Source organism: Terrapene carolina, unplaced genomic scaffold (assembly GCF_002925995.2).
Source record: "Terrapene carolina triunguis isolate 2854851 unplaced genomic scaffold, T_m_triunguis-2.0 Scaffold35098, whole genome shotgun sequence".
NCBI lineage: Eukaryota > Metazoa > Chordata > Testudines > Emydidae > Terrapene > Terrapene triunguis.
Genome location: NW_020699449.1, coordinates 1996005 through 2068093, shown reverse-complemented (window position 1 = coordinate 2068093; position 72089 = coordinate 1996005). Strand labels below are relative to the sequence as shown.

Below are 72089 nucleotides of genomic sequence, written 5' to 3'. Positions count from 1 at the left end.
CCTCGAGGTGGGGGCGGTGGAGGAGGTTCCTCTGGACCTCAGAGGAAGAGGGTTCTATTCCAGATACTTCCTCATCCCCAAAGCGAAAGGGGGCCTCCGTCCTATCCTGGACCTTCGCAAGCTAAACAAGTACTTGCAAAAACCGCGTTTCCGTATGGTCTCCCTTGGTACCATCATTCCTTCCCTGGATCCGGGGGATTGGTACGCTGCCCTCGATATGAAAGACGCCTATTTTCACATTGCCATTCGCCCGGCCCACCGGCGTTTTCTGCGCTTCACTATCCAACAGCGTCATTTCCAGTTTGCGGTCTTGCCCTTCGGCCTGGCAACAGCCCCACGTGTCTTCACGAAATGCATGTCGGTGGTAGCCGCCTTTCTTCGAAAAAGACGGATGCGCGTCTACCCGTACCTGGACGATTGGCTCCTGGCGGGCCGGTCGGAGGTAGAGGTCCGCGCCCATGTGGAACTGGCGTTGCAAGTATTCCGGGAACTCGGTCTGTTGATCAATGTGCCCAAGTCATCACTAGTCCCCACACAGAGGCTGGACTTCATAGGGGCAGTCCTGGACTCGGTGGCGGCACGGGCAAGTCTTCCCGTATCGCGATTCCTGGCTATCAAGGAGGCCGTGACCTCCATTCAGCGATTCCCTACGGCCAGATGTTGCCTGCAACTCTTGGGGCACATGGCAGCGTGCACACACGTAGTCGGGCTCGCCTGTCTCAGACTCCGGCCGCTGCAGCTGTGGTTGGCTCAGGTGTATCGCCCCAACAGAGACCCCTTGGACATGGTCGTCACGATCCCGGCTCGGGTGTCGAACGCCCTCCGTTGGTGGCTCGATCAACAGCAGGTTTGCGCGGGGGTCCCGTTTGCCGCCCCTCAACCGACTCTGACGCTAGTAACAGACGCGTCGGACCTGGGTTGGGGAGCGCACCTAGGGGACCAGCGCACTCAGGGCTTGTGGTCCAGGGAGGAACGGCTGCTCCACATCAACCTGAAGGAGCTGAGGGCGGTTCGCCTCGCCTGCCAGACCTTTCACGCCACCATAAGGGGACACAGCGTGTCAGTTCTGACAGACAACACTACCGCTATGTTTTACATAAACAAGCAGGGCAGGTCCCGGTCCTCTCCCCTCTGTCACGAGGCTCTCCTCCTCTGGGACTTCTGCATAGCCCATTCAGTACAACTTCGGGCAGCATATCTCCCCGGGGTCCAGAACGGGCTAGCGGACCGTCTCAGCCGGTCCTACCTCAGGCACGAGTGGAGGCTGAGACGAGACATCCTCCGTTCTATTTTCCTGAGGTGGGGGTTTCCCCAGGTGGACCTGTTTGCCAGCAAGGGCAACAACCAGTGCCCGCAATTCTGCTCGTTCCAGGGTCACAGTCCAGGCTCAATGGCGGACGCCTTTGCAATCCCGTGGGGCGGAAGCCTGAAGTACGCCTTTCCCCCGTTCCCACTCATTCACAGGGTCCTGCTAAAGGCCCGCAGGGACAGGGCGACAGTCATCCTAATCGCCCCGGCGTGGCCACGCCAACACTGGTTCACAACTCTGTTGGAACTGTCCGTGACCGCTCCGATAGCCCTTCCCCTCCATCACGACCTCATCACTCAGGAGCGGGGTCGCCTACTCCACCCGAACCTGCCGTCGCTGCATCTCACGGCATGGCTTCTCTCTGGTTAAGTGAGGTGGAGCACAGGTGTTCCCACGAGGTCCAGCAAATCCTCCTTGGTAGTAGGAAACCCTCCACGAGGGCAGCCTACCTGGCCAAGTGGAAGCGCTTCTCCCTGTGGTGTGAGCCTCAGCACTCACAGCCTTTACAGGCCTCGATACCACTGATTCTGGACTACTTGCTGCACCTCAAGCGTCAAGGCCTCGCCCCCGCTTCTATTAAGGTGCATCTGGCCGCCATTTCGGCGTTCCACCCTGGGGAATCGGGCAGATCCGTGTTCTCCAACCCCACGGTGGTCCGATTCCTCAAGGGTCTGGAGCGGGTGTTCCCTTACTCGCGCCCTCCTATACCCCCGTGGAACCTCAATCTGGTCCTCACTAAGCTTATGGGGCCGCCCTTTGAACCCCTGGCCTTGCTCCCTCACGCACCTTTCATGGAAGGTCGCGTTCCTCGTGGCCATCACCTCGGCTAGGAGGGTGTCGGAGTTGAGGGCCCTCACCTCGGAGCCCCCTTATACTGTCTTTTATAAAGATAAGGTGCAGCTTAGGCCTCACCCTAAATTCCTCCCAAAGGTGGTTACGAATTTTCACATGGGGCAAGACATTTGTTTACCGGTATTCTTCCCTAAGCCCCATACGGACCCAAGCCATCGCAGCCTACATACCCTGGATGTTAGACGGGCATTGGCTTTTTATCTGGACCGTACCCGGCCTTTCCGTAAATCGTCTCAGCTGTTTGTGGCCGTTGCGGAACGTATGAAGGGCCAGCCTATTTCTACGCAACGCCTGTCGGCGTGGATCGTGAGTTGCATACGTACGTGTTACGAGCTCGCCAACATGCCTGCTCCTCAGATCAGGGCTCACTCCACTAGAGCCCAGGCGTCCTCGACGGCCTTCTTGGCACAGGTCCCGCTCCAGGAGATCTGCAAGGCAGCCACCTGGTCGTCAGTGCATACCTTCACAGCCCACTACGCGGTCCACCATCAGACCAGAGATGATGCAGTGGTCGGCAGGGCGGTGCTGCAATCAGTTATTCCTTGACTCCTACCCTCCTCCAATGGTAAGCTTGCGAGTCACCTAATGTGGAATGGACGTGAACAAGCACTTGAAGAAGAAAAGACGGTTACTTACCTTCTGTAACTGTTGTTCTTTGAGATGTGTTGTTCACGTCCATTCCACTTCCCACCCTCCTTCCCCTCTGTCGGAGTCACCGGCAAGAAGGAACTGAGGGAGGGTCGGGCCGGCAGGGGTATATATACGCGAGGGCGGGGCGCCGCTCTGGCGGGAAGGGAGACCCTGCGGGCCCGACGGGAGCCGCTGAGGGAAAAAGTTTCCGACGATTCGTGCACGCGGCGCGCGCACACCTAATGTGGAATGGACGTGAACAACACATCTCGAAGAACAACAGTTACAGAAGGTAAGTAACCGTCTTTTCTCTGGATTCCCAGGAGGATTTGGAGAAGCAGGAAATTTAGCATGGCCATGGACCAGCTTCCTGGCCACTCCGTCAGGTTGTATTTGTCATGGGTATGAAGGGTTGAGGAAGACTTAACCCAACCAAATATCCAAAATAACGAATTTAAAGCCAATTGAAAAAACAAAGGTATAACAAATTCAGTGTTTATTATTTATTATTAATGTGCTTAGCATTGTTCTTCCCTAAGAAGTTTACAATCTAAGAAGAAACAGTAAATAACAGTTCAGTCATGCAAGCATGAGGTGAGCAGAATATAGAAATAGATTAACATTGGCACAAGGTGAGTGCATGGCTATATTAGACACACAATATTTCTGCAGGTGTGGGAGCAATACCAGTGGGCTTTTTGGAAGAAATGTGCAATTCAGACTGTCTGGTATGAAAAAAGGAAGCTAGAATATAAACAAGCTAACTATGCTTACCTACAAAATCAAGCTGTCATGTAATCATATTTGGAGAAGTGTAGTGTCTTGGCACTTGTGCAAAATTATTAATCAGCACTAACTCGGGAACTCCTGGCCTGCTTAGAGCCCAAGGCTTAGGAAAAGAATAACATTTATATAAAATATGGATGAACGTAGAAGCTGTCATATGAGAATGGGCTGGTCTTTGTGCTTTTTCCAAACACTTATGGGCCCCAATTCTGTTCTCAGTTACTCTGGATTTATAGCTGTGTAAATGAAAGCAAAATTTGACTCACCAGGTTTAAATTTGTACATATTTTAAGTAGGCGTGATTACTACAGTAGTTGGGCAAATGATTTGCCCTTGTTAAAAACTGCATTAGCTACAGTAATTTTTAGACAATCCGCACAAGGGTATTATTCGTTCTTATGTATTTGCCATGTTCATGGATGTGCCGTTAGTAGGACGTTCTCATCCCATTTTTTCTTTCCTTTGCCCTACACTAGAATTTTCTGAAGAAACTGGAACAATCCTTTATGTGTGTCTGCTGCCAGGAGCTGGTTTACCAGCCAGTGACAACAGAGTGCCTCCATAACGTCTGTAAAGTAAGTACAAACTCTGTCCTGCTCTGGATTGAGTTTCTGGCATTGAGGCACCAGTCAACTGAGCCAGTCTATATTTTAGCAAGACAATAATTATACCAAGCATTCTGACCAAGGAATGCAATAAGTTTGCTCCCAATTTGGTGTGATTATGGTTTATTTTAAATGAGTAATCTGTATTTTCTTCCATTTTATATTTTTTTTAAAAATGGAAATGCATTAGGTGGTGGTTGTTGTTGTTGTTTTTAAACAGACGTGTCAAACTTCCTTTAGTGTTGCTCCTTGAAATCAATGAAATTACACTAGGGACTGACTTGGTCCAATAGCTAGACTTTGGCACAATAAGACAGACCTAATTTCATCTATTTAGGAAAGAACACAGCATATCAAATTCTACAACAAATGATTAGATAAAACAACGCAATACAAATTATATTGGTTCATTACCTGAGTAAGTTATGGTGTCTTAACACTATTTGATGGGCACCCATTGGGAAATTATATTAAATTTGTAGATTTCAACGCCAGAAGGAATCATTGTGATAATCTAGTCTGACCTCCTGTATAACGCAGGCCATAGAATTTCCCCAAAATAATTCCTACACTAGAGCATATCTTTTAGAAAAAATCCAATCTTGATTAAAATTTGCTGGTGACCGAGAATCCACCATGACCCTTGTTAAATTGTTCCAACGGTTAATCACCTGTGTTAAAAATGTACATCTTATTTCCAGTCTGAATTTGTCTAGCTTCAACTTCCAGTCATTGGATCGTGTCATATCTTTTTCTCTGCTAGATTGAAGAGCCCATTTATCAAGTAGGGCTTATAGACTGTAATCAAGTCAGTCCTTAACCTTCCCTTTGTTAAGCTAAATAGATTGAGCTGCTTGAGTTTATTGCCATAAGTCTTCATATACATAAACTTCATATTTTCAGACTTGAAGACTTGGATACCAGGCAGTTTATGGAATCCAGTGTTTACTAGAATCAGTAAAGACTTTGCATATACAGAGAGAGAGAATTTGTGTACAGGGATGTATCTATAGACACATACACTGCATTGTACATGTCACATCTGCTTCTGTTATATCAGTTATCTCTGTTGCATGTGTTTTCTCTGCCAGTATGTTTTTACATGTTAGCTATGTGGTCACAGTTCAAGGGATGTGCATGCCTGAGAATAGCTCTGCCATTGCATTGGAGAGATAGGTTATTAATTTACTAGCTCTGTAGAAGAACAAGAATTTGGTTTAACTGTACTTGGATCATTATATCTTCCAAGTACAAAATTTACTCAAAGTTTAATTTTTAAGACTAGCGTTAGCACCTCATACAACACAGATCACTTATTTATTATTATTTATGATATGCTAGCACCGAGAGATCCTGAACAAAAAATAGATTCCATTGTTCCAGATGCTGTACAGACACTTAGGGTAAGGCACAGTGTCTTCCTAAGAGCAGCAGGCTATCAAGGGCTGCACAGGCGGGGAGAGGCGCCCTTCCCCCAATCCAGTGCAGCCAGAGCCTAGCCAGAGCTGCCATGGCTGGAGAGAGGCGCACCTCCCCCAGTCCAGCCCAGATCCGCCGGAGCTGCCGTGGCCCAGGAGAGGTGCCTCTCCCCTGGCCCTGAGCTGCAGCAGCGAGAGAGGGCTGGGGGGAGTCCTCTCTCCCTGCTACAGCCCCCGGGGCAGCCTGCACCTTCAGCCAGAGCCCTCACCCCCCAGCCCTCTGCCGGAGCCCTGAGCCCCCTCCCGCACCCCAATCTCCTCATCCCCGGCTCTACCCTAGAGCTCGCACCCCTAGCCAGAGCCCTCACTCACTGCACCCCAGCCCTGAGCCCCCGCCCACACTCCAAACCCATTGGCCCCACCCCCACCACACATCACCTCCATATTGGTGCACATAACAAAATTCATTCCACACATGGACATAAAAAATTAGAGGGAACGTCGGCCAGGACTATCATGATGGGGTGAATAAACAGAAGTAAGGGAGTGGAAAAAATAAAGGAAAGAGAGGAAGGGAATGAAGAAGGCTGGATAGATGGTGAGGATCCCAAAGGACAAGGATAATGAGGGTGGCAACAGAATGACCATGGGGGAAGAAAACAATGTCCAGAGTTCAAATTGTACAGAGCAGTCTGCTACTATAACTGCTGCCCAGGAGCTGAGATTCTCCTTGCCCCTGCTGCTCCCAGAGGCTGGCTCTGTTCCATGAGATTCTGCTCTGCCTTCTCCACCCACATGCCTAGGGAAGGACAAAAAGGGGTCACTTGGAGACCTGGGGACAACCGAAAGGGGAATAGGATATTTATTTGTAAATGTTTGGTATAGATTTTGTGGAATACCATGTGTATGATTATTCTACATATCCCCCTTGAGGATTGAATATTGGGATCTTTCATAAAGATGGAGTAGATGTGGACTGCATGTTTTTTTGTTTTGTTTAGTACTTACACCATTAGACATTTGCCCTGGATTTTTTGTCTTGTATACAATTAGTAAGCTTTATTTATTTATTTAGCGTGTGCATAGTAAGCTTAATAAAAATAAGTTTTAAAAAAAGTATTTAGATAAAAAAAAATAAGAAAGGAAGAATTAGGGAAGAATTTGCAAAGCCCTAGCAAGTTCATAAAAGTTTAGATATAAGCTACAACTGCGTATTCAGAGTCATAGCTTGAAATGAATGGCTGGGATGTTTGAGAAGTTTAGCAGGAATGCTAAAAAGAATCTGCAGACGGAGCTCTCCTACCCGCAGAGAGGCGGGGGGAAGTGGAGTCCTTCCCTGGTGACCTGTACTTTCATTCATGCCAAACTTACTGCTTGTAATGTAGCCAAGAACAGAGTTCTTTGTTGTCTTCCTCTGTGTAACGGCAAGAATGTGTATCAGAAGACTTAGTAACAGCTTAGTAACAGTTCTAGCTATGCTGAGCACTACGTTTGCTCCCTAGTAGTTGCTTAGCTAGTTGTTCAGCACAAAGAAAAGCTGTAATTTTCTTTCCTTGCGTGTCTTAGAGCTGTTTACAGCGCTCCTTCCGAGCTGAAGTCTTCACCTGCCCTGCCTGCCGCCATGACCTTGGGAAGGGCTACACCATGGTTCCCAACAAGATACTGCAGACACTACTTGACCAGTTCTTCCCTGGGTACAGCAAAGGACGATGATATGTTCAGCTCCTACCTGACTTCTCCCAGTGACTATAGACAATAAAGGAGAATAAACATGGGAAATTCAACAGTGGACCAGCCAACTTGATGGGACTCAACATATTGTCACATTCTGAAGCAGCTCTCTTCCCCCTACAGCCATCTCTTTGTGTAGTGAGAACTCAAATTCTCAGCTGTCTTTCACCATCAAAGGTAGTCTTGGCCAGTTGACAACTAGTTTTTAAAACAGAAAAAGAAAAGCCTCAGCTCTGACTGGCCAACTGTAGCTGATGCTTAAATTATGTTGGTTTTTTGTAACTACCTCAGGACAGAGGAAGATAATTTGTGGGGATTAAAAGAAGTTCAGTGAAGTTTTAGCTACACACTGCCTCCTGAATATTAGTTGTGCCTGGTCCAGGCAGTTTGATTTACAAAAAAAACAAAACAAAAAAAAAAAGCAGCACTTAAACCAGTTTGATTAAAGAACAAAAAATTCTGTGGTGTGCATAATCCTTCTTTCTTTTTTCCCCATTATGCTGCATTTTTTTCTTTTTTTCTTTTTTTGCAAGAACAGGCTGATTTTTAGTCTATTTTTGTGAGCTTCATTGTGCTTTTTCTTGTATCTTATGCAAGTTGACTACTAATGACTAATGAGAACAATATGAATGCATTGTTGCTACATTAGTGTAAAGTGATCTGTGTTTTTTGCACTTAAGGAGGGTATTCAAGACACTCTAGTTGTGTAAAAAAAAGAATTCATATGAAACAAGCCACTTTTGTATTAGTTAAAACTGTATGCTTTTAGTAGGACTTGTATCAGTGGCAATACATCTACTCAGCATTGAAGGCAGTGCTAGCTTGGAGACAGTTCAAATCGCTTCATATTGTGATCTGAAATTTTATATACAGTATATTCCCCCAAAATATACATTAAATATTTTATGATTCAGAAAAAGTTGCTAATGATTGTTGCTTTGTATTGTAACAACCATGTAGCCTAAATCATATTTAACAAACAAGTACTTTTTTGTAGTAAATGTTTTCTTCAGGTGGGCTTTTTATACTTAAAACAGGGTATTATATGAACTTGCATTTCAGATGTTGGTAACGAGGACAAATAATGAATATATTGGGCCACAGTCTGCTTTAAGGACAGAAGAACTTAACCCATTGTTGGTAGGTTTAACAGATATCTAATGGTCTCAAAATGTAATCTAAGGTTTGCGCTAGTGGTAAGTTTTCACTCTTAGAGATACGTTTCAGACCAAGGATTTAAAATAAACCCAAACCCTACTTTGATTGGGGTCTTCTTTTTATATCTTGGCAGCAATGAGTTCAGTCGTTTAACATGTTTGCTTACCAGAGTCACAACAGAAGAAATCTAAATGTGAGAGAATACTCAGTTTGTCTTATGAAAAGTAGAGGAGAAACAAATCACCTAACCCTTCTACTATTAGTCCTAGTATAGGTATCTGATAAGCTTGGAATAGCATTACTTTTAACCCATTCAGCAGGAAAGTAGTAATATGTTTGACCTTTTATTAATTTTATGACCTTTTATACTTCTGTCTAAAGTAACATTTCTCTTTCATTCCAGGAGATAGAATTTCCACTGCAAGTTTACTAATGCAAAATGTACAGCCACCAATGTTAGATATCCCGACCCACTCTCACTGCCCAAAAGGCTTCTGTTGAGCAAAAATTTGAGGAAATAGAATAATTCTCCCTTTGGCTTTTTCCTGTACTTAACATAGAATGAAATTGGTTCCAACGTCATCCTTCAAACAGACCTATGAACATTGAGGCTCAGACTTTCAAAAGAACCTTAGATGCCCAAATTCCTTTGATATTGACTGAGTTTCTTTAGGTTCTTTTGAAAATGGTAGCCTGACTATTCTTCTGGTTAAAACCTTCACTGATTAGTAATATATTTTCATTGTAGACAGCATGCCCACTATAGTGAAGCAGTCTACAATAACATGACATGTGCAAGATGCACGCACTCAATTCTGCACTATTTCCACGTGATATTTAGGTCCTGTAAAGTCTTTATGGTACCTTTTATGATAGCCTTACCTGTCTGATAATTAGTAGCAATTAACACTCATTTGACAGTCATAACAGAGATTCAGAGACTAACGTACTCAGAGACTGAGTAATAATATACCATTTTAATATTAAAATCTTCTCAATGCCATAAAACTTTTCAATGGAGAAAGAGAAATCTTCAGTAATAGTCTGACTGTTTAACTGTAGCTTGTTACCACTGTTCCTAAAGCTTTTCCTGAATGTTCATATTGTGCCTCAAATTTAGATGAATGAATAAGGTGAACAATACTTCTTCAAATCTGAAGTGAGATTAAATTTAAAACAATCTGAAATTGTGCATTGTACCAAAGCACTTAATATGTTCCAAGTTAGGCTTAAACTGTTTGTGTGCAAATGCCAGTGATTTCAAATAAGAACCGCACAGAATCCAGTTCTATAAATAATTGGAGTGCCTGACTATGCAAAAAGCAGTTCTTAAGTTTCAATTTAACATTTATTTTCCTAATTCAGAATAGTGTGGGGTTTCACTAGGACTTCTCCCATTATCATCAGTTCGGTATAGTGGCTGGCTTAAGGGAGCGCATGACTTACAAAGCCAGGCCTAGGAAGTTCTGCAGTTTAATTAGTTTTGGCACTAGCAGTTAGCAGGAGGAGAACCTACCACTAAAATGGTTAACATGGTACATTTCTAATGTTTTTATAAGATTGGATTTGGGAGGAAATCACACCAAGAACAACCATGTCTTGTATCCGTACTGGACAGAACAAAGCCCACTTGATGGGAAGAAACTCAACGTGACAAGGCCTCTTCAAGAAGGGCAGTGCAGCAACTGAACAAGGCCCTCTAGAGCTGGAGTTTGCTTTCAACCATATTTACAAGCCGATGTGCAGTGGTATTTCATGTGCTTTTTATAATAATTAAACATGATTTCATTTTGGTGCCCCAAGTGGCTTTTACAGCAAATAACTTTGGAATTAAGAGTTAGAATTTTCAGACACCCACTTCTAAGGTCTCAGGCTATCAGCACAGAGGCACCTGCTAGACTGATTTTGGTGTCTCTGGATTTAATAAATGCAGAAACTGTTTGACTACTTAATAGGAATTTCTTAATGTGCCACACTTAGTTTTAGCAACACATACTCCTTATTGGCAATAAAACCTGAACTGAATTTACTCACATTTTAGACAATATATTCTTTCTATTTCAACTGGCAACACCAAAATAACCCCTGCAAGTTTGGTGCAACAGCCAGAGCTTTTAGAGTTATGTGCCTCTTGTAGAGACACTGTTAAGGTTTCCATACAACTGTTCGCTTATATTCCAGTAACAGTTGGAGTTTTCAGTCCTACTTTGCTAAGCAATGTGCGGACACTTGGCAAAAGTCTCTGTCCTGAACTTTGCAATGTAAGTAAGCTCTATCATCATTTAGAGGCACTATTAGGAAGGCTTAAACGTCTTTACTGGTTGTTGTTCGAGGTATATTCAGTTAGATTGTTGGGCAAAAAGATTCTTTTCCCCAAGAATCTGGCAAGCACAGACAATACTGAAAGGGGTTTATTCACGGTACCAGGAAGACTGACAAGCAGCTTCAAAAATATGGTGCCATAGTGGCCAGTTATATACATTCTCTTATCAATTCATTTGCATTTATCTGTACATACAGAGACAGACACTGTTACAAGTTAAGAGAGAACCCTGAACAAAGACAAAAATAAGAACAGTACGTACATATAGAGGTCATCCTAATTGCATCAAACGTCTGTGACCAGGGCCGGCTCCGGGCACCAGCGCAGCAAGCAGGTGCTTGGGGCGGCCAACGGAGAGGGGCGGCACATCCGGCTCTTTGGCGGCGGGTCCCTCGGCCCCTCTTGGAGGGAAAGACCTGCTGCCGAATTGCTGCCGAAGAATAATGAAGCGGTGGCGGTAGAGCTGCTGCCGATCGCGGCTTTTTTTGGTTTTGTTCCGCCGCTTGGGGCGGCAAAAACGCTGGAGCCGGCCCTGTCTGTGACTACCTTGCGGGGGAAGGAGACAGGGTGGGGGGTAGGGATGAGTGCTTACAGATAACCGGTGGGCTGTGAAGGGAGGGTTTATTCTGTTCTAAGAGCTGAGTTACTGGGCGGGCATTGACCATATAAGCTTATCAATTGTTTACAGGTGTAGGTGTCCTTGCTACTGAATGCTACTGAAGCATTCCTGCTTGTTCTGCGGTTTCTGTCTTAGCTGTTAACTAAATTTTAACTTTTGCCTGACAAGATGTTAATATATCAAAGATATAACTTATGGTGTTATAATTTGGAAAACACAGCAATCCAATTCTTGCAAAAATAATGGAATGGTACTACTAATGCATCTTTGATATTGAGGATCACCTTTAGTAAATCAGTTCAGAAAAGATGCAGTTGGCTGTACAGCCTAAGATGGTGGTGGATGTCTGGGCCGAACGGGCATTGCTACTGAAAAATCTCCCATCAAAGGCAAGAAGGGTTGCATGGGCACCAGCCGTGGAGCACCAATAGCTATGCTACTTGAAGAAATATGGGTAAGCTGTTTTCATAAGAATCTAGATAGATTAAGGATCCATAATTACAATTCAGTACTCAATAGTACCCAAATACCTAGGAAAGCTGAAAATTTCCTGTGGTTTGCAGGTCACCCCTTCTGCTGACAAAAAGAGGTTTCTCTTCCTTGCCCTCAGTGGGGCTCTCCAAATAGTCTCTACATCTTCCCAACATTCAATATTCCAATTTCCTCTACTGTGTCTTACTCAGGCATCTATAAACCTTTCCCTTGATCCCACAGATTTCTGGGACTGGTGTGATACATCCATTCCTTCTGTGAATCCAACATCCGGATCTTCGGTTTCAGCTCTCTTCCACTTCACCCTCTTCTGCTGCTAAGCTGCCAGAGAAGCCATGATTCTTCTCTTCTGCAGAAGTTGATGAGATTTGCAAAGTGAAAGCATTGCACACCTTTTATGGCAGGCACAGTGCACTGCTTTTGGTTGGAAGGTAAGGGAGGCACTCACAGGAGGGGAGGGGAAGGGAGAAAAGGGTCCCTGCTTCTGTCTTAGCTAAGCAATACCTTCCTTTCACTGCTACCATGTGCACTTAATTCTTTGTGAGGAAAGTACTGGCTTAAGGAACTGTGTGGAGGCAGGAAGCCACAATCATGAGGCCTGTAGGCATGTCTAAAAACAAGGACAATGGGTTTAGAGACTGTAGAACATGTTCTGAGGTAGGGATATTGCCACTCTTTGCGGTCAGACTGTTATCTTGCAAATTACCCAAGTTGCTGTAGCTCCAACTTGGTCCCAAGGATGGGGTTAACCTTAGGGTTGCCAACTCTGACTGAAGCTATTCTGGGAGATTTTTCCCCCCAACATGACATCATGTCATTTTCTTAAAATATCCTATTAACATTTCCTGGATTGTTTTCAATAGTCACTGGGCGATCAGTGCCAATTCCAGGAGACTCCCGGCCAACCCTGGAGGGTTGACAACCCTCGTTGAAAAGTTCTGGCTTTCTGTGAAAAGCTGGGTCAGGGAGAAGGAGCTGAGAAATGCTGAGTATGTAGGAAGTAGCCTGAAGAATCGAGCTGAAATGGCTGGAAATGAAACATCATTTTCTCCGTCACGGCAAAATGGCAAGTCCCAAGTAATAACTTAAGCTTTATCTGCAATGAGGATTCAGACCAGGTACATTATTGGTACCCAGCCATGGCTGTTGCTGCAGCGGTGCAAATTCCTAGTGCTGACAAAGACACTGCTTTCATGATAGGGTTCGTGCCTGCTTCGAACTGTGCAGTGATGCAATCTACAGTAGAGCTTTTACATCAGGGCAGTTTCTTGTAATTAATTGTGCGATTTAAAAATTAATCGCACTGTAAACAACAATAGAATACCATTTATTTAAATATTTTTGGATGTTTTCTACATTTTCAAATGTATTGATTTCAATTATAACACAAAATACAAAGTGTACCGTGCTCACTTTATATTTATTTTTGATTACAAATATTTGCTGTAAAAAACAAAAATAGTATATTTCAATTCATCTAATACAAGTACTGTAGTGCAATCTCTTTATCATGAAAGTTGAACTTACAAATGTAGAATTATGGACAAAAAACCCCTGCATTCTAAAACAAAACAATGTAAAACTTTAGAGCCTAGAAGTCCAATCAGTCCTACTTCTTGTTCAGTCAATGGCCAAGAGAAACACGTTTGTTTACATTTGCAGAAGATAATGCTGATGACTGGTTCTGCTCGCTAACTATCCAAAGCAGTATGGACCAATGCATGTTCATTTTTATCATTTGAGTCAGATGCCACCAGCAGAAAGTTGATTTTCTTTTTTGGTGGTTCAGCTTCTGTAGTTTCTGCATCAGTGTGTTGCTCTTTTAAGACTTCTGAAAGCATAAGCCACACCTCATCCTTCTCAGATTTTGGAAGGCACTGCAGATTCTTAAATTTCTAAAGATAGCTACAGCACTTGACCCAAGGTTAAACATTGGTATCTTCTTTGCATTGTGTCAAATTTGCAGTGAAAGTGTTCTTAAAACAAATGTGCTGGGTCATCATCCAAGACTGCTATAACATGAAATATTGGCAGAATGCAGGTAAAAAAGAGCAGGAGACATACAGTTCTCCCCCAAGCAGTTCAGTCACACATTTAATTAACGCATTATTTTTTTAATGAGCGTCATCAGCATGGAATCAAGTATCAAAGGGGTAGCCGTGTTAGTCTGGCTACATGCATCCGAAGAAGTGGGTATTCACCCACGAAAGCTCATGCTCCTATACGTCTGTTAGTCTATAAGGTGCCATAGGACTCTTTACTGCATCAGCATCGAAGCGTCTCCTCTGGAACGATGGCCGAAGCATGAAGAGGCATATGAATCTTTAGCGCAACTGGCATGTAAATATCTTGCGACGCCAGCTACAACAGTGCCATATGAAGGGCCTGTTCTCACTTTCAGGTTACGTTGTAATTAAGAAGTGGGCTGCATTATCTACTGTAAATGTAAACAAATGTGTTTCTCTTAGTGATTGGCTGAACAAGTAGGACTGAGTGGACTCATAGGTTCTAAAGTTTTACATTGTTTTGTTTTTGAGTGCAGTTATGTAACAAAAACTACATTTGTAAATTGCACTTTCATGATAAAGAGGTTGCACTACAGTACTTGTATGAGGTGAACTGAAAAATACTATATCATTTTTGCAGTGCAACCATTTGTAATAAAAAATATAAAGTGAGCACTGTACACTTTGTATTCTTTGTTGTAATTGAAATTGATATTTGAAAATGTAGAAAAACCTCCAAAAATAATGTAATTTTCAATTGGTATTCTGTTTAACAGTGCGATTAATCACTATTTTTTTTAATCACCATTAATATTTGAGTTAAGCGTGTGAGTTAACTGTGATTAATCATCTACAGTAACCTGATAATTACAACCACTGCACTTTCATTGCACTAAGATGTACAATAGTGACTTCAAAATGTAAATTCAGCTTTTGTCACTTCACATCCCCATGGAATATATTATGGAGTTACCATTTTAGACAAGTTGAAATATTTGTAAAGGAAGACAGTATCTATTGATAACCTAATCTATGTATATTGGCACTATAATAGCAAAGAAATCTAGGTTCAATTGCAGCAATCTATCCTCTATCTTGAACTAACCCTATCCACACTGGACATTTCTACAGTTGAGAGAGCCATCCTTAAAAACAAGCTAGTATTTGCAAATATGGATAACCATCTATTTTCCTACTCTAGACATGGCTAGAGAGAACAGCTTACACTAGTTTGCAGGAAATAATATAGAGAATAGGGTGCCTCACCCATTGAGAATAATTGGTCTCTATGGCTTAATTCCATATAATTAGCACATGTCTACCTGGTTGTAATTCTACTCATGAGCTGGAGTGACTCCAGCATTTCTGTTTCTACAATTGACTACTGTACAATTGAATACAAAATTATAAAATGCCAGGAGCTCTGATTCAGCAGGAGGGGGTGAGAATTATAAGCAGCCTTTTTCCTATTAAAGATTAACAACATTTCTAGAATACAGTTTCTGGGGATCCTTTCATCGTCAACAGAATACCATAGCCCAATATTTTGTGGAAAAACGGGCCTCTCCCTAACTACAATGGAAATTCAATTGTGAAGAGAGCTCAGCTCTTCCGTAGATCTGCACCCAGAAGTCCAAAGCCAGGAAGTGATCTCACTTTCAGGTAATGGCAGCAAAACTTGATGTGTATTTTTTTTTTCCGTTTTAAAAATCATCACTACAGTGGTTAGAGAAGCTAACAATGCATTGATAAGTAGAGTGGCAGAAGTGCTTCTGTGATGTGTCAAACAACTAAACATCTGTGCACAAAAAGCAGCAGCCCCAAATTCAGAGGGCAGATGCAAAATTAAAAACTGATGGGGATTCTGCATGCTTCCATTTTAAGAATAATCCCTGTGCCCACTGAAGTCACACCTAGTTTGGCTTTACGGGTTTGAATACTTTGGGGTACATCTTTGAACACTACTCAGACTAGGGCATCTATGGAGACATTTCAGAGCAAGAGCAGACTAACTTGTAAAAGGGATAGTGGGTAAAAGTTGAGGTCTAAGATATAGGATGGAGACCCTTTAGATCTAGTGTCTATTGTAAGAGAGACATTTTCAAGTGAAGGTTATTTTTAGTTCTGCTATTGTTTAGTTTTTCATTGTTTCATGTTGAGGTGAAACTGTAGGTGCTGTAATTGAGCTAATCACACCTTCCAGTGAAAAAATCTGGAAAAAAAAATTTGCACCTCAAAAGTATTGTTGATTTGAATGTCACATTGTAAAGGGACTAAGATTTAAAAAAAAAAAAAAACTTTCCTTCCCCTACCCCCCAATCTTTAACTAATGTTTCATTTACCAGATACAGGTAATTATATGTATGGCCCTGTGTAACATGATTTCATAGAGGGCACGGAAATTGTGAAAATACTCCCAAACACTAAACTTCTATTTTTTTTTTTTTTTTTTTAAAAGGAAGCTTTCAAGGAGGGAATGAATTTTACCAGTAACCTGAGTCAATTTTAGTCAGTGTCATTCCAGCCTTGCAATTGACTATTTGTACAGGTCATTCTGTGCAAACGCCATGAAACTCAATACTTTGCCATTTTGTCATGAATTTTCTTAAAAAAAAAAATACACAAGGCCCTAATTATATGGCTCCCATCACCATAGTACCCAAACAATAGTTCAGGTTGCAACTCTTCAGCACCTACATAAAAGCTTGATTTTAATTTATTTAAGGGATATACTATTGTGTCTTTTCATTACGAAAGACCTGAGGAGAGGTCCAGGGGACAGAAAGAAGGCACTTTCATTACTGGGAGATGGGCACAGAAGTTGAATAAATTACTTTGATGTGTTTTTTTGGTAGTATCTCAAACAGATTTGACAGCAGCTGTCACTTCTTGTAGGATCTACATCTCTTCTGGCATCTTTGACAACTCAATACCAAAGAAAAATTAGACTGGGAAAAGCCAGGCCCCACCCCAAAAAGCCATTCTTAAAACTCTAGTGGACTTTATTGGAATATAAGCATTGACAGGTAAAAAACAAAAATACCACAGTTTATTATTAAACAATTACCACCACCGCAGTCAGTAGTAACAGATTAGGTACATTAATAACAAAATCTAGTTCCTGTGCTTATACAAAATGTAAACAACTACTGTAGCAGTTAATATTTAATGGTTACTGTCATATGAAATACCTGGAATAAAAATTATTCAGCTTTCCTTACAACCTTGAAAAATTCTATGTTATCATTTAAAGTCCTTAGCGCACAAAGAGGTCATCACTCTGAACAGAAGACAAAAGGTGCTGAATCAAGGCAACTGTAACATTAACTGCTTTTGATACTGAGGTACTGAATCAACTCAGTTTGCTTCCACCTACTATAGTGATTGTATTGACATTTTAACTGAGCAGCAGTTCAATTAACAGTATGGAGATTACAAAAATATACATAGTATATAAATCCCCTGATCGGGTGCAGGGAAAAAGAACGCCGTTGTGGTGAACTGAAATGCAGTGGTAAGGCATGAATCCAGCCACCAGGAAATAAAGGGGTAAGACCTAGGAGGATGCTCTCTTCTGTTCAGAAAAGGGAGATTCATAGACTTCCATTGGTGGGCAGGTACAAACCAGATGCTGATCTCCATAGATGTCATCGATTCGAGCAATTGTGGGCCAAAATTTGCTTTCAGGCTTCACAAATGGCTAAATACAGAAAACGTGTTTAGAATTGGTGAGGTACCATTCATTAGCTCAATGTCTACCCAGGATGCACTAGCATCATTTAGGTATCAAAACATAAGATCAAAGGTCTGCCCGCTCCTTTGAAAGACTGCCCTATAGCAGTATAAGCTTGCATTCCTCATCTCAAAAGGGCCTCATATGACTGTAAAGCAAACAACTTCCCCCTCCCCGCCAGAATCTAAACAGAGTTCTTTGCGATAGAGTCTGTGTAGTGCCTAAGTCCATAGAACTCTGATCTTTTATTAGGGATCCTAGCACTACTGTAACACAGAAAACCTTGCACACAAGGAATGGAACTGAGGGGATTCCTACCTAGCTTCTCTCAGGGGCAAGGGTGGGGTGTTAGAAAGCCGGGGTAAGGTAGGTAGAGAGCATGTTTTGCAGAATGCTGAAGTCAAACAGTACTTATCTCCCTGTTTAGTGAAAGGAAAATAGTACACTTGCTATAGATCATATCTAAACCATTAAATTAAAGTGTGTAAATAGGATAAATATTAATTAGATTAGTTGGGTTTACTAAAATATTCTCCATGTCTAGGCTCAAGAGATACTGCCAGACTAACAACCAACCAAGAACAGAGCCACAAACTAATGAACATTGGTAATTAAGAGATACTAAGATTAAATAGCTACTTACTAGTGGGAAAGCTGCTACTTCTCTGGAATAAGGACGATCCCAGTTAGGGGACGTAATGCAAGTCAGAGTGTGTGGCGACATCTACAACAGAATAAAAGCTAGTTAAAACATGCAGGAGAACTGGATTCAGTGAAACATTTCAGTCTACAGACCCCCACAAATCCATATATTGCTGATACAACATCTTCAATAGTTCAGATTAGTGTTGAGAGGATACAGCATGTTTAATGAACAAACAAAAGATGAATTTAAAAAAAGGAAATGGACTGAAGTGATTCAGAATATCCATATACAATTTTTTTTCAGCTTTAGTATAGAGTTTACATTACTTCAGAGATGAAAATAAAATAGGAAAGTGGAGAGAGGCTGGAGCATGATGCAACTGGTTATAGTTGTGGCCATGAATTTTTGTTCCTTTTGCCTTGCTAGATTTCTGAATACAAGAACAGTAGCAGTAATCAGATTCTTCTCCACTCCATAACTTTGGTGTTTGGCAGCTGTATTCCTCATTCCCATTACAGTACAAGTTCCAACCCATTTAACTTTGGGGGAGGAGGAGGAGGAGGTGGTGAGGGGGCAAGAGAGACTTCAAGCTACACCGACTCTTCTTCAGGTCTAAGAGCTCTGTGCAGCTCAAAAGCTTCTCTTTCACCAACCAAAGTTGATCCATAGGGGATATTACCTTGTGTCTCATCTCCTGGAACCAATGTGGTTACAACCCCAATACAAAGAAAAAATAAGTCAGGTATTTAAAAGCCCAGTGCAACGTTAGAGAAGGTGCAATCAACTTGAAACACAGAATGAGTTTTCAAAGATGAGTTACAGGTAGTTTTGAGTACTATATGTGCTCAAGTGCCTCTTCCAATTTTTATGTTTTTACGATCAAGTTTTGGGGTTGGTTGCCTCCTCTGAATAAGTGAGTGTCATTCACTCATTACTATGTAAAAGACCAAGAAAATACAAACATGAAAAACTAAAATCATATACACACTGTTCACAAACTTTTCAGAATTTTTTCTCCAGTCTATCAGATAGTCACCATAGACAGGACTTCTGACTAGGTCAAGTCTAAAAGATTTCAGGGAAAAGCATTTAAGTTGATGGAACCCTTTAAATGCACCAAAGATCTGTGAAATTTAGACTAATATTCACTCAAATTTGCACATCAATGAATGTTTTATTCCTTCACTGTTTCATATTCTCATTTGCATACAATAAGTTTCCTACAGTACTGAAAATTTCAGAATTTTTTTGGTAGCACTACAAATAAGATGACTTCAAACAGCAGCAATGGAGACAGTGGCGTTGTGAAGTTGGACTGAATGTCAGCTCACCTTTAATGGGTTAACCCTGGAGTCCATTCTGCCTTCCTCTATTTCAGCAATTTCTTGACGAATGTTGATCATTGCATCACAAAATCTGTCCAGCTCTGCTTTGTCTTCAGATTCCGTTGGTTCAATCATAAGGGTCCCTGCCACTGGCCAGGACATTGTTGGAGCATGGAAGCCTGAATAAAAAGGAATCCCATCACTGATTATGGAGTACTTGTAAACCAGTAAGAGTATTAACGAGCAACTGATGTGTTTGGTTTTCATAAAAGCTGAAAAAGAAAGTTCTTAATTACAGTTGCTTTACACAGACCTTCACTCATTAGTGTCAACAGACTAAAAAACATACAGCTGGGCAACATGCCAGGGGGCATATATGACAGAAGTTAATCTCAAAGCACACCAGTCTCAGTCCAAAAGGAAAACCACCAATTTCAAAGTATTGTCTACAGTACATAGAAAGCCAGAAGTCTTCTGACTACATGAGATGTGAAAGCCTGAATCATTGGCCTTCTTTTTGGTCTGGTGTTCAAAGCAAATAATTTCTTCCCAAAAGCAATATTTCTGGCCTCTTCCCTTCACATCCATCCTTGCAGTCAGTCAGTCACTTTTTCACCCTCTCTTACGACAGGCTGTCAGACAGATTATGAAAGTTGAGAATGGTGCAGACCTTCTGTTCCCTGTAAGCTGCGCAGTTGGGGGGCTGCCCAGGAGAGATTCAAGTACGCCATAGTTGATTAGCAGAGCCAGGCAAATCCAACAGAATGTGTCCAGGTGTTTCCCCCCTCAAACAGCTGCTGCCGGGACCCTCCTGCTGGCTATGTGGGGGGAGGGGGGAAGTGAAAGGAGGGTGCTGATGTCAAGATGTCTCCCTCCCCCAGCCCCTGTACCCCATCTCCACAAACAAGGGTAGAGGGGATGGCTCAGGACTCACACCAGCTCTCAACAAGCCTTCAGGTGAGTGTGTGCCTTAAAGAGACAGTGCACGGTCTCAGAGACTTCCCCAGCAGCCAGAACACACACACGCGCACACACCCTACCTCCCAACACTTGTTACTTCTTGGTACTTCCTGCAATGTACATATATTCTGTAATTTTATTCTTTCAAAGTGCTGTTGTTTTAGTTTTTTGACTGGTATGTGCATTTCATAATTTTTATCTCACTCTTAACCTTAAACTTAATTCTTTGAGTAGTGAGTTCTAAAATGCCTAACTTGTCCTGGCTAGAGTAATTATCCCTATTGGTAACTTTTTAAAAATATATATTATACAGTAAAAGCAGTTTTATCCAGCATGTTGGGGGAATGGGGGTGCCGGTAAGTGAAAAATGCCAGTTAACTAAGAGGGAGAGTGTTTGGGTGCATGGCTGAGGGGGTTGGGGGGAGCGCAGGCTCTGGGAGAGAGTTTGGGTGCAGGAAGAGGCTTGGGGCAGCGGGCTGGGGCACAGGAGAGGGTGTGGGATCCAGGGTGGCGCTCACCTCGGGCAGGTCCCCACAGCTTCTGTCCCAGCTGCTCCTAGGCGGAGGCACGGCAGACTGCTCTGTGCTCTGCCTCCGCCACCCCCGCAACTCCCATTGGCCGCGGTTCCCAGCCAATGGGAGCTGCAGAGCTAGCGCTCAGGGTGGGGCAGGGGGGCAGCATGCGGCGCCACCTGCTGCGCCTCTGCCTAGGAGCAACCGGGACAGGTTGCCCCTTGCGGGGACCCGCCTGAGCTGAGCGCCCCCTGGATCCTGCACCCCAACCTGCTGCCCCGAGGCCCCTCCCACATCCACACTCCCTCCCCGAGCCTGTGCCCTGCACCCTCTCCTTCCCCCCCAACCCTCTGCCTGCCCCACACCAACCAGACTATAAACTGGAAGATCAGAAATGCCAGTTCATAGAGCTTTATCTGGCACTTCACCAACCAGAAAACAGCTTTTACTGTATCTAGGTTTTCTGTTTCTACTGGTGGTGCACATTCGCACATTACCTTGGAGCACTTAACAAAATGTATTCCGCACATGGGTGGAAAAAAAGTAGAGGGAACATTGGTGCAGACGTGGGGCACCAAGCGAAAGGAAGATAGCACCACTGTAGGAGGGATTGGGTGAGGTAAAATGAGTAGGCTAGTAACTGTCCGGTTGTCACTATTTTTAAGTAATCCAGGTCTAAGCCACCTTGGAAGAAGCTCAACTGGAACTTCTACCAACCAGATGGATCCACATCATAAATACTGAAGCCATTACCTATCTATTTTCAAATGGTGTGATGTGCTCTTTCCCGGACAGAAGCAGATCACTACAGCGAGCAGGGAGGATTTTTTTCCTGGTACCAAACAGTTAAAACTGATTTTAGGATTAGTTATTTTATTGAAAGCGACAAAGAGTCCTGTGGCACCTTATAGACTAACAGACGTATTGGAGCATAAGCTTTCATGGGTGAATACCCACTTCGTCAGCCCCTTTGTCGCTTTTTACAGATCCAGACTAACACAGCTACCCCTCTGTTATTTTACTGAGAATCTCTTACAGGATGGCATTTTAGAGACAGCTGCCCATGTTAACTTAGGAACATAACAGTTGCTATAAAGGATCAGACCAGTGACAGCGGTCCATGTAGTCCAGTATCTTGTCTGACAGTAGCCAGTTGTGGATGCTTCAGGAAGGTGCAAGAAATTGCATAATGGCTAATTAAGGAATACTTTGCCCACAGTGGAAGTTTCTTCCTAACCTCCATCAGTGGCTGACCTATGCCATGAAGCATAAGAAAAGTTTAAGGATTTAAACTACTTAACATAACTATAGATGCTCTCATTTTCCATACAGAGGTTTAACCTTGTTTGAATCCCACAAAGTTCTTGGACTATGCCAGATCCTCAGATCCTGTCTGCATGTGCCCTGCACAGCCCAGGAGGGGGCTGCAAAGTTAACAGTAAGTCCCTTTTGCTCTTGCCTGGTGCAACAAAGAACAGCATCTGTGCTGGTTGCCCATAGCTCCAAGGCGGCATTCCAGCAGCTGGAGATTGTCCAAAAACAGTCAATGTAAGGGGATAAGAGGGTGGTGGTATAGGAGCCACTATGTTGCTACAGAACACTAGAGGACTAGAATCTTAATGTAGCCCTTGAAGGTAGGTTTAAGAAATTTTAGTCTTTACTGCTGTAAATGCCATGTCCTTTTAGGACTCTCTCACCATAGTCCTGAAGCCTCTTTGCAACATCCACAGCTTCAACATTTGCTGTTTTCTTGAAGGGTCTGGCGTCCAAAATAAATTCATGAGCTACATAACCTGTAAGTGAACAAAGGTTACATACTGATCTCACTTGTTGAAGAACAGAGCAGAACTGCACATTGGCCTCAATTTTAATACCACATTTCTGTTCCTGTGGCTTTGTGGAGTACGCATCTCAAGGATGCCCAAGGACTGTCCAGTTGGAGACTGCAATTTCACGAGTGCACATTTAAGAGACTATGTGAACTACAAGTGTATTTGAATATTTATTTGCCACACTTTTAAATGATTACTTTTAAAAACAAATTTCCTTGGTACACATACAGAAACACTTTGTGTTGGAGCGCATTAGATTTAGCAAGAGAAGAATCAGACAAATGCTCAAAGCAGCTCCTCTTATATGTGAGCATATCCTCCCAAGGTATATTCTTATTATGTACATGCCTTTCCTCCTGTACAATTTAGGTTAAGTACATTTTCAGGCCTGTCCAATAATTAAGCAGGACTGTACTGCCACATGATTAGTGTTTGGCTCATAAGCTCCCCAGGTCAGCAGGTCCTGAGAAAGGAGCATGCTCAAATTCTGAAAGAAAACAGTAGCTCATTTTTTTTTGAATGACCAATATTGAGAGTTGCTAATGGGCTGAGGAAGAAAATTGTATTCAGCCTTGCCAGAAAAGCAGGATTATTAATATCTCAGGCCCTTGGGTGAGTAACAAGGGAAAGATCATGGATTCTCCAGAGGAAAATACTTTCTTCCAGGCTTTTTGTGCAAGTGTGACCCGAGACCCCCAACTACATTGCCATCACCATTCCAGAAAAATAGGGTTACTCTTGAATAGAAGATTGAACATTTCACTTCTGAATCTTTCAAAAACTTGAGATTTAGCTTTGTATTTCTGTGAACTACATTTTTAAAATACTGCCAGCAGCTTTAATCAATCTTTACTCGCTTTAAAGTAAAGTATGTACATAGTTACAGAGTATATGGAATGCATTTTGGACATTTTAATGCCATTCAATTGAAACAGGGAAGAGGCAGTCACAAAAATAAGATCTTTCTTCTACTGACTTGAAACTTGCAATCTGATATTCTTCACAATTTCTGCCCTGCCTTAAGGGGAAAAAAAGAGTGGGTAGGCAATAGCTGAACCATTCCCCAAAGAGGTTACATTTCATAACAAAAGTGTTAGGGAACTGAAACAGATCTGGATTAGTCTCCTAAACCAGCCATGCATCACCACAGACATTTTTTAGGGTGGTAATAGTGGGTATTGAACAAGAAATCATTTAAAATTCTCTTTGCTTACTGTGCTGCATATTATATTGAATTACTACAGTCTCACCTCAATGACTTCCTATTTTTAACAGTTTTTTTCACTATTTAAATTAAAATAAGACTTACTTGCCAATTTGAGGAGAACAATCTCTGGTTCAAAGACAGGCAGAAGACTCATTTACAACTTTTAACATCGTTGCAACTAATTACCAAAAGTGCACTTTTCACCTCTACCCATACCTTAGCTTCATTTTGGCTCCTGTCTAGGATTAGCACTAACTAGTTATTTTCCTGTGTATGCACTGTTTTTCAATATGTGCTGGGACTGAAAACCCTCACATCAGTTTAAAGCAAACACCGCATCTACAATCCAAAGTGCTATAGGACATGCTGGGAGAAACCAGAATGTCAGGAGACAAAGTAAGCTCAATACTTGCCTCTTGCCCCTCTGAAAAGGACTTTGTAGTGTTTCTCTAGTCTTTTTGCCATGTAGTTAGCATTTAATATAGCAATCTCGGAAGCATGTTTAAGACCCTTTCCACCCATCATCTGAAAAGAGCAAAAACACTATAGAATACAGGTCTGAAACAACCCCTTACCCATAAACAAGGAACATAGTCTCATAGCTTAACACGTCAGTTCATAAACTCACTGACACACACGGCATTTCCTGTTTCACCTACCCCTCTTTTGGAAGGGCTGAATCCAAGACTCACTAAAAGCTCGGATGCTCCTCAATGATTAGCGTGAGCAGCTCTAGCACCACACTCAGATGATACTTAGTTTTCTTTCACATTAAATTGACAAAAAAAACAAACTGGGCACGTTCCTTCATATGAAGGAATTTTGGTGGACAAATAAGGATCTGTTTTCTGTTTAGCAAACAGGCTAATTCACAAAACAAGGAACTTTCCACAGCCCTTAAATAGCTTTAAAATGGGTAGAAGAGAGTTGCTTGGTGGGACAGGGTCAAATGCACCCCTGGATTTCCAAAATGCTGTTCACAGCCTCTCTCACTCCATTTGGCGAGCAGCCCATAGAGGCTGTTGGTTTATTATCTATTCTCAGTATGAAAGAGCAGGGAGATGCCTACACGTAAAATAATATGCTCCAGTGTGAATATTTCAAAATTGGAATCAGCTTACAATACCAAGCATCATTACACATCTTTAGGATAAATATAGGAATTAGGCTCATCTTAAACTCAAGGATCTGAAGTACATTTTTAATAGCATTTACCAAATAAGTGTTAAATTAGCCCATGATTCTAACCATGTGTCAGTAAGTTTCAGTGTTCCAAAATATTTGAATATAGACAAACACTAAAGCCAAGTTCTCATGTACCCTAACCAAAGCTAATCAGATTTGATTTTCATAGGTTAGTAAGATTTCACTGAAGACCATTTTTGTCTCCTGAAGAAAAACGTTTCAAGAAAGTTGCATTTACTAGCTGTGGAGTGATTCTAACATTTTTGAACACAATGCTGCAGCATATTGAGACAAAGTAGGTAAGAAATTCTGTAAATAAGAAATTAATTTACTATTGCCAAGAAGCTCCCTGAAGAACATGAAAATCGGATGATTCTGAAAAACAGTGGGAGGACAAGCCTCTTTCTTGGACACAGTCTAATTATACATATTGTTATAACTCTGGCCTCAAGAAATATTAAAAGGCAACAAACAAGGACATTAAACAAGTTGCATATGTTCATTTATGGCACTAGTTCATTGTACTGCCCTCACTATCTATAGAAGCAGCACCCCCAAAGACAGCAAGAATCCCAACATGAAATTTATTCCTGAAATCTGCTCTAGGACTTCTAACAGAGGCACTGGTTGTTTTGTGGATTGTGTGCATGTCTTCTTGGGGGAAAACTGCATTAAACAGCCTAAGAACATTCTACTTGCCCAGGTGAAATAATTTTTTTCCTTTGACATGTGAGTAAAGTATAACTCCTTGAGGTGAAGGGCAAGTAATCAGATTTTGTACTTGGGTTAGAAAGTTTTCCTGGGCATTTTGCAAGACTACCATATACTGTATCTGAAATTAGAATGTGTGAATCAATGCCACCATTTTCAATGACCTTGTGAACCCATTTGAAAGCATGAATGTTGGATAGGTCTAAAATACTCAATTTCACCTTCCCAAATGTAGAAATGCCACACTGGGAAAATAAACAGATCCTTAACTGATGCTGGGGAAGAAAATCTACGCACCTTGATATAGGCCCAGGAAATAGGCAATATAGCACTGGAGCCCCAAGGGGCAGCACTAATTGTACCCAAAGGGCATGCATCCTTATCAAGCTGTAGCGCAACGACAGGATGGGTAGGCAGATAGGGCACCAGATGATTCTTCCTGAAACACAGATACATTGATTTTAAAACAAACACATTGCTGAATCATTTTGGCTAGCTTCAGAAGAGGATTCCCACTTTTTTTAATCTGTCAGGACTATCAAGTATAGAAATCCACTTTAATGATTTCCATGCCAGTCTACATTTCCTTTATCATTCACTCCAAATAGAATCAATTGCTGTGGTGAGTTTTGCAAGATGGACACTAGTTCATCAAAGATTAGACTGAAGACAGCTTACTTAAAAAATAAATCTGAGCTGGTAAACTAGTGAGAGGTTCCATATTAAATTGCCAGTTCCTTACCCATGCCTATTTACTGTTGCAAACATAAGCCCAACACAAATCCTTGTTCTTTCCTAGACTGGTTTTTGCCCGGATCTGAGCACAGATTATCAAGACTACAGCAAAATCATGCTGTTCCCTATGTCACTCCATTATTGCAATGGTTTTCCTTATCCTATCTGTTTTGCTTATTGGTGTAACTATCATCAGGACCAAACGTTTAAGACCCTTCATGTTGGAAGAAGTCAACGGGTTTAACAAGCAGGATGATTGTCTACACACACTTGCTTATACAGTACACATTTTCCATGTGGCGCATGGCCTATGGTTTCATTATTTGCAAACTAAACACCAGGTCATTGCACATGTTATTCTAGAATGATGGAGTTCTCCCCCTTCACCATAGAATCATAGAATCTCAGGGTTGGAAGAGACCTCAGGAGGTCTCTAGTCCCACCCCTGCTCAAAGCAGGACCAACCCCAACCTGAGGAACATTGGACTAGTCATTGGGGACGGGTGAAAGGAGAAGAAATGTAGAACAGAGAGATGCAGTAAGGGATGGGGTAAGTTTAGGGTTAGAAGAAAGACTGGGAAAACTGTACAACTCCAGATGTGCACCCACAATCAACATTTTATAGCAGCTGTGGGTAAAGTATGCAGTTTTTCCTTGAAAGTCACCAGCCTTTCCTCCCTAAGTAGGCCCTTTAATGCAGCTGACCATGGTTGCAACTTGCATAGACAGACTCCAGGATCAATATCAGCCCACCTGCACAAGCTTCTCTTCCCTACTGCTGGGACATTCCTTATAGCTAGTCAAGGAGTCACCAGTAAAAGATTGCACCTACCCAGAGCAGCATGTAGCCTTCTAAGGAGTAAGAGAAAACAAAACAAACAAACAAAAAATATGAAGTGAACAAGAAGTCTAGAGAAGAAACTTCCAGGATACTGGATTGTGCAAGGGGACTATGGGAGCATCCATCTGCTAATCCATCACAAAAGGATGGCGAATCGCTACCACAGTGAGGCAGATTTGTTAGCAGCATTTAACTAAAAACTAACTTCTGATATGCCTGGCTCCAGAGTCACCAAGGGTGGTTGCTTGTCAAGACTCTAATGCACTGGCTGAGGGATATGTGAGCACAGTAGTGATATGAAGACAACAATACAATGGTATTCAAATGCCAGTCTTAAATGCCTTAGAATAGAAACGTACACAACTGCCAAAACTAAGCCTCTCCCAAATCAATGCTAGTGGCTCTTACTCTCAATAGAATTGCTATGTACAATTAACTAGGGTCCCTTCTCCTCCAAAGTCAATTTAAGAGCTAGAGCCTGATACTCACACTCCAATTGGCCCCATTCCAGGTCCTCCTCCTCCATGGGGAATACAAAAGGTTTTGTGAAGGTTTAAATGAGAGACATCAGATCCATAGTCTCCAGGGCGACACAGACCCACCTGTTGGAGAATCACCACCAAAAGCTCAAGTGCTGTCTCCGAAAATATATTTTTCCATATACAAACTGATCTCATCACTGCCATTTGACACTCTAGGAGAAAGTTGCATCTGTTAATGACCTATCAACATGCTTTAGTGTCATTTCTTCAATTTGTGCTGGTTTTCTATGCAAAAATGAGTAAAATTATTAGATTAATTTTGTTTTCCTTTACAAGGTCATATCCATTAAGTATAGGAAGGTTTAGCATCTTTTACAAATGTTAAATTCCTAACTAAATGTGTAACAGACACCTAGATCAGATAAAGGACTTTAGACTTAAAATTCAATTTACTATTCTGGCCTTTCAGATACTTTTTATAAACATCTTTGAGGCAAATGAGAATATTACAAATAATTCTACGCACTAGACTTCTGGTCATTCAGCATGTAGCCCATTTTAAATTATATTTGTAACATATAGCAATTTCTTGCATATCTTTGTGAGACCTTAGTGAACTAAGTTTAAGTATCTTTGGGATTCATTGTTTTAAGTTAATGGTTTTGTATGATTGTGTTCTACTCCATGGGGGAGGGCTACCAAAGCTCTATCAGGAACTAAAAACAATAGGTGGTGATTAAGACAAACCAGCCAGGTTGTAGCCCTTCCAGGGAGGTATCACCTCCTGGGAAGCCTTGCATATAGTATTTCAAACTGGATTCTCCAGAGACTAACAGACAAAGAAATGACGTTTGGATAAAAAGCTCGAGTTTTAACTTTCTCAGGGCCTTTCTTTTGATCCAACAAGTCAACAGGACCGTCGAAGAGGAAACAACACTTGCGAAGGGATGGAAGGACTTGACCTGTGAGGGCCCCATAAGACTAATGGGTGACCTCTGGCAAGCTTTTTTGTATGTATGTAGGTTCTTTTATTGTTTTGAATATGTTTTCTCTCCAATACTTTCACCTTAATAAATGTGCTTGCTTATCAAGAGCTGTGTGATAACTTGTAACTGCAGGCAATGATGCTGTTCACAGCCTCTGGAGAGAAAGCAAAGCATAGACACTGGGCTGTTTAGGCTGCCTGGCTTGCTGGAAATATCACAGTGCAAGGCAGGGGTCTGTTCAGCCTTGAAAACCCTGGGTCAGGAAGGAGAGAGATTCGGATTTCTGCCCTGAACTGTGACAATATTTTTTACATCCAATTTCTACTGGTGTTTTTGGTAACCTCAGTTTCTTTCCAAACATTTATGGTATATCAGTCTTATGGTGAAGCTGTGGTAGAGTTGAAAATGTGAGAACTGACATTTGTTGTTTTTCTGGAAGTTACCACCATCAACACCAATAAATAGCTAAAATTGGTTTAACAGATTCACACCTGGGCATTCATGTTTGCACCATCTAGGTAAACCTGGCCTCCATGTTTGTGAATCAGGTCACACACATCACTGATATCCTCTTCAAACACACCATTGGTGGATGGGTATGTGATCATGATGGCTGCCAAGTTATCTTTGTGCTTATCCACCTTTAGAAAAGGAGGGAATATACAAGGTTACTGGAGGGTCAAAGTTCTCTTCAGCAAAATCCTTTATAAAAATCAAGTAGTTACTGTCACCACCACAAGTGTTTTACATGCTGAAAACAAGTTTACCCATCTCATCCAGCAAAATTGAAACTGCCAGTCACCCTCCCTGGCACATGATCTTGGTGCTAAGTTGTAGACTTTGGGGAAATTTAATGATCTCTAAGAAAAAAAAATGTTTATGCAAATTTTCGATCATGACAAATGTCTGGTTAATGAAGTGAAAGCTGTTGAGCTCTACTTTTCCTTCAGAAGCATCTATGTAGAAATGTTTGTTCTTTACCAAGACTAATTTAAGCCAACGATAGTGAGGGAAAAGTAGTATGAAAAACAGTTACTTGCCTGTACAGCAATGGCCATTCGAGATGTATGGCACACACATCCATTCCACCATACAAGTATGTGTGCACCCTATGCAGTAGAGTCAGAGACTTTGCCGGCAGTACCACGAGGCAGCACATGTGCCCCTGCCATTCTTGTGTGTGGAGCCAAGGACATAAAAAGGGGCATGACACCTTTCACACAACTGTCCGTCTAATACCCACAGTACCAGGGAAGGTGGGACAGTTGTGGAATGTATATGTGCACAATACATCTCAAAGAACAACAACAAGTTACTATACACTACTACAGGGAAGTAAACAGGTTTTTTTCCCCTCCACCCTGTAGTGAGGCGGTGTGGCTCTCTGCCGTTCCGGAGAGGGAAGAGCCCGTCCGGAGGTCGGAGTGGGCGGAGCTAGGGAGCTCTGAGCCCGCCCCTCAGAGGGTCAGGCGGCGACCCGCAAGTATAAAGGCTCGCCCTCAGAGCTCAGTAAGGCTCCAGCCGCCAGAGAGACCAGACGTCTCCAGCCTAGCTCGTGACTGGGAAAACTCTGTGGCCCAAGGCGGCCGCCAGGACTGGCCAGGCCTGCCCTGCCCTGCACCCGCTACCCGGGAGAGTTGCCGGGCCTGCCCTGCGCCCGCTACCCGGAAGAACCTATGGTGCTGGACCCCCCAGAGGACAACACCCAGACCCAGGTACTACCTGAGGGGGAGTCTGGAAGTAGCCCGGGGGCAGCCGACCCCAGTCTGGCTGCAGCACTGCCAGAGCCCATGTCAGTGTGTTGCGGCCAGGATCCCCACTGACTATGCAGCGGGTCTTCTGCTGCTGCTAGGGCCCCGGGCTGGGACGCAGTGGAGTGGGAGGGCCTGCGTCCCCCCTGCCACCCAACCCGTGGGTGGCAGTCTCCCCCTCTCCCAGGCCTTTGGAGGCTTGGGGCCTACTGTTGTTGCTCAGCCCTGACTGAGGGCTTGAGCTCTGACTCTGCATTGCCCCGCCCTGACCTAGGGCCTGGGCTAGCTATTAATTGTACTGCTCCTGCTCAGCCCTGCCTGAGGGCCTGAGCTCATGACTCATTGTTGCCCGCCCTGGGGCCTGGGCTACAGTGTTTATTTCAGTTACCGCAAGGGCTGCCAAGGGAGACCCCCGCAGACAGACTAATTCCCCGAACAATAACTGTATGTAGTGAGCCGGTGTGGCTCCCTGCCGCCCCAGAGAGGGTCAAGCCCCAGTTAACCCTTGTACACACTCCCTTGAGTGATTATGCAGATACATTCCACTGCAGGTGATTCACGAGCAGTTTCCTTAGAGATGATAGGACTTGAAAAGAGACTACAGCACTGACTTTCCAAAGATGGCATTGCCCCGGGAAGCTGGAGTGACAGTGTAGTGTCTGAAAAAAAGATATGTACCAACAACCATGTTGTTGCTGCTTTGCAAATGTCTGCTATCGGTATGTTACTTAAGAAGGCTGATGAAGTGTAACGAACCCTAGTGGAATGGGCTGTTGTTCTCTGAGGAGAGGAAACCTTGATACAGTCAGAAATCCAGTGAGATATATGCTGGGCTGTAACTGGTTGCCCTTTCATCCTTTCAGTGAATCTCCTAAACTTTTTGTAGCCTCAGCTGAAAGATTTTGTTGCAGTCCAGATAAGGATAAAGCCCTCCAAATGACTAAAGTGTGAAGCTTCTCTTCAGTTTTGCTAGAATGAGGGTTTTTGGGGGAAAAAACAACACTGGAATATGAATGGTCTGAGGTGAAATGCAGATACAACCTTAGACATAAGCTTCAGGTGTAGCCTAAGAAAAACCTTACTTTTGTGAAATGTCACGGAGACGGAGTCAGCTAGCAGTGTCTCAAGCTCCAACACCCGTCTTGTGGAAGTAATTGCTACCAGAAAGGCTATTTTTATTGACAGCAATGATAATGAAGTTGTTGCCAAAGGTTTGAAAGGGAAACCCATTAAACAGGACAAAACTAAATCCAGGTCCCATGAGGGTACAGGATCAGAGACTGGAGGGTACATACGAATAAGACCCTTTAAAAGTTCTCAGACAATATTAAAGGCAAAATAGCGAAGTATCCCCATGGAAACACGGTTTTGGGCACCACATTTTAAGAAAGATGTGGACAAACTGGAGGGAACCCGACCTATAAGAAAGTTCAAAAAATTAGGTATGCTCACTCTTGAGAAAAAAAGACTGAGCAGTCTTCAAATGTATTATGGGCTGTTATAAAGAGGATAACGATCAATTGTGTTCCATGTCCATTGAAGGTAGGACAAGTAGTAAGAGACTTAATTTGCAGCAAGGGAGATGTAAGTTAAATATTAGAAAAAAAAATAATCTTATTCTAGGGATAGTTCTGGAATAGGCTTCCAAGGGAGGCTGTGAAATCCTCATCACTGAAGGTTTTTTAAAAACAGGTTAGACAAACACCTGCCAGGGATGGACTAGATAACCTCTCAAGGTCCCTTCCAGCCCTATACTTCTATGAGCTCTAAGGCAGAAATCCCTATTTCTTTGTCCTCATGGAGAATGGGATACAGCTCGGGCATTTGTCTCTCACACATCTCTTGCCGAAACAAATGAGGCAACTCTTGTGCTTATCAGTGACACGGATAATAGCCCTGAATGTGGTACATTTTTTCAATCCAGGAGATTTCTGCATGACAACCCCCCCCCCCCCCCGCACCTCTCCCCCTCCATAAAGAGCTATTAACAAACTAAACTAGAACTATACACAGGAGAAAATTTCTTTCGAAGCTAACTGAGGCTCAAGAGTGGTGAGGAGCCCCAACTCTTGCCATGGGTGGTAAGAAGGAACTGAGAGGAAGGCGGCGGCCAGGCCCTTTTTATGCCTTCAGTTCCGCACACAAGGATGGCAGGGGCACGTGTGCTGCTGGCAAAAGTCTCTAACTCGGATGCATTGGGCACGCACACATCTACAGTGGAACGTATATGTGCACAATCACTTGAACAAGAAACGTAAGTTTAATCACATTTGAGAGAGATTTTAAACCAGCTGCACTCATTGGTTAACAAAATTGGTCTTTCACATTTTCTAGGAAATTGGCTGCCAGTCTTTTTTTCCTTCAGTGGCAATGATGATTTCAATACCTAACAACTCCAAAATATATTTTAAATATATTCTGCTACTTCTTTAGCTTCATCTGCAGCCAATCTATTCAGAGATGCAGAGGCAGTTGCCTAGCAACATCTTACCCAGCGTGGGACTGCTCTTCAGTAGATGAAGGTTAAAGTGCAGCTACAAATGTTTGAGAATCACATGAATATGCTTCATTCACTTCAGATACTGAACACAGGAAGGGGAGGAGACCCCAACAACTCTGCCATGAAAGAAGCTACAGTGTACACTCTTTCAACCATTTCTACACAAAGGATCCCCAAATTTAAAGAGGGCTTATAAGTTTAATGGCTTGTGTCTCAAATAGAAAGAAAAGGAAGAATGATTTATTCTTTTAAAGCAGGTATCTATTTATTTGCACCATTTTCCTGCATAACAGACAATCTGATACAGCTGCTAACAATCCATTATCCAGAGGGAAAGTTCCCACCCCCCAAAATAAACAGCAGATATGACACTCACCATTGCCTTTAGATGGGCAATATCAATGTTTCCATTTTTATCCACCTCGACTGGCTGAATCTTCATCCCTGCCATATGGGCACTTGCTGGGTTGGTACCATGAGCAGATTTAGGAATAAGACAAACCTGAGTGGAGAAAAATGTAAGTTCTAATTACATTGACTAACCATGAAATCCCAATGCAGTAAAACCCATCAAAAGGTGCATTTCATTATCAGACCTCCAGAAAAGGTACAAACAGAAGTACTACCTGTATTACAAGAATTCAACACAATTTTCATACAGCAAAATGTTTACATAAAATTGAAGCATCCAAAACCCACTACCATATTAACCGTTCATTTACTGAGTATTCCTCACACCGAGGGCCACTTTTGAAGAACACTTCCATTATAAGTTTCTACTTGCATGTGGTTTGTATTTCATCTCAGAAGGAATATTTATTACACACTAGTTTTGAGATATTAGTCAACCTCTATATACACAACACAACCTGGAGTGAACATATCTTAATTTCAATCTCATCTGAAGATTGAAAAGCTCTCCACTGTACCTCCCAACTCTCACTTCCCAGTCACGTCTATGTTTGATCTCTGGATGCAAGATAGAGCTTCTAAAGAACCATGGTATCTGGATGTAACAGAGAAATCTTCTTATATGGACAATAAAACTCAGTTTAAAAAAATGCAAGCTAGGAATAATTTGAAGATTAAATTACCTACACTGAAAGTGTTTTCATCTCTTGTTACTGAATGTACATGAGCATAATAAAACTCAGCTGCTTTTACGCATTTATGAATTTAGTTGACAAATTTGTTAGCCAGTTTTACTAAAACTCCACCATTTTGTAGAAGAATTAGGCAAAAACATTTTTCAAATTCATTACCAACATCAGGGGTGGGCAAACATTTTGGCCTGAGGGCCACATCCGGGAATAGAAATTGTATGGCGGGCAATGAATGCTCACAAAATTGGGGTTGGGGTGCGGAAGGGGGTGAGGGCTCTGGTTGGGGGTGTGAGCTCTGGGGTGGGGCCAAAAATGAGGACTTCAGGGTGTGGGAGGGAGCTCCAGGCTAGGGTGGGGGAGTGGAATGCGGGAGGTGGTGCAGACTCTGGGATGGGGTTGAGGAGTTTGGGATGTAGGAGGGTGCTCTTGGCTGGAACCAAGGGGTTCGGAGGGCAGGAGGGGGATCAGGGCTAGGGCAGGGGTGTGGGAAGAGATGCAGGCTCTGGCTGAGGTTGCGGGCTCTGGGGTGGGGCTGGGGATGAGAGCTTAGGGGTGCAGGCTCCAAGCAGCGCTTAGCTCAAGCGGCTCCTGGGAGCAGCGGCATGTCCCTTCTCCGGCTCCTACGCAGAGGCGCGGCCAGGCAGCTTTTTACACTGCCCCATCTGCAGGCACTGCCCCTGCAGCTCCCATTGGAGCGCCAGAGGGGGCCATTGGAGCACGTAGGAGCCGGAGTGGGGCCATGCCGCTGCTTCCAGGAGCTGCATGGTGCGACCCCCGACCCTGCTTCCGGCTGGAGCACCGGAGCGGGGCCGTGGTGTGGCCCCCAACCCTGCTCCCTGGCTGGAGCGCTAGAGCAAGGCAAGCCCCAGACTCTGCTCCTCAGCGGGAGCTCGCGGGCCGCCTTAAAATAGCTCTGGCGCGTGGGTCGTAGTTTGCCCACCGCAACCAACATCCATTGATGCTGCGTTAGTCTTCTCTGCAAATCATGAAGACAAGTCTTCTTTTATACACAGTGATGCCTGTAAACTCAACTCTGGATTAAACAGATTAAGTTTATAATTAAAATGAGTATGTAAATAACGCTACTTAATTTAAATTGAGTTAAAGTAGCTTATAATGAAGTGCCTTACAGTCAACAAGTAACATGCTTTCAAATTAAATGAAGTGCTGCAATATTTAAGATTTCTGCTTTTACACCATATAATTACAAAACAAATGTTAATAAAAATAGCCCATTTTTAAAAAATGAAATCCGAAAAACTTAATAAAAGAGAATCTACTATGGCACCAAGATAACTGTCCTGTTCGTAGTGACATATAAAATTTAACATCGCCAGGTGTACTGAAAAGAATGTAAGGGGTCCAATTCTCCATTGTACTGCACCTTATATAGTCATTTGCAATTGTGCTGCATAATTACAGAGTGGGTATAGAATGTTACATTTTGGCTGGGTAGTGTTTTACAACCCACTTGGTGTAAAGTGTAAATGATTAGATGTGATGGCTGCTTGCATCGCTCAGAATATTTTCCCCACAAGGGGGCACCAAATCAAAAGGAGGCTTACTCCGAAGAGAGCTTTTGGTCAGGGTTCTTTTGCTTTCATATTCAGCCACTGCAAAAAGCCAGATACCCCATGGCTGTGCACATCACATTTGTACTTTAGTACAGCCGTAGATAACAAGATACAGAGCCAGCTTTTACAGAAACTGGGAAAGAGATCAAACACACCAGATTACGTAGAAAGAACAAAAACTTAGGTGTTTCACTTAAACATACACACATCTTAGGCTCGCTGGAGAAATGTAAGCACTGAAGTACCTTTATATAAAAAAGAAACAACGTGAGACTGACACTGCTGTGTAACAAGTTTCAAAGAAGTCCAAGTGTTAATTTCAATTGTCCAAATTTTTCTAATCTTAACAAACGCTTCCTTCCTCATCATACTAAAGTTTATAAGAAAATATAGTAGGCATCCTGCTGCTAGGAAGCTGACCCTGACAACCTGTCTCTTCTCCTCTTGTACTCTGTTCTAATCTTGAAAGCCTGCCATGGGCTCTCTTTGAATATTGAACTCCACACAGATTGTACCTAGCTGCTTTCCAGACACACAGAAAATAATTTTATCCCTTACTGAGGGATCCATTATCAAGAACATTAACATTACTTTAAAGTGGTCTGATTTAAAATCTTAGTGCCATGGAAATCCTAAGAAAAAAAGTAGGTGAATATTGTGTCCAACCAAGACCAGAGACAGTTTTTGCTGTCAAGTTGTTGCTTCCCCAAAACAGCAATTCTGCATTAAAGCTATCACACCATGAACTGCATCATAGACTGCACCATATGCAACAGAAAACACACAATTTTAAAGAACACGAGTATATTCCACAACGTAATGTACTACCAGTCATTTTATTGCAAAATTATTTTGATTTCACTAATACTTGGCACATGCTGATCCGAATAACTTTAGAAAGGAAGCTCCTTCAAAAGGCTGTCTGCACAATTATCATCCTTCCTGGATACTTATGAGCACAGAGGAACTCAGAGGTATACAGAGAACTGGCTTGGGTATATTCTCGAATAGAAAGCAGACCAGAAGAAAAGAGAGCAGAAGAAAAGCCAAGGATAACAGCAAGATAGCAATCTTAAAACTCACATTTCATTTTAACTTCAGCTGCTGTTGAGTAAGTTCTCATGTAAGTAAAACCTGAAACTGCAGTAAATGATTGTCTCCCCTGGTGATAGATGAAATTCAGGTATCCATGCTGATATTAAATCTAACAATTAGATCTATCAGCTGCCTTCAATACCACTGGCCATGAGGCACTGTTCACTCACTTTCAAGCCCGAACAATAGATGACGGACTATTGCTCTTTGGTGATTTCATTGTTTTATCTAGAAAGATCCTAGAGGGTAGCCCTTGGCTCTATGGGCTCTCTACCATGGGATTCCACCTTATCACCCCTCCTGTTTGAGGTTGAGCTAATTAGGCATGAGTTTAAATGTTTTCAAATATGATTATACTGTTTTCTCCGTGTCATCTCACTCAGACTGTATGATTAAGTATTTCAGTGCATGGTAGCAACTGAGGCCTGGAGGAGAGTGAGCTGGCTGAGGCTCCATTCGGGGGTTTCTGAGGTGATTGGGTAGGATGGGGAAACTGCCACAGGATAAAGCAAGGACTGAGGGCACATCTGCTATCTGTCAAAATTCACAATGATGGGGGGAGGAAAGTGTCTTGTTAGACTTCCAGCTGCTCTTAGAAGTCATAGTATACAGTTTCTCAGCCTGTGGATTGAGACCAAATTCAAGGTCCACCTGCCCCTTTTGTTATGGCTAGATGGGAGGGAAGTCCCAAAAAACTTTCTATGTTAAGATGGGGTCACAGTATGGAAAAGGCTGAGAACCATGGATATAATAGGAATGAGCAGGACAGCTTTATTTGCCCTCAGCTACATCTGGTCAGGCAGTTGCAACCCTCTCAGGTGTGGACTTCATTACCACCATCCCATCCTTTGTCCACTGAAAAATCTACACTATCCAATGATGTTCATACCTAATGCTATAGACAGACATGACATTCCCTCCAAAACAAACCACACATTACAATTTTTTTTAATCTGTTCAGGTTATGATGTTACTCTTTACTGCAGGGGTGGGCAAACTTTTTGGCCCGAGGGCCACATCTGGATGAGGAAATTGCATGCAGGGCCATGAATGTAGGGCCGGGGCAGGGGGTTGGGGTGTGGGAGGGAGTGCAGAGTGTGGGAGGAGGTGCGGTGTGCAGGAAGGGGCTCAGGGAAAGGGTTTGGGGTGCAGGATGTACAAGGGGGCTCAGGGCAGAGGGTTGGGGTGCAAGGAGGGTGCAGAGTGCAGGAGGGGGCTCAGGGCAGGGGGTTGGGGGTGCAGGAGGGGTTCGGGGTGCAGGCTCCGGCCCAGCGCCGCTTATCTGGAGCGGCTCCGGGGTGGCAGCAGCGCGCAGCGGGGCTAAGACAGGCTCCCTGCTTGCCCTGGCCCCGCGCCACTCCCAGAAGCGGCCGGCACCACATTCCTGTGTCCCCTGGGGGAGGGGGAGGCAGAGGATTCCATGTGCTGCCCTCGCCTGTCAGTACCTCCCCCAAAGCTCCCATTGGCCAAAAGTCCTCCCCCGGGGCCGCAGGGACGTGGTGCTGGCCGCTTCTGGGAGCAGTGCAGGGCCCGCGGCGCCACAGGGGTGGCAATCCCGCGGGCCAGATCCAAAGCCCCGAGGGGCCGGATCCGGCCCACAGGCTGTAGTTTGCCCACCCCTGCTTTACTGCCTGTTCTAGTCAGTAGTATAATGGTTAAATATGATAAGAAAATGTTCTTCTAGATGCCTGCTATGTTGGTTAAGCTGTTTTTTCATGTTATTCCATGTGCCCCTTAGGGGATCTGAGGTACCATTGTAACTTGTTTATTATTAGATTTATTTTACAGATAAATAATTGCCCACTATTTAAAACTATTTCCTTAAGAAGTAGGGATTTCCCCCTCTAATTCTATGAAAGAAACATTATTATATCAATTTAAGGGTGTATGTTGACAGGAAGGAATTCTTTTTGGGGGTAGATTAAGTTTACATTATGAATGCTCAATTTTAGTGTTAAGACAGTAAGGCTAACAAGTTGTGTCCCAGGGCTCTGGAAGTTTCAGATTGAGGACATGCCAGTATCAGTCCACTCCCATCCTGCACCCCCACTTCATTCCTAATCCCTGCCCTCCCCTCCCGCGCCCCCCTTCTCCCCTAACCCCTGCACTCCCTTATGGTCCTGGCCTCCTGCACCTCCTCCTCATGTGGCACCCCAGGCACTGGGTGCAGCCAACCTCCTATCTCCAGCATGTGGCTGCATGTAGAGTGCAGCCCTTCCTCCTTCGGCCCTTCCCACCAGCCAGGGCACGTAGAGACCTGCCGCTGCGGTCCTAGCACCGAGGAGAGCCTGCTCCGGTGAGGATCATAGGGCCGTGGTCCTGCGGGGGGGGGGGGGGATGAGCACCCCGGGGGCTGGGGGGGGTACCCGGGCCCGGGGGGGGGGGGGGGAGGAGCAGGGAGAGAGGGAACCTGATGCCGCTAGGCCCAATCCTGTCTCCGCCCATGGGCAGCATATATAAGAGGCTTGGGGAGCCTAAGCCTCCCCCAAAAAGGCTGGCCACACAGGAGAGCAAATGCTGTGGATACCGCGTGGATCACTTCCCTTTGGAGGTGTGCCAGCCCACTGCCTCTGTGGCAGAGAGGAGCGAGGAGTGGGCAATGGGGCTGGCCTTGGGGGAAGAGGCAGAGAGGAGCAGACGGTGGGGGTGGCCTTGGGGGAGAGGAGGAGTGGGGCAGGGCCACGGTCTGGGTGCCAGTGGCTCCTCCCATTTCTAGGGAGCTTTCAGCGCTCGCATGTAAGCCTCTCTAAAAACAGAAGACTCACCCGCCGCTTATGGTGCCACCCCATTGTTGCACCCTGGGCGGCTCTGCACTGTGGGTGGCTGTCCCGCTCGCCCCACCCTAGTAACGGCCCTGGTCAAACTGAACTTATCTTTGGTACTTGTATGGCTCCTATTCTTGTAGTATTTGATCAATACATCAAATAATTGTGGGACTATCACCACAACACATTGCGAGGTACAGAAGTGCTGTTGCCCTTTGTTCTATATCGGGAACTAAGGCACAGCCTAAGTGACTTGGCCAGGGTCACCCAGGAAGTCTTTGGCAGAGCAAGGACTCTAGGTTTCCCAAATCTCAAGCTACCAACCTAATCACTGGACCATTCTTCCTCTAGAACGTATTCTCCAAACCATTTGCTCCACAAAGAGTTATGTCTCAGACATATTTTCACACTTACATTTCTATGACGTTCTCCTTTTGCATTTAAGTAAGCTTTGATTGCAGTCAATCCAGCATATTCACCCTGGGCCCCACTGCAAGAACACAAAGCCATTATCAAGTATGAACTAGAATGTCCGTGTAGTACTGTTTGTAACATTAAAACCATTCTTGCTCAAGCCATTCTTGGTGGATTTGATCAAGTTTAAGTAGTTGATAAAGAACAAATACAATCTATGTTTTAAGCTGCACATGCACAGGAGATACAAGACAAGTGCACACAGTTTATCAAGCGTACTGGGTGAAACATATTATAGTGATGTCACTAGCTTATATTCTATCAGCACTAGGACTGCAACAACATTGTAGGTATTGAATAGATTCCCCCATTTCTAACCACATAATACTAATTTAACTAACAAACAAACAAAAAATACAGCTAGTACAGAGATGCTGTTCCATCAAGAATAGAAGGCCTGGATAAAGCATTACAACATAACAGACATCCAGCAACTGGAATCCCTTTACAGTCATTTAAAGAGGCAGAAGACATCATTTCAGTATATTTGGCATGAAATGAGTGATTATAGTTCCACTCCATTGGATCATAACAGTACTCACTGACTACTACAGTAAAACCCTAGAGATTCTCTAGCCTCATAAAACCTTGCATATTAATGAAGAGCATTTTCAACAAGAATTTAAGTTATGTAGTTGCTGGCTTCTCCAACAGTATTCAAAATAGCACTATTCCAAGAGCTTTGCTAATATGCTTCTCAGAACGTCCTCAACACACCTAGTTCCAAAAAGCCCAACCCCCTGGCTGTGGGCCCATCCCTATTCCCTGCATGGCAGCTTGTTGCACTATTAGACAGTAAAAATCAGCCCATGGTGATACTGTCCGTGGACAGAAATTAAGGGATGTTATACTTCAGTGCTCAGCTCAGGTGGGTTGTAAGGAATTAAAACACTTCATATTACTCAATCAACTGCCTCCTCCCAACCCAGGGAAGAATCACATCCAACTAGCTTCTCAGAAGGGATGGTTATAGGCCATTGTGTGGCATTTGGAATGGGGGACCAAATGTTTATCAAGATCACCCGTGACATGAAAGGAAACATTCATGTATCCTCTAAACACTGAGAAAGAATTCATCGTGTATATGCTTGAAGTTATCCCATTATTTCAATGAACAAAGTATTCAGGTGTGTCTGACATTCCTTACCTTTAAGATGAGAGGGCCAGTTTGAGTGACAGCTCAACCTGTCTTAGTTTATTTTAGATCATTTGGGGGCCCCAATTTAAGTCTCTCTCTATGTACACTTGACTGATTCTAGAAAGAGCCTTCCTCCTGCTAATGCTATCAGAAAATGATAGCAGCAGCACAGAGGCAGTATTTGCTTGAGAACATGGCTGCTTCAAAGAGCAACAGTGATCATGGGGCTGAGGGAAAACAAGATAAAGCACCCCAAGTTTGCCCCAAAGAAATCCAAAGAGGTTCAGGAAAGGGGTTGGATAGTACACCTGGAGCAATCAGCTGGCCAGTACACACCTGTCACTGTGCTCCCCTGCTCTCATTCCACCAAAGCAACACAATCACCCCCATGCTCACCTATAGTTATTACCAGCAGGGCAGATTAAATGGCTCACCAACCCCTCAAATATGAGATTTGGCAAACCACCCTTGCCCATTTGAAAAGGGGACGGTGAGATTCGCTTAGCCCTGTATGATAGAGTCTCTCCCAAGCACCACCACCCCCGCAGATTTCTCTGTTTGAAGCAGCACTTGTCTAGCCAAAGGCTACCTCATCCATAGGACAAGCTCTACCTCAAAAATGAAGAGAAGAGCATTAAAAACAAAGAAGAGACTCCAAACATCAAAGTGAACTTGAAACGGGGGAGGGAAGGGAAGATTGGTCTGTCACTCATCCTGACCCTCAAAGGTGTAGAAGAAAACATTGCCAGATTAAGCTTCTCTAATACTATTGCCTCAATCAAGCCTCAATGCCCGAGTCTTGCATTCAGGCAGTATAGCTGTGGAAGAAGCTAACCCTTAGATCCCCTCCAATTAGGGATGCCCACAGCCCATTGTGTATACTCACAGTACATATCATTGGCAGTGGTGAGGAGCAGCAGCCCTGACGATTCCCCTGCCCACTCAGGTTTGGCCCCAACTGGCCTTCCATCATGATGGGGTTGAGGGGGTACAAAATTGAGTGAGTGATATTATGAACTGGTGCATGGGGGCTGCAGCACCGCTCAGGTTGTCCCCACAGTCCCTGTCATGATGGAGGTGCAGGGGGGCCATACTTGAGTGAATAGTGCTTCTCCTTGATGATGCCATGGGGCCGGCTCCTTCACCAGGGCTCTCTTCAGGAGCCTGCCTGACCTCATCCTGTTTCCAACACCTTTTCACCCTCTCAGGAATGCAGAGTGACACAGTGCCTGGGTGGGCCCAGCTGAAAGGCGGGGCAGAGCATGGCACAGACTTAGCAGGAGAGGTGCTAGGGCCAGCAGCTCAAGCAGAGATGGCTCCACAGGGATGGACGGTGTGTACCATGTCAAAGATGTCTGGGAACACTCCTGCCTCCAATCCTTTGACAACAAACCATTTTCTAGAAGCAGAGATTCATTTTTTGTTAAGCCACGTCAGGGAATGGATGTCTAGTGAAATAGCCCCCACCTGTTTGGTTGGAAGGAGATTTTGTCATAGCCTGTGATCTCACACAGATCCCTCTCGAGCTCCCTGAAAAGTTGCTGGTACCCTTGAGCCTGGTCTAGAGGCACAAAGGGATGGATATTAGCAAATTCTTTCCATGTGATAGGCTAAAGGGGAACAAAAAAGAAAGAAATACTGAGCTGTAACAAGAGATTGAGTTTGTAAACAATGTGTTTGGAGTGAAAAGGGTTAATGGTGAGGGAGAAGACCAGAGATACTTAGGTCTCTGAGTAATGACTTTCTGCTGTTAATTTGAGCCTCTAAACTCTGATTAAGTGGTGCTGATGGTGTTTTACTCCTAGAACTCCATAGGCAAGCACTGTATGGGGCTCCATTGTGCTAGGCACTGTACAAACAAGTAGCCAACAGTCTTTGCCCCAAAGAGCTTACAATCCAAACAAACAGGGTGGGGAAAAGGGATGTAACAGAGTGAGCTATGCAACAGAAACAACTGCCATGTTAGTTCCACAATGTAGAAATATGTTAAATTTAAACAAGACAAAAGTTGTCATCTTTACCTTATCCCTGCCCCAGCAAAATTACTTTCCTATAGATTTGGAATGGAATTTAAAAAAAAAACCCTCAGTGTTGGCTCAACTCTGCTCCAATTTAAAATCCCACTCTAAAACATTAAAGTTTAGGTCGTTTAAGACAATAAAATTCAGTGTTTACATGTACAATAATAGGGACTGTGTCCGTTTGACTGACTAGGCAGTTTACTCTGGGCTGGTCTTAAACAAGGAATAATTCTGTCAGATGAACTTACTGTAAGTTCAGATGAACTATTAAGCTTCATTGTGCAGGATCCCTAAAAAATAATAAGAATGTATTCAGTCACTGTTCCTCCAAAGAGAGACTAATAATCACCTGATTTTATTTATTTTTGTAAGAAAATACCTACCAAAGGAATCATGCTGTGAACAAGGGAAATATCTTTGTTTTCTAATCTTTTCATATACCGGACAATATTCGTTTCAGAGTGATAGCTGGAGGGAAACAAAATGTGGCGTTAAGGCAAGAAGTTTAACTACACAAGCTGGATGACCCATAAAAAAGTGCTCCACTAAAGGAAGTGACTAAGAATTCACAATGGATAAGAGCTATTTTCTTTTTGTATTTAATTTTAGTCTTTCATAAAGAAGATATGCAGACAAGTACCTAATACACCAGTATTTCCTGGCTAGCCAGTCAAACCAGAATATTTAGTTCTGATTAAAAGTATTTAGTACATCTCCCTTACTGACATTAGGTCAGAAATATACCATCACCATGAATATAGACTAAAACTGTTCAAATCTTCTGACAAGACTAAGGGCTTGTCTACACTACCGCGGTAGTTCGACGGCTGGCAATCGAACTTCCGGGTTCGATTTATCGCGTCTGGTCTGGACGCGATAATTCGAACCAGGAAGTGCTCGCCGTCGACTGCGGTACTCCACCTCAGCGAGAGGAGTACCGCGGAGTCGACGGGGGAGCCTGCCTGCCGCGTGTGGACCGCGTCTGAACCGCGGTAAATTCGAACTAAGGTATGTCGACTTCAGCTACGTTATTCACGTAGCTGAAGTTGCGTACCTTAGATCGAATTGGGGTGTTAGTGTAGACCAGGCCTAAGTCTTAAAATATTACTCCTGGGGGAATTCTGCACCAAAAAGTTAAAAAATTCTGCACACAATATTTTAAAATTTTGCAAAATTCTGAAATTTTATTTCTCAAAACAACACTATATAATCATGCCAGTTTCAATTATTTTGGTAATTTATTTCAAAATACCTATCAGCAAGGAGGTCTGTAACAATACAGACAAACACAAAAATTCCCCCAGGAGTAGAGAGATAAAGAAACCCCTATGACAACCCAGTTCCTGTTTTTCTGCCCCCTCCCCGAGCCCAGCCAGGGTGTCAGACACTGTAGCAGGGTGGTCCCCCACTCCTGCCTGGAAGGGCTTAAAACAGCCCTGGCAGAGGGCTGCAGCTCTAAAAGCTGGGCTGATTGGGGAAGTAGCCACAGCTGGGCCATGCCCCAATCAGGCCACAGCTGACCTGTATAAAAAGGCTGGGAGCCAGGAACTCAGTCTCTCTCTGTGCTGCAGGGAGCTAGAGACAGGGTACCTGAATGGAGCAGGGCTGGGGAAAGGCAGAGGAGCTGGGGACTCCAGCCTGGAAAGCATAAGGCCAACAGGTACTGGGGGTTGCAGAGGGCAGCCCAGGGGTAGGCCAAGGCAGCGGGTCCAACCCCTCCTTGTCAGTGATGAGTAGGCTGATACTGCAGTCTGCCCCAGGCATGGGACTAGACGATGACTGGCAGTAGCCTGATACTGAGGAGAGGTGGGGATAGTGGGTGGGGGTTCCCCAGGGAGAGGAGACCCTAAGACTGTGGGGTTACTGCCAGGGGGCAACACCCCAGGTATAAGGGCACTGGGGTCCAGGGAGGGACATGGGGTCCAGAGGACCGGCAGATCACCAGCCTGCAGAGGGTGCTCTGGGCTGGAAATTGAGCTAATTCCCAGAAAAGACCATCAGGAGGTGCCACAGGGGTGAGTTCACTCCTCTACAGACAGACACTCACACCCCTCTTCTCCCTGCCCGAGCCTAGCCACTCAGACCGCCTGTCCCACAGAGGCCAGCTTCAAGGACCCCCGAGCCCAGATACTCACACCCGCTACCCTCCTACAGCCCAGGGATCCAGAGGGAGAAACAGCCTGATGCTGGGTCCTGGGCTTGCACAGAATTTCCTGCATGCCACCACCTCCTTCCTTCAGAGTGTGCTGGGAACCCTCCAGTTCCCTCCCCCTTCCCCCGTCTTCTATTTGCAAGCTGGGCTCTGCCAGGTCCAGGAGCCCTTAGTGGCAGCCAGCAGCACTTCAGCCCATTTCTGTTGGGGAAAAGGAAGTTCTGTCCGTACAACATTAATTTCTGCAAAATTCTGTATTGTGCAGTGGTGCAGAATTCCCCCAGGAGTAATTAAATATGAAAATAAGAAGTGTGCTTGTTTGGTAGACAAACACAAGATGGACACAAGCGTCTATGGAAACCAAGCTGGTAGGAACACGTGCATACCACATGTAAGCAGAGTCAGGAGGAGCTCTACCCTGACATCTGGTGGTGAATTATGGGGAGTGTGGAAAAGAACTCCAGGGGCTGATCTTGTTTGCATAGGCACACCCACCCGCCTGGCATGGAACAACAGCAACTGAAAGTGGTTACTTCGGCTGGTGTGGGATCCCCAGTTTCTCTGTTTTTGGGGCAGGAAGAATAAAGTTTTGTTACCCATACTCTTGTATGACAGAAGGACTCACCATTAACTAAGTAGCACTTGCTTGACAAGGGGCATGGGTTACAAAACCTAGTGAATGGAGAGAGGTTGGGGGCAGGTATTTGTACCTGGTGGTGTGGGCCCCTTTTGTGAGCCTGAAACACCAATTGCACCTCCTTCTCTCTCCACTGTTGAATGTCAGAGCTAACTTTGATTCCATGAAGAGTCTAGTTACAGGCTGCTGAGCTGAATTCACTTTGGGCCAATAGTGCACCAGCACTGGGGCTCTCCTACTACTAGCTGAAATCACAAAAGAGCTAAAGTTACTAAGAGCTGAGATCACTGAGGCTGTGTTAACTAGTGGGGGAGCTTGAAGCTATATTGCTAAGCGGCTGGCGGAGCAGTTTGCGGGGATGGCCGGAGGAGCAGCTAGCAAAGCGGAGCCTTGCGGGGACGGTTGGAGCGGTCCAAGGAACGGTGGGCAGAGCGGCTCACAGGTCGGTGAGTGGAGCGGAGCAGCTGGTAGAGTAGAGCAGAGCAGTTCGTGGGACAGCAGGAGCAGCTCACGGGACGGCTGGTGGAGTGGAGCGGCTCATGGTGAAGGCTGCGGCGGAACCCCACAGAGAGGCGGCCGGTCGGCCTCGGAACACGTAAGGTGCCCCTTAACACCCTGCGCGCGCCCCCCCCCCCTTTGAACTCTGGGGCAGCACTGACCAGGGACAGAGACTTTGGGGTTGTTGGACTTTGGTGATTCTTGGGTTGCTGGACCCAAGAGACTTTGGGGGTGTTGGACTTTTGGAACTTTGGGTGATTTTTGTGTTGCTGGTTTCAAGAACCAACGGGAAAGGACACGGCCCAATTTGCTGGGTTGGGTCTTCGCTCACGGTTTGGTCTATGAACTCTAGTTGTGGTCGTTTCCCAATTTAATGCTATGTTGTTTACCTCATGTTATTAAACATTTTCTGCTACACCGAGGCTCTGTGCTTGCGAGAGGGGAAGTATTGCCTCTTCAAGGCGCCCAGGGGTGTGTGTAAGATTTTCCCAGGTCACTGGATGGGGGCTTGAGCTGGTTTTGTGTCACGCTGTTGGGAGGGGACCCCTATGTACTGAACCCGGCCCTTGCTGCTATCAACTCGGCCTGGCAGAAGGGTTACACGCAAAAGGACAAAAATATATTTCTTAGCTTGGGTCAGACCAGAGCAAGAAGGGTTTGCACAACCCTACCCAAAAAAAAAAATTAGAGGAAGATACAAGTGACTAAAAATAGATGTTTAGTATTGAAGTGCTATCTCAGGATGAACACTGGAATATAACTAAATGGATGCTATAAGGTGATAGTCTTCGGTACAACCTTCTCAGAGTACAAAAGAGGGAAGGGTGGGAGGGCAGGAAACATGTCAAATCTCTATACAAACTGAAAATCTGCAGTGGGAATAAACATCACAAACCTGTTGAATACTTGATGTGTCAAGAATTTGGAAGTCCTCTTAAATGCAGTACTCAGAATGCCCCTTGTTTCTTCTCCCATACTCTCAGCAACCAATTCCTTTGACAAGTAGAGAAATATGAAGTGATTAAATAAGACATCTTCACAGAAAAATAATTAAATTTCTTCTCTCAACAAGTTACACGGTTATCAAAGTTAGCTGAAATACACTGCCATTTTATTACCAATATTGACAGGTTCTTTGAAGCACATACTGTACTTTTATCAATGTACATACCTGTAAAGCATCCATAACACTTCTGGCATTATATAAAATAAAAAAAATTAACAGAAGCCTCACTAATTCACACTAGAGGAGCACTATTGCTAATTACCAAATACTGTGGGTGGAGTCAGTGTGACATACTTCCTGCAGGCCACTGAGGGAGCACTGCCAAACCCCAGGTTCCAATCCCAAAAATAAGTAGTGCCCCAAAATACAGGATGTCCAGGTTAAACAAGGGGCCCTACACTACAAGAAGGATGTGGAAAAATTGGAAAGAGTCCAGCGGAGGGCAACAAAGATGATTAGGGGTCTGGAGCACATGACTTATGAGGAGAGGCTGAGGGAACTGGGATTGTTTCTTCTCCAGAAGAGAAGAATGAGGGGGGATTTGATAGCTGCTTTCAACTACCTGGGGGGGGGGTTCCAAAGAGGATGGAGCTCGGCTGTTCTCAGTGGTGGCAGATGACAGAACAAGGAGCAATGGTCTCAAGTTGCAGTGGGGGAGGTCTAGGTTGGATATTAGGAAAAACTTTTTCACTAGGAGGGTGGTGAAGCACTGGAATGTGTTACCTAGGGAGGTGGTGGAGTCTCCTTCTTTGGAGGTTTTTAAGGCCCGGCTTGACAAAGCCCTGGCTGGGATGATTTAGTTGGGAATTGGTCCTGCTTTGAGCAGGGGGTTGGACTAGATGACCTCCTGAGGTCCCTTCCAACCTTGATATTCTATGATTAAGCGGCATACTCCCAGAGCATGGCATTACTCGGTAACCCTCATCCTGATCTCTTCAGTAAAGGAGAAATCTGAAATTACCATTTAATTGTGCACTAACAATGTGTTTAATCCTGTACAGCATACAAAATACAGACAGTCCCTGCCCCAGAGAGCTCACTATCTAAGCCAAACTAGCAGAGTTCACAGGAGGAATGAGGAAGTCCAGAGAACTGAGTAACTAGGTTTTTTTATTAATATTCTTGACTCACTTGAATATAGTTTAATACATTTTTGTAGCTCATTGAAGTACAGATTTTATATGCAGTAACCCTTCTAAATATTTCTAGATTATCTATATTGTACTTACAGATGAAGATTCACACCCAAAAATCCACAACAAGTCATCCAGGTCTCTCTCAGTTACAGTTTCATCAAGTGACACTCCAATCTATCGGGGGGGGAAAAAGTAGCAGCAGTTATTCATAGTTCCCAAAACCAGGGATTACATTACATGTGTTGTGTTTTTGCACATCACAATATACGATCTTCATTCCATTTTATGTACCTGAACCATTAATATTTCATTTACAAATAACTTCAGTTCCTAAAACTACAATATAATTATTATATTTGTATTATTTCTTGCTTATTATATTCTTTTTTCTTCCTAAACCATACCAGGTTCACTTTACGGTTTCAGGGCTTGAGATTGCTATCCTGAATTTAAAAATAATTGGATTACATATTTAATTCTATTATGGCTATGCAGTTCTTACCCATTTTATATGTCACAAAGGGGACATGGCTTCATTAGGCTCTATGTTCCTACTGAGCATGTTGAATGATTTGCAATCATCTTTAAATATGGCTACAACAAAAACAGCTGAAGTTTGGAATTTATTTATATAGTACAGGTTTTAAGGGTCTCTCCATGAAGTCCTCAATGAGTATAACAAGTTCCCACCACTGGTGGGAAAAAACAGTATTAGAAAGACATGAAGCAAAAGACAGCAATTTTGGAAAATTCATTAATATTCAGTATGCTGCCAAGCAATTCCATGTTTTTATATCCCATTTTAAAGTATTTTATGGAAAAAATTGTGGAGTAACATATCTGAGCTTGCTAGAAAGACAACTTCTTTAAAAAAGCTTTTTCCTTTCTTCATAGCCACCATACTACTTAATGACCGAAAACTCCCAATGCACGAAAACCATGCTGTAAGATTTGTGAAAGCTTCTGTGACTTACTGTGCCATCACTATAAATCCGAAAGTTTATGTGCCGCTGACCTGCCCTGTCAAAGACCTCCTTGACTGCACATCCACACTGGATCTTCAAGGTATCAAAGAACAGGTCATGCTGCAATGTGTGACCTGCTCGCTTAAGACCTAAAGGAAATAAGTTAATTCCATTTATTCCATGCTTCATTGGTTCCTTCTCCCCACCCTCCACATCTGCCTCTTACGCAAGTACTATTTTAACAAGAGGCATTACACTGAATGCACGGGACAGTAAAATCTAGCAGTATTTCTACCGAAGTACAATTCTGCATGTAATATTTTATGTCTGAGCTTTCTTTATAATGTACATAGATACTAAGAACTGTTGCTGAACAAGACATTATTAAATTCAATATAACAGAGATAGATCTTTGTATTTTCTCCTCCACTGTCAATATAAAAAAAAATGTAGACAAATCTTTACACAAATATAAAGATGCAAGTATTCCTGGAGTTTGGCTTGGAACAGGAGAATTCCAAAAGCTTAGACCTTTCCTGTGATCGCACAAGTCTTAAGAGTAGGGACAGGCTGCAAGTACAGAGGATTTTACATTGTTACTCTAGCACCAGCACAGCTCTTTGTGCATTAGCAGCAGTAGCAGCACTAGTGTAAGCTAGCGGTCATCATTTTTACCACAGGATTATCTAAATTTAATCAGAACAGCTCTAGACCACATGGCAGTAAGAATGTTAATGGGCAGCCTACCCTAGTACTCCTACTGGTCCAGCACAGGTGAAGCTGTCCCATATACAACAGCAGCAGAAACTATTTACAACCTATTGATTGCTAATAGGAAGAGCTAGCATTCACTTTCTGAGATCGCAAGTGTCTACAGAGAGCAAGGCCAGTCAAGCAAGGTGAGCAGAACCTTGTTGGGAGAGAGTGAGCTGAACCCTCCAGCATTTTATAGACAGCTGGGCCATTGGGGCAATTTGACAATGTGGTCAATTCACAGGGTGCATTGCTCTTATTACAAGTTGAAATCTTCTGCCAGCATCAGTTACAGAAGGGTCAGTTATGACCTCCTGTACATCAATAGCAATAGTTGCACCAGACATATACAGCCAATATAGCCAGCCAGCTGTGCTGCATTTATCTCCTAAGTGCAGACATTCTACAGAAACAGAACTGCAGATTTTTAGATGAGATTCAAATAATAAAATATTTTAATATCCTTTTGATTTGAACAATCAAGAAGTTTCCTGTTGTTCTTAATAATCAGAGTACAAGTCATGTTCATAATGCAGTCAGCCAATAAGTTTTGGGATTTCAGTGTTTATAGCAGTGCGGTGTTCTACATAAATTTGATTAAATTGAACAGCCTTCACTTCAGATAATCTAATCTATTTAATCTGTAAATTTAAACTATATTTTAGTGACCTCTGAGTCTTCTCATCCAGTATAGATTAATAAAATGGGCAGGTAGGTAATAGTAGGAAAGCATAACCCTTTCAAAAAAGTTCTACAGATTTTGAAGAAGTTCTGCAGATATTGCCAAAACTCCCTGTAGATTTCTATTTGAGAGACAGCATGGTATAGTTACTAAAGCACAACATTGGTAGTTGGGAGACTAGGATGAGTCTTGGCTCTATTAACGGCTAGCAAGTCAAACCTCTGTTCCTCAGTTTCCCAATCTAAAACCAAAATGATAATACTTGCATATGTACATCATAGTGGTACTGTTGGGCTTAGTTAATACCTTTATATACAAAACACTAAATATTATGACGACCCCAGTGGTGTACACTTGGTGCAGAAATTTTGGATTTCTTCTGCTACTTAAAACCATTGGTGGACAAAAAATGGAAGGTCAGTGTTTTTAAGAGGTGTGAACATGTAAGATCTACCCCTTTATAATTGCTGAATACTCACCTTCAGCTAAGATTAGAGTGGCATTATGCACCCTTCTTGCAATGTGCTTTAATCCATTCGAACCATGATAGACTCCATACATGGCAGCCATGTTAGCCAGAAGAGCCTAAAATGTCCAAACATATTTTAGGAACAATCACATAAGGTTGATTGCTGGCAGTTTAGTATAACTAGCTTCTTTAGTGTCCCAAGGCAACTATATAACCACAATATTAAAAAAAAAAAGCTATCAATAAAAGGTAAACACTTAGTTCTAGGTAATCTACAAAGTTAAGAAATAGGAAAGCTACATATCTTTTTCTTGCTAAATTATGCATTTACAAAAATTTTAAATAGTAACATTGTTCATGAATTCAAGAGCCTTTGCTGTTTAAGTGGTTCAGTGACAAAAAAAAAAACAAAAAAAAACAAACAACACTGAACTGTAAGCTTAATCTTTGCAGCCAGCCATATGTATAAAAGTTCTGCAGATATTGCTAAAACTCCCTGTAGATTTCTATTTGAGACACAACATGGTATAGTTACTAAAGCACAATATTGGTAGTTGGGAGACCAGGATTTGAGTCTTGGCTCTATTAATGGCTAGCAAATCAAACCTCTGTTCCTCAGTTTCCCAATCTAAAACCAAAATGATAATACTTGCCTATGTACATCATAGTGGTACTGTTGGGCTTAGTTAATACCTTTATATACAAAACACTAACCGGTGGCGTACATTCAGTGCAGGTAAATAGTGTTATAGCCGTGTCAGTGCCATCACCTCAGAGAGAGGTACGGGGTGTGAGGTAATATATTTTATTGGACCAACTTCTGTTGGAGAGAAACTTTTGAGCTTGTCTGTCTCTCTCCAACAGATGTGGGTCCAATTAAAAAAAAAATTACCTCATCCACCTTGTCTCTCTAATATATACATAAAGACATAGATATTAGAAGGCTGTAACGCATGGGCCTATAAGGCCTCTGGCCTGTATGACAAGTAGCTTAGTATAACCAAGACCTAGCTTGACATGAATGTTTGGGAATAAGGAATAAGTCACAAGATAAGTATGCCTGAAAACAAAAGTGTTACATGCTGGGAAAAACCATAGTATGGGACCACAAGAACATACTTTTGGAATTTTAGGGAAAGTTCAAAAGATGCTGAGCTTAACTGAATACATGCACGAACCACAGATATACCAGGGGAACTAATTGACATAAATGCTGATGAGTCTAATGTAAATGGCAAATTGACTTATCAAAATTAGGGACCCCAAAATTATTTAAGTGTGGAAGCAGGGCCATCCTTAGGCATATGCAGCATATGCAGCTGCGTAGGGCACCATGAAATTTGGGGCACCAAATTCCCCCAAATTTCATGGTGCCCTAGGCAGCTACGTGCTGCATATGCAGCAGCACCAGCCCTATCCACGGGCTGCGCCTTCTTCAAGAGGCAGGACCATCCCTAAGGGGGGTGTGGGGCCCCGGACAACTCCCTCTGCCCTGCCTCTTACCCTCCCCCCAGCTCTGCCCCCAGCCCACCCCTATTCCACCTCTTCCCCCAGCGACCCCGCACTCACCGGCAGCGGCGGGAAGCAGAGTAACCCAGCCGCAGCCCGCTCCACTCCGCCAGCTCCCAGCTGCGGTGCTCCGCTTCCTGCAGCCGGTGAGCGTGGGGAGGTTGGGGAAAGGATGCCCCCCACACTTGCTGCTTCCCTTGCCCCGGCCCCAGCCGTGTCGCTGGGGTGGGGTTAGGGAAAGGTTCTTTCCCCACCTCACCCCGGACTGACCGGCGGCGGGAAGCGGAGTGCCACGGCTGGGAGCTGGCTGGGGCCGGGCTGCTCCACTTCCCGCTGCTGCCAGTGAGTGTGGCGGGGGGGGGGGGGGGAGGAGATCCTTTCCCCCAAGCCCCCTTCCCCAAGCGACACAGCTGGGGCCGGGGCGAGGGAAGCGGAGCGGGCTGCTCCCGGACCCCCGCTAATCCCCTGGGCCACTCTGAGCCTGTGGGGCCCCCAAAGTGCCCCCCACATCTCCTGCCTCCCGGACCCTGGGGGGCAAGGCCTGGAGCCCCACACAGCCCCCCCCGCAGGGTGGCTGCGTAGGGCACCCAAATGGCTAGGGATGGCCCTGTGTGGAAGTACATATAAGGAAAAGAGGCTAAAACCATTACTAAATATGTATAGGGAATGTGGGCATTAGTGTAACTCCTTTTAAAAGATGATACCCACCCTGTGGAAAGTGGGATTATTATTTCTGCACAAATACAAAGCAGAATTCTTCATTCAGGAGTGTTAAAATTCTACGTCTGCCAAAGTAGAGCATCCAGTTTATAGGAACTCAACACTACTCAGTGGAGTTCCCCCTCCATGACAAGTGGCTGCAAGACTAACTTTTTGAATGAAAACAGATTAAGATGATCCTCTTTTTCCCAAGCAAAAATTCCAAGTTTCACAGGATTGAAAATTCACACACACACGAAGATTTTTGACATAGAGGTCACCTGTGCTGTACAGATGTTGCTGGTCGCCTTGTCCCTTCTAATATGCTGCTCTCGAGTTTGCAATGCAAGCCGATATACTTCCTTTCCATTTGCATCTCTGAACCATAAAAGGAAGTATTTCTTTTGTTAGTTTATGTTGATACAGGCTCTGCATTAACTGAGCTGCTATGCTTAGTTTGCTAACTTGAAGCTAACTGGTGGAATTCCTTTAGGGTGAAGAACTGTGATAGATAACCATTCTGAGTAAAGTAAAAAGTGACCCAAACCTTAGCCTATCCCTGAACAGATGTTCATGTTCAGAAAACAAACACACACACACTTAAGATAACACTAAAGGGAACCAGACCTGCCCACTTCCTTCTCACTACCCCTCAAATGACAGATACTCTGGATTGGGAGATTTTTTTGAGCAATAGTCAGTAGAAGGTTCTGAAACATCCAAAAGTTCTATATTTATCCAAATCACATCTGTCAAGTGCCCCTGTCTTTAGGGGAAGTTTAGAGAATCTAGCCAGTCTTCCCTAATCCTGTACTGTAGAAAGAAAGAAAAAAAATAATCACATTTTACTGTTTTTATAGTTTTATGAAAGCACTGGTGTTTATCAAGGGCTACAAAAATTTTCCACAGATTTTTAAATTGAACACTCCTAGGGGCACAGTTCAGATACTGCAAGAAAGAAGGAACCCTCTGCATATGTAATACCTGCTACCTTAAAGTACTGTTTAATACATGTAATATTAGTTGAGTAATCCACTGATACTAGCCCAAGATGATGCTAAGTGTCTGTACCAATCCATCAATCTGTGCAGCTCAGTTAATTTCTTAAAGAATTTCTAATATTTAAAGACTTTCAGAACTAGAGAGGAAAACTTGAGAGCAACAATCTTGTATAAAATGAAATGTTTCAGACCAGACATTTCTAAGACTTCAGGGCACTCGATAAACTAAACTATTCACAAACAATATTTGCTCAGCTGCTGTCTGGTGTCCAAGATAAAGACAATTGAATCCAGCAGTTGTCCTAGGGTTTCCAACTATACAGCTTGGTTCCTTCATCAATTAAAAGGCCTCCAGCAAACAACAACAACAATTTGAAGGTCATAGCATAAATTGCCTTTGGGAAATATTGTAGTTCTGACCATAACTTTACATTTTAACTTTTTTACCCACAATGTTCTGGTGACACAGTGTGAGATGAGAACACACTTAAAATGTAAGGCATGCCCTAAAGTACTATAATATCACATAGCTTTAGTAAATAAAATGAACATTCTTTCCCCCTGAGATACACAACTCTTTAAACTGATCATAGTTTGAAATAAGCATGCTAGGATATGCTACAACAAGGGTCGGCAACGTTTGGCATGCGGCTTGCCAGGGTAAGCACCATGGCGAGCCGGGCCAGTTTATTTACCTGCTGACATGGCAGGTTCGGCCCATCGCGGCCCCCAATCGCCATGGTTCGCCGTCCCGGGCCAATGGGGGCGGGTGGCGAGAAGTGGCAGGGCGAGGGATGTGCTGGCCGTGGCTTCCCGCCGCCCCCATTGGCTCGGGACGGCGAACCGCGGCCATTGGGGGCCGCGATCGGCCGAACCTGCCGCGTCAGCAGGTAAATAAACTGGCCCGGCCCGTCAAGGTGCTTACCCTGGCGAGCCGCATGCCAAACGTTGCCGACCCCTGTGCTACAAGCTTGATTCATGATTCTGAAGTCTAATGCCAAATGTGACAGGGTGTACTGGGCTCTTTGAGGCCCCCTGCTGGAAGCCTTGCAGTCCTACCACAACCCACCCCAGAAAAGGGAGTAGTAAAGGTCTGTCCTCCTGGCCTGCCTAGAAAGTCTGCAAGGAAGCAGCCAATCAAAGCCCAGCAGGCTCAGTTAAAAAGAGCTGCAGGGCCTGAGTAGATCATTGCCTGGCAGTGACCACAGCTGCACGGCATATGCTCCTTGATGGAGTTCAAGAGTGAACCAGAAGATGGGTTCTGGTAACACGGACATTCTGCGAGGAAGAATTTCAGCCCTGAGGTCAGGGTGAAGTGGAAGGGGCTATGTGGGAAGTGGCCCAGGGAACAGCAGTAGCAATTATTAAAGGAAGCAGCACGTGGCTGCTATTTGTAGGGTCCCTGGGTCAGGATCCAGATTAGTGGGTGAGCCCAGGTTACCCCCTCCCCTGCCACTGGCAGAGTGGCCAAATCCCCAAAGAGGGGACAAGTGTTGTTTAGAAACCCAAGAAAGGGGCTAGAATTTAAAGGGCTCAAGGATGGGGCTGAAGACCCTAGAAAGGGCCAACCATTTGTTGAACTTTGTTACTCCCCTGGAAGGGGATTGAATGTGAGAGGTGACCCGGCTGGACAGCTGGGTCAGTGAGAACCTCTGAGAACAAAGTCTCCAGTGATGAAACCCTGGGGCACTGCTCTATAACAGGGCAGGGATGGACTTAAAGCTAGCCCAGAAGGGGCTGGGAACTGAGCCCAGAGACAGGACTGCAGACACCAACATGGGAAAAGCAACAGTCCTTGTTGGACCTTTGTTACCCTGGAAGGGGTTCCTTCATGTGTTTGTGTGAGACTTGGCCAAAGGGCTGAGCCACTGAAGACCTGCCTGATGAGGATGACAGGGGATGCAGGAAAAGAAAGGAGTGCAGGATTGCACACGGCCCAACAGGAGGCGCTCATGAGAGGTGAGTGCAGTGTCACACCAAGCATATTGTTCTTTGGGATAAATGTGAGAAGCAATGTAAGAAAGAAAAAAAAAATGTTCATAAACATGCTAGTGGTAAGTACAAAACCTATTAATTTCAGAAGTTGTATAGTTTCAGAAGCATGTGTAGGGTTTTTGTTCCAATATGTACAATTTTTAACTGACAGTTATAGTGTATTCCATTAAGCGTGTTCTCAATATTCCAAAACACTACTATACTGAGTATAAAAGAGGTATTTTGTTCAGTGTTTTCCCTCCTCCTTCCCCCGCAGTCATTAAGAGTTTCCCCACCTTCACTGCAATATGTAGTTCAAGTTTCCTTCACTTAAATTTCTTGATACCTCAACAGGTTTTCTGAATTTTCTGTCTGCTTCCTGAAGTTTATGGTAGTGAGGAGTGAATCTCAGTAAGGGTTCAGATAAACATTTGAAAGTCTGGTAAGCTCAAAATTAGTAAAGTAAGTGAAATACTGCTAATTCAGATGGCCTGCATGTCCCACAAAGTGAGATGTCCCTTCAGTGGGGGACCTCAGACTCACATGAGGACAGCTCTCCTGGCCACCAATTTTTTTTTTTTTTTTTTTTTTTAAATCAAAATTATTGAGCTTTTAAACTATTGCCCACAGGCCCCACATCTTTAATAGAAACGAACTTAGATACTTCTGCTTCTGAGTTCTCTCAGTGGAGAATTTCATTCTCTCAAGTTTTCTCTGTAAACAGTGTTTTACTTTACCCAATTTTTTTTATTATAATCTTGGGGAAATTTCAACCATGCTTCATTCTCCTAATTTATGAGAAGAATAGTGGAATAGTAAGGACACTGGACTGGGGGACCCAGGTTTAGTTCCGCTATAGAGCTGTGACACCTATTGGGATCCAGGAAGTGGGTGGGCGGAAGTGTGCTGTGTGACCTTGGGCACGTCACTTAGTCTGTGTCACAGCTCACCATATATAAAATGAAGATACACCTCTACCTCGATATAACGCTGTCCTTGGGAGCCAAAAATTTTTTACCGCGTTACAGGCGAAACTGTGTTATATCGAACTTGCTTTGATCCGCCAGAGTGCGCAGCCCCGCCCCCCTGGAGCACTGCTTTACCGTGTTATATCAGAATTTGTGTTATATCGGGTCACGTTATATCGGGGTAGAGGTGTAACTGTATTTTCTCTACCTGAAAGAACCGTTGTAAGGTTAAGTTTATTAAAGATTACGAGGTGCTTAGATACTATGATTTGGGGAGCCATATCAGACATTTCCAGCTGACAAATTAAAGAAAAATGTCCCAACTTTACCTTGTAACTCCAACCATTCTCCCAGGCATCATTCTCACCAGGTTTTCTTTGACAGCAAAGAAGGCAGCATGTGGTCCCCCATAACAGAGTGGTACCCCAAACCTCTGGGAGCTACCCAGAGCAACATCCACCCCAAACTCTCCTGGAGGCCTCAAAATACACAGAGCCAAGAGGTCAGTAGCACAGCAGACAAGAGTCTGAAAACGTAAGAGCATAGAGTTGTTAGCCTCTTCTCTGAAAGCACACACAGTGTATCAATTTGGGGAATCAAGATTCTACTTCAAACTGTTTTATAGCATTCATGTGAAACTGAAGCCTAAAAGTAGTCTTTGCTCTGTACATCATCTATAAAGAAAATTACAATGCCTACAGTTATAGCCGAGTTAAACATCAGAACTAGTCGGGGAGGGGGGACGGGACAACAACGATACTACTTAATCTTACCCCATTTTGACGGGCTCTTTCAACTAGTTCAGTGAAGTCTTCCACCTTCCCCTCGGTATCTGGGTACTGAAATAGCACTCCACTGACATCTTTACCACTGAAATCCATCTCACGGGGTAATTTCAGCTCAATGACAACACCACTGTAACTGCAAAGCAAGAGATGGAACGCAAAAGTTATTGAAGCCATTTCATACTTTGGGATAACATTTAACAGATTTGACTTCTTCACTGATCTAGGGAATATTTTTCTTAAAGTATAGCTGATTGAACATGCTTCCCACTGCTACACAGTTAAGGAAGTGCGAGCATCTATGGTGGTGAAAGCTATATTGTGCCATAAAAATAGCATGTGATCATGAAAGTAAAGATCATCATATTGCATATGCCGAAGGGAGCAAAACTAACTTATATATTGCATTTCCTAACTCTGGAGGGCGTGGCTTTGCAACTTCTATTTACATTCTCTGAATATAGGATTTTTGTGTGTAACTATGAATTTATTAAGAGTTTGTTTCACTAAACCTTATTGATTTCCTTCAAAGTAATGCATAATTTGCTAGGTAAGAGAATGTTCAAATGGAGTTCAATGCTCAGAAGTGCACAGGTATGTTAACAGTGCAGGCAGGAGAAATATTTTCTTTCTATACGTTTACCTCCATTTTAAAAATTGTGAATTAATTCACGTCTGTTTATTTGGAAGATAAGTTAGTTACAAACAAGATTGCATCCATCATACAAAATTACTGTATTTGCTTTACATAGACTAATGCAATATTGAACCAGCAAGATGTTTAGCTGCAGCTAAACAAGGTAGAAATTTAGGTACTAGCTATTGGAAATGGATCTAATCAGTTAGTTCAGCCCCTAAACTGGATATGAATGAAATATTTTACAAGGTTTGCATGAATTATCCTAGGGGAAATCCTCAGTATCATAAAATACTTACAGTATAGCCAAAGTCAGTCCCCAAACTAGTACTGTAGGTTCTCTTACATTTCCCAAAGCACACCTATTTATCAACATAATCAGTGTTGTACTTGTAATATTCAATCTTTGATCAGTATAGAATAAGAGGTGTGATGGTAAAATATTTCATGTGCTTGCTTGTGCTACTTATTAAGCAAGATGGAGATTGGCATTACTTTGCTCTAGTTTGGACTACTGCTATCGTTTGAGGGTGGCATCGGACATCAACATAGAACTTTCTCCTCTTGTTGTGCCTGTTTAAAAGAAGGGGAAAAAAGGTTAAGTGGATCAGGGAACAAACTAAAACTCAAGAACAGTCTACAATGGAACAGTTGCTTCTCTCACCCACATACACATGTTTTTATTATAATACATTTCACACCGAGAATGTTCTGAATTCTGAGAAATGTAATTCATAAATGCAAAGTAAGAAGTATTATATACAGTTAATTTTGTGTTTGTGGAAAATACTAGACTAGCACTCCAGAAGACTGATTCACTGTGAGGTACAGTGTCATTTTTAGTCCACTGAACCATTCAGTCCCACATAAGGAAATAAAGCAAAACACCTCACAATTCTTTCTTGAGTCTAAATTTGCAATCCATTTGCGTGCGTTACCTGTGACATAGTTGCACAGCCTCTGCTGCAGCAGTCCCCTCATCCAGTAAAGATGCATTGGCCACATCCATTCCTGTGATGTCACACACCATAGTCTGGTAATTTAACAGGCTCTCCAGTCTACCCTGGGAAACCTCAGGTTGGTAAGGGGTATACTGGGTAACCCTGTTAAATAAACACATTTTATATATCAGGTCACTAGCGCTTCTTTGCAAATGGATTTAAACAAAGTATTTCTCTCCCTCCCTCCCTCTCCCTCCTCCCCACTATTTTACATGAATATAAACAGGGAAATCTGTTCAAAAGCACACTAATGTCTTTTAGTTGTTCCAGGAGGGTATTAAGAGCACAGAAGTTGAGAACATTTATCCCGCCAATATTAATTTGGTTCTTTACTTGGTAAATAGATTTTTTTTTCTCATTTTGAACAGAATTTAAGTTAAAATTTACTATTTTTGAGATCATGAAATTATTAGAATATTTATCTGTAATTACAGAGGCAAAGGAGCTAACACTTCTGGTTGGGTCAACAGAACTTAATTCTCAGCAACTGAGGGGTGGAGAAAGTCTATCGGGTCATAAAATATTTAGATCTAATACAAGTTCAACATTTTGGTGTTGTGCTTTTAACCAATCTGCTTTTAGAAATCTGATGTTTGCAGCCAATACATTATTGAAATGGTCAAGACATTTAAAAATCTAAGCCTAAAATACTTATGTCTGACTACATAACTTTATGAAGTATACAAGTGTGCAAACAAACTTTACTATCCCCTTAATGGCTACTTCAAAGCGATAATGGTTCAGAATACTGGGAAGAAGTTGGCTCTGTAATAAACTGCTCATTGTGGCAGCTGGTATCCAGCTCATTCAGTTTCACATCAAGGAATTTACCAATTCACGGGCAATTGTCTGTCTTCCTTTTTAATGGAAGAAATCCCACTCAAAAAAACTCTAGTGTTTAATGCAAAATAAGGGTTGAAAAGTCAACTAGAGTTAAGTCTACAAGCTCAGCCTTAATGGTAAATCCTTAAAATATAGTCTCTTGAAAAATCAAAATTTGTCAGGTACAATAAATTATGATGGGGGAGAAACACAACTGACTGGAATCTCAAATAGCCTTACATAAAGTAAGTTACATCATAGTATGTAACCTTCAGAATTGGTTTGATCTTGAAGTCTCAATGAGATCCACAAATAAATCAAGTCCGGGTAGGGGGAAATCAATTCAGTAGCTTTAATACTATTTATGTTTGAAGTTGTACAGTCCAGGATTTGAGATACTCCAGAGTTCGCACTGCAAAAGAAATACAGTATGCACCGAGAGATAGATTAAGATTCTTCTCTGAACAAGGATGCAACACTGCTGAGGACTCTGACCGCATCTGCGGTCAAAAATGCAATAGTCTCTGAAAGCACCAAAAATAAACCACACAATGCACCAGAAAAAGATACAGCTTCTCCCTTCTAAATTAAAATTCTGGAAAAAGTCTATATTGCTAAACTAAGTTTCCCTTCTTCAGGAACTCAAAAAGGAGTTAAACAGATTCACAATTTAAAAACCTTTTCAGAGTATTTATCAAAACTGAACTCTGATGGAAACCTATTTTAAAGCAACCATGAGGAAAAAATTGGAGTTGGGAAGGGTAGGGGGATTTTAAGCAGTTGTTTGGTTTTCCTTATAGCCTGATTGAGATGGAGGGGCGGGAAAGTTCTAGATACCATTGTTTGCCCCTCACAGTAAGCTAGTGTTTCATGGACAGGAAAAACACTATACAAAAGAAACCATGGTTATATTGAAAAGTAACCACTCTCTTATTTCCATAGGATACTTTAATACATTGAAGTAGAGATAAATGGGAAGAGATCAAAGTTACAATGAAAGGTTCAGAATATGCAGCTCTAAACAGATGTCAAGGAAGCTGAAGGTATTTTTCAGTATCCCAACACACAACAGAAAGCAAATAGTTCCAAGAAAACAGTTAAACATTTTTCCATTTGGAATGATGTCTGGTAGTAATTTTCATATTCGAGACATTTGCCCTGTTGTACATACAACCTGTGTTGAAGTTTCTCAGTAAGGAATTTATCATCTTAGGGCTTCCCAATTCTGCTCCCTGCTGGTATGGCTTACAATAAGGTTTGATGCATGTGACAGACAATACTGCAGAACTGGACATAATCACTAATACAGCTTAGCGATCTCCATGTTTTGACTTTGAATTGCAAAAATATTTACAACAAAACAGTTTTAATTAATTCTGCTAATGAGACAAAGTTTATACACACACCACAGAAGTCAAGGAAGTGTGGACCTCCATGTTAGTACAGAAGTTCAACAGTTCTCCTGTACGTTGTATAACCACTTATTCTACGCTAAAACACAAAGGAGTTTGTTTTAACAAAGTTCATTTTGAAAGCTAGTTCGCCCTGGAATATGGCCAGAGACACTGCCAAAATCCTGGACTTTAACAATTCTAACTTCAAATCATTAGTTCAAATAAAGTGGCGCTTTTTTTTTTTAATGAGATCCAGGGAATCAGATTTGTAGGAATTTCCCTGAAATCTGTTTTGTATTAACAAGGAAAATATTTGAAGTTTTTATACAGCAATTTTGTCATAGATAAAATTGGGTTCCTACTAAAGGAACTTTGACAGTAGTATATCTGCATAATAGCAACTACAATAAATCAAATTAAAAGGAATGATTAGCATAATGACCAGGAACACAAACAGGCTCCTGTGCAAATAAATTGGAGGAAAACATATGGCCCTCACTCACTGTCTTTTCAGATCAAAGGGAGTTTCTACAAGTTAACATTCCCAAACTAAATTTCAGCGGTCTGGCTGTGATTTAAAGGAAGCACTCAGAGTGGCAAGGAGATTTTGTTACTTAAACAAGCCAGTATGTTCTAGAGCTGTCTGGAGACATGAGATATGAAAGTTCAGTACTTTCTCTTAAAGAAAAAAATACAAAGAAGTCTTAAGTTAAAACTAGAAGTAGTATGTGTAATGAGTATGGATTTTTCTCTTCTTCTCTATGCTTGTTTTTCTGTCACTGTGCTTAGACTTGTTCATCTGTATGACTATAAGCTCTAAGATGTTATTGAAAGTTCTGAAGGTGCACTCTAAGGGTATGTCAACATAGCAAAGAAAAACCCACGGGTGGCCCGTGCCAGGCAACTCGAGCTTATGGCGCTCGTGCTGCAGGACTATTTCACTGCGGTATAGACTTCCAGGCTCTGGGACCCTCCCACCCTGTGCTTTTTTCTTTGCTGTGCAGACATACGCTACGCATGCCTCGCAAGAAACAAGCTTAAAAGAATTGTGAAATAGCAGTAACTATCCCTGAAGCAGGGCAGGCAGACATTGGCTGAAAACATGGGTTTCCTAGTCAAAGTTTGGGCTACTGACCAAAAGAACTGGCTTAGAAAGTAGTGGAAATCAGAATGTTTCAAAGACAGGCATATTTTATTTTTGTTAATGAATTAGAGTCCTTATTACAATTCTGAAAATAATTTTTATTGCTTCCAAAGCCAACTCTTTTGGTTCTACTTTGCCTCAAACTAAATCTCTGCTGGGAAGTATTGATGAAATGGCAGATTCCACAAAGACACACAACTCTATTTTAAAATCTTTCAAAAATACAATAAATTGTTCAGTACTTTTAGAAAATAGTTATGTATATACTTATGAATGTTGTTTACAAGGTGTAAGAACTTATCTAGAGTTTTCATTTAGTGCTACTGTATTTTGTTTCCAAATGGTTAATGAAACAGCAGTTAAGCTGATTTACCCAACATCTGTATGATCTCTCGAGGTCCTTTCCAGTCCTATGATTCAAGGAGTCATCTGGTCCAGTCCCCTGCCCTCACTTGAAGGTTTATATGAAATCTGATTCTTGAGAATACAGTAAGCCTTAGGAAGACTGTCCAAGAATATACTTTCTATAGTCTTGCTTTTTCTAGCCTGTATCACTGAACATTATGTGCCCAAGAATTACTATTTCCAGTCATGGATCAGTGCTAATTGTTTTCTTCCCTGCTGGTTTATATTAACTTTTCAAAGGACCTTGAAATTTGAGAATCCAATCTCATGTGCCACCAGGGCTAGAAATATACACTATCTACCGCTACGATGTATGGATTCCCAGGGATACAGAACATTCATTTTGAAATCTTAACGGGTAAAAAGTCACAGCACCTTTAAAAATGAGGATATTAAAGTTACCAGAACCCCACCACTCCTACCAGGATTTGTGACCGATATCTTCATGAGACACAAGGTGAGAGATAATCTGCTTTATAATAGAAAGCCAAGACTCCCAGTATTTAAATTTTTTGAATTATCTGGCTTTTTTCATTTTGAGTATCATGTTCACTATTAAATAAAATCAAGATTGTGGCAATAAGTGTTATATGTAATATAGACAGCAATATTTGTCTACATAAATTAAGGCATAAAGAAGACACAATGAATGTCTGTCTGATAAACACACATGCAGAATATTCTAAGTATTACAGACACAATTATGTTGAACTTTAAGGTTGCAGAGTTAAACACTCAAATGTTCAGAAATGCCAGATTTAAGTTTACTTGTATAACCTTCATTCTTCCCCCTTATGCATATGCATGATGATACAGTCTTTAATTATATGGTTGCATACTCTATTTTTCCTTTCAGTGCTTAAAAAAATTACACTGGTCCTGAAATATTTTTATGGGTCCATCTGAAGCTCTATTAAGGATCCCCACTTGGTTGAACCACATTTTGGCCTCATTAACAGTGCCTTCCCAACCCATGTAAACTAAACCACACGGATTTTTACTGCACATCCATAACCTAGTGTTGCCGTGCACTAAGCACAGCACCCATCAACATACAGAGCTCATGAAAAGAGCATTGTTCCCCCCACCTCCAAAAAACACTGAAGTTGCTTTAAACAAGTTACTCAAGTATACTCAGCATAGAATCCCATTAATTGTGATAACATACTGGGTTTCAAAAGTACCTAAGTGACTTTAGAGACAAATTTCAGTTGAGTCAATGGGACTAAGGCCCTTTGAAAATTTTACCCTTTTGCTTGTGTGTTTTTCCTGAGCATGCACTCTTGCTGCCTTCAACCTCATATATACTTTTTTTTTTTAAATGAGCCTTATTCTTATAAAGTGCAATTTTGTAGCCAAAGTGCACAAAAGTCAAACGACTCAGTCTCTAACATTGTGATATAGACAATGAATATTACTCTAAATACTAACACGAAGATGAACACGATTAAGTCTAGACTTGTTGTAATCTTATTTATGAAACCAAATATTTTGTAGTCTTTGGTGATTAGTTTACATTCATGTCACGTCACAGGAATTAATTAGCTCTGTTTCTAGGGAAACAGTTCAAAGCAATGATAATGTGAAGACTATCAGGAATCATGTGCACATAAATGTGCAGTGTTTATGCAGTCCTGCTCTGCTGTGCAGTTTACACCATACTACAGGGTTTTGAGGCAGGTAATGTTGAATACCCAGAGAATAGAAACTTTTTTTTTTTTTTTAAAGTAAAAATACTGATTAGCCAATGCTTTATAAAACGGCCAATATTTTGCAGTGACCCACCAGGAAAAGTCTTGTATGGATTTCAGAGAGATGAGCTGCTATAAATCTGTTGTACACAAAGACTAAATGGGTTTTAAAAATAGCAGGCCACTTGGTTCTGTCTCCAGACCTCAAGAGCTAACTATGCTAATACCACAAAACAGAATGTCCTCTCAATGATAAAATGAAACCTAACCCCCCCACCCCCACACTTTCCTATGAAATGTGTTAAGAGTGAAAGTGTCATTAGAGCTTGCAAGCAGCCTGTAACTATATACAATTCCTATGTAACTGGAGAAAAAGGAAATCAAGTAATTGATATAGTGTATATCCTGAAAAAAATCGAACAAGTTTTTGCCTAATGGAGTTGCCTGGTAGAAAAATCCATCATTTAGAATGGATTGGAGATTACAACCTTAAGACTCTCATTGCTTACTAACTTTGACCGCCCCCTCCCCATCCCAAAAAAGTAAGCCGCCTTTTCGACTGAATTCTCATCTTGTCTCAAATATTTTTTTTTATAAGTTTAATTTTTGAAGCAGATTGATCAAGGTGACTTTTAGAGTACAGAAATCGTAACATATTTCAGACTTCAAAAACAAGCACTTTTCTTGAAACTAACTCAAACAGCCGCTATTTATGTGTTCAAACTTCAGGCATTTATAAGTACTAATGCGTAACCTTGTTCTGACAATTTTCATTTAAAAATATTTAAGCTATTTAGTCTTTCATCGTGAAACAAAGTTGTTGTTCACCATTGTCTGGATAAGTCAGCTTGTTCTGAGACTCCTACAGAGATGCTTATTTTCCTAGAAGCTCTAACTTCCCTGGAAGACTGTTCTCTAGCAAATCTTCTAAAAACACACAATATTCCCATCTGAAAAACACTCTCTGCTAAATGAAAACCCCTAATCCCTTCCCCCTCAGTTCCTCACAGTGCCACACCCAGTTCTTTTAACAGAAGACTCTGCATTGGCCATATGTCTCAAACTGAGATGTACGCACGCCAAGTGAACAATTCCTTTCTACCCTAACCCACTTTCCAGGGCCATGCTATATTTCAATATTTAAAAAAAAAAAAAAAATCCTGAAGTGTGCATATCTTCTGTATTAGGATACTCGGAAGTTGGGAAGGAAAGAGCTATGTCATGGTGCATAACTGAGCAGAAAAGGTAAGCACAGTGTCATGGGAAATACTAGACTATAAAACATGGGGTTGCAATATTTCAACACCTAGCATTTAAAATTCAAGACTTGCTAGAGAAGTTTGATTTCTTAAAACCATAAATTTTGCAGAGATTTAGAATGGCTTTTTGCACTCCAGCATAAAACATCATCCTAGGACTCAAAAGCTTAGGCTTTTGTGTGCTAAGATGTGCTTTTTAAAAAAAGGGCATTCCAAAAATGTTTTCCTTACCTGTTTTACCAACACTACGTTATTAAAACATATTTTTTAAAAGTTTACTTTTATGCAAGGGTGACTTGATTACAGTTTAAGCATCTACATGGGAAACAAATATTTAATAATGGGCTCTTCAGTCTAGCTGGGAAAGGTATAACACAATACAATGGCTGGAAGATGAAGACAGACAAATTCAGACTGGAAAAAAGATATAAATTTTTGACAGTGAGGGTAATTAACCACTGGAAATTTTAGCAAGGGTCGTGGTGGATTCTCCATCACTGGTTACTTTCTAAAATAAAAATTGGATGTTTTGCTAAGAGATATGATGTAGAAATTATCCTGGCAAACTTCTATGGCCTGAGTTTATACAAGCACTCAGACTAGATGATCACAATGGTCCCTTCTGGACTTGGAATCTAATCTATGAATCCACTTGCTGTCTGACTTTTTTTGCATTTCATTGGAGAGTTTCTATCCACTTTTAATATTTGCACACCAGCTCAGTGCTGAAATATTTAGGTTGCAAATGCTGCAGGATGATGACTGGGACAAGACAAATCTAGCCTTGTGTTAGATGTAGTATATAACAATACAAAAAGGTGCAATTTGGGAGAGGGCAGAGATACCTCATGTTTAAGTAAAGCAAAGAGACCCAGCCTGGCACAGACTTCTTAGTTGTGTGGAACAATGATTAAGCAGGGTTAAAACCTTACTTTTATTCTCAGCCAGCTAGTTTTTCAGCATCCCAGAAAGGGATCTCAGCTGGCTGGGAATGAACATAATGTTTTCAGTCCTTAACGAACACTCCACAAATCAAGCTTAGAACTTAGTTACCAATGCTTTTTACAGTGACTAGTTTAGCTGTGCTTATATTCTACTTAATTTTTTTTTTTTTAAATCGGAAGCACTGTCTTCTCTACCTTTTTAAAAAACTTTGCTTTTATGTAAGACAAAGTTGATTTGGCGGTGAAGACTTAAGTTGAGGTCTTCACTTCTGTACAGAAAGGAGGAGAGAATATTTATGGCAGAGGTCCCCAAACTCTGTGTGTGGTGTGTCCCCCTAGGGGGCTGCAGAGGAAAATCCAGGGGGCATAATGGGGCCCAGGCCAGCCCCCACAGGGGGGTGGAGAGGGAGTGCCAGCCAGAACCAGTGCCACTCCACTCCCAGCCCTCCACCCAGCCCTGCCCCCACAGCTCCACACCTAGACCTTCAGCTCCGCTCCCAGCCCCAGCTTCTGCCATCTTACCCCTGGCTGCGTCCCTCACCCCCAAGGCACGACCCTGCTCCCAGCCCCAGGGGCAGGGGTCACAGACAGGGGTAAGGAGGGGGTGCGATCCTGAAAAGTTTGGGGACCATTAATCTAGGAATAAGGGATTTCAGATGTGCATATGGATGGTGAGTCAGAATATTGGATGGTCTTCAGTCTTTGTGCAGAGTGGGTAGAGATATGGAGGCAACAATTACAGTTGGCATTGGCACATTAATGCTCTAGCTTTTTCCATATTTTAATTTTGAATGTTAAATATTCTGTCCAAATTTGTGGTTGGGGAATATTTAACATTCTGACCATGCTGTCTTCATCAGGAAATGTCTTTAAAGAGGTAAAGGGCCACGACTGTCGTCGTAGTGAAGCACATGGTATAAAGATAATCCAAGAAGTAACTAAAGGAAATTTATCCTCTTCAGATTCTTGAAAAATAAGTCAAGTTCTAGTTTGACTGACAATACTCTAAAGCTTTCCAGATAGGAGCATTGCTGTTGCATGAGCTCTGAGAATACACTGAATGAGACACTCAGTGCATCTAAAAATTCTTAACAGTGGGTAAACTTAATTTATTCATCTACTTCAGTAACTGCTAAACAAAGAGAAGTACCCAAATTCTGACTCTGTATTCAAGACATCTAAGCTTCTTGGTTTGAAAAACTGAGTTAGAGAAATCTCATGGGCTAAAGATTTCTGCAGCTTTCTACTTCCTTCCAGTCAGTACAAAACCATCATTGTTTCTCATGAGTCAGATATATCCACCAGGAACTGCAGATGCCAGTGAGAATAAGTATTTTGAACCTCAAAGCTTAAATTTTGGGCAGAACATAAAATTATTTTAATCTGGGGTCTTACTTTATATTTTTCTCAAAGTAATTGAACTTATGAATGTTTCTATTCATGTCAAAGTATGGGTTAAGTGAACAAGTGTGAATTTTCCACTCATAACATTCATCTTGACTCGAGTAACCTTATTTCTTTAATGCCACCTGTTTAGCTAATAGTCTGCATTAGGCACCAGATCTTTCAAACTAAGGAGATGCTCTATTCGTGAAAAAATAAGTTACAATACCTTTCTACTGCCACATTATGGATTAAACTCCTGCTAAAGCCAGGATGACAATTTTTATGATTCCCTTAATCAAGTTTCCATCTGACCAGCACATCACCTGTATCAAGAATGGGAATGTCTTGGCAAACACCAGTGTTGTTGTATATCTTTGTCTATGAATCACACTTATAAAAAAACCAATATATATGAAATATTTCTATGCTTGTAATCAGGAAGTGATATACATTACCATCCTGCATTCTCCAACAAATTCCGCACGATGGCCTGAGGTACTGAGCAGTTGTAATAACCCATGCCAATGTAGGACCTCCAGATTTTGTTCTTGTTTGCAATATTGTGTAGAGTTTCAAGGATTTCATTTTCACCTGATTGAAAAGAAAATGTTATAGCATAAAATGTTATACAGGAACAAATGTTAATTGTTTTGACTCAACGGCCTTGTTTGACTTGGTGTAGAAATGAGCAGTTGTCAACAGTTTTAGAACAAACTAAGGGAAGAGACAGTAGTAAGTGAGGTATTAATCTAGAATTTAAGTCTACAGATCAAAATATTTTCCAAAAAGGAGCAGATTTGAGTAACGCTGACATTATACATTAACTTCCATTTCTCCTCTTCCCTTATAGGTTGCCTTTGTGAATAGTTGCATCCCACTAATCTCTTAACATGAAAGATTTAGTTTTAGGAAACTATTCTTTTCTTGCTTTAGTCCTACAATACTAATACAGTGTAGGTTATTTAAACAAAGTAAATGCCACTATCACCGGATAAACCATTGCCTAAATCTTCATAAGATTCCAAACATTTTCCATACTACAGAGGGAGAATGTTGTGGATTTTCAAACCCCACGTGCTTTCTGGGGCAGTTGTGTATGCATGAATACAGGCACTCTAGGAAGGGACCTTTACTCACCTGCAACTGGCAGAATCAACAGCTAGATGAAGTTGTACATCATTCATAATTAAGATTTAGTGAACAGGTCATAAATAGATCTCAAACTTTCCCAGCTTCCTACCCAGGAACATCAGAGGCTAAAATACTAAGGAACTTTATATTTTACCTTATTCTCAGTAATAATATGCCATGTGCAGTGGTAATACAAAAGATTTCTCCCTTCAATTCTGATGCAGTTTATTCCAGAAGGAATTATAGAACATAAAACTGGGCAAATCAGGTCAGTTTCATAGTAGAGTAGGCTTTGGAATGGACCTCTCCACCTACGTGAAAGGTTACAGGGCCATTGGCAGAAGACACATTGCAACTCTCACTAATCACAAACACGATAACGAAAATGTTTAAGTTGTGGTGCAGATGAGTAATTGGTTCCCCCTCCTCCTCCTCCACCACCACCACTAGTGTATTCGTAAAGTCACATTCACGGCAACTGGTTCCCAGAGGTTAATGGCTTGAGGAAGTTGTTTTCGCAACTACTTCCAACAAGATTGATCAGATTTGAATGGGATGGACCACTGCCATGGTGCCATGTCCGATTGGAATTTTCACACATGGTGACATCATAGTGTCTTTTCTGCTTTATGTGGCTAATAGCCAAGGGGCAATTTATGTGCAGCAAGTGGAGCATTTGTTCAATGCAGTCACAAAATGTGGTGGCTTAGATATTGGTCCATGACAGTATTTGTCATGTGTAGAGGCTGGCCTCAAAACATCAACTCCTTTTCACAGACCAAGCTGTATGATACTTGATGACCATACTAACTGCCCTGCATTGTATCTGAACTGGTGATCTAAAAGTGTGGTGGTTCCTCCCCCCTCCCCCGCCCTGTATCACTACCAATACCTTGAGCAATCCATTCCTTGCAAATGCCCTCTTAAAGTGCATGGGTTTATCCAGCTCTGAGTAACGTTTCCTTTCTGATAAGAGGAGAGCAAGTTTAAAGCCAGAAGGGATCATTGTGATCACCTAGTCTGACTTCCTGCATGTTGCAAGCCACTGAACTTCATCCACTCACTCCTATACTAGGCCCATAATCTCGGGCTAAATTTCTGAAGTCCTCAAATCAGGATTTAAAGACTTCAATTTACAGAGAATCCACCGTTTGCTCTAGTTCAAACTAACAAGTTACTTATGCTCCATGCTGGAGAGAGAGGTAAAAAACCCAGGGCCTCTCCCAATCTGACTTGGGGGACAGTGAGGGGATTCCTTCTTGACCCCAAATATGGTTATCAATTAGACCCTGAGCATGTGGGCAAGACACACACACACACACCCAGCCAGACACCTTGGAAAGAATTCTCTGTAGTAACTCAGAACCCTCCCCATCTAGCATCCCATCACTGGCCATTGCAGGTATTTGCTGCTAGCAGTCACAGATGAGCTATGTGCCATTATAGGCAACCTCATCACAACACACCTTCCATAAACTTAGCAAGCTCAGTCTTGAAACGAGTTAGGTTTTTTTGCCCCCACTGCTCCTCTTGGGA

At 42.7% G+C, this 72089-nt stretch overlaps 2 protein-coding genes across 2 annotated transcripts in view; one reads left to right on the top strand and one right to left on the bottom strand.

Moving 5' to 3' along the window:
* LOC113405332 (E3 ubiquitin-protein ligase UHRF2-like) overlaps positions 1–7757 on the top strand; it is a 180843-nt gene extending 173086 nt beyond the window's left edge. The window contains exons 14-15 of the mRNA XM_029914333.1: positions 4054–4152; positions 7167–7757. Of these exons, the coding sequence (XP_029770193.1) occupies positions 4054–4152; positions 7167–7313 (246 nt within the window). The 3' untranslated portion in view covers positions 7314–7757. The remainder of the gene's footprint in view (positions 1–4053; positions 4153–7166) is intronic.
* A 9191-nt stretch (positions 7758–16948) lies between these two features.
* Positions 16949–70259, bottom strand: LOC112116427 (glycine dehydrogenase (decarboxylating), mitochondrial). The gene is made up of 23 exons (XM_026646500.2): positions 69878–70259; positions 60315–60479; positions 59872–59949; positions 58728–58875; positions 58284–58480; positions 54293–54389; positions 51814–51919; positions 49909–50048; positions 49028–49108; positions 47688–47785; positions 43889–43973; positions 43754–43795; positions 42952–43094; positions 40287–40362; positions 33712–33837; positions 29576–29725; positions 28106–28218; positions 26338–26479; positions 24558–24669; positions 22803–22898; positions 19640–19812; positions 18306–18386; positions 16949–17629 (listed from the first exon to the last, which is right to left on the bottom strand). Exons 1-23 carry the CDS (start codon positions 69940–69942, stop codon positions 17486–17488), a joined length of 2658 nt encoding a protein of 885 aa, XP_026502285.1. The 5' UTR covers positions 69943–70259; the 3' UTR covers positions 16949–17485.
* Between the last annotated feature and the right edge of the window lie 1830 nt (positions 70260–72089).

Excerpts from the sequence above, each read along its gene's own strand:
- LOC112116427 (XM_026646500.2), bottom strand. The coding sequence starts at position 69,942 with ATGGGTTATTACAACTGCTCAGTACCTCAGGCCATCGTGCGGAATTTG. Across the intron at positions 47,786-49,027 it reads TTGGGTGTGAATCTTCATCT|GAATTGGTTGCTGAGAGTAT; the intron begins GTAAGTACAATA and ends TACTTGTCAAAG. Across the intron at positions 19,813-22,802 it reads AAAGAGGCTTCAGGACTATG|GCTTCCATGCTCCAACAATG; the intron begins GTGAGAGAGTCC and ends CTTTTTATTCAG.